This window comes from Lathyrus oleraceus, chromosome 4 (assembly GCF_024323335.1).
Source record: "Lathyrus oleraceus cultivar Zhongwan6 chromosome 4, CAAS_Psat_ZW6_1.0, whole genome shotgun sequence".
NCBI lineage: Eukaryota > Viridiplantae > Streptophyta > Magnoliopsida > Fabales > Fabaceae > Lathyrus > Lathyrus oleraceus.
Window position 1 is genome coordinate 426926508 of NC_066582.1, and position 72089 is coordinate 426998596.

The following is a 72089-nucleotide window of genomic DNA, read 5'->3' on the forward strand; positions in this document are numbered from 1 at the left end:
TTGCAACAAGTTGTGAAAAGGGCTCCCTAGGAGTACCTAGGATGTTGTGGGTGCCTAACACCTTCCCATGACATAACCAACCCCCTTACCCAGATCTCTGTTCTTTTTCTAGTTTTGTTTGTAAAACGTTTTAGGCTTTTGTTCGCTTTCTAGCCATTCCTTTGGATAAATAGAAGTGTGGTGGCGACTCGACTTTGTATGATTTACCTTGGATTTAGTTAATATTTCCAATGGTAACGATTACACCGCTACACCTCTCATTCATTGGGTTTACATTGGAAGAGATCACCAAGCACTTTTGATTGTATCATACTTCGTTTTTCATTATTTACTAACCAAAATACCAAAAATATGTCTATGTATAGCTTTGTTCCTTTTGTAGGTAGTGTGTGCATCCACCAATGCCTCATCAAGCTGATATCTAGGGTTTGAGACCCTCAATACAAGGAGATCAATAATATATAGTTAACATTGGTTCTATACATCATATGTGGATCCCCATAATCTTCATTTATCATTTTGATCAAGAATTCATCAAGAGTTTGAAGCTTGTTTGCCTTGGAAGCCCTAATTCATTTGGGTATCTTATGTGACTTCCTCAGCAAGTTTCTTCAACATTTGATCAAATATTTCAAGGGATACTTCATATTACATCATATTATACATATATGATCCTCCATGAGTCCCAAAGATCAAGAGAATTTCAAGTTTTCATGTTGGTTCATGGTGGTTGACTAGAGAAAGTCAATTGGTCAAAACTGAGGTTCCCTAGACCCTATCTCCTACAAGTTTTGTCATATTAAAATGATTACAAGATCAAAGTTACTAATTATGACATTAAAAAAACTTTCATGTTAAGGTCAAGATATATTAAAGCTTGGAAAGCCATTTATTATGGTGAAAGATTATAGGTCATTTTGTATGTGCCCTAGTTAGGAGGTCAACTTAAAAGGACCATAACTTGCTCAATTATTATGATATGAAGGCAATCAAAGTTTCATGATCAATTTCAAGATGTCCTCTCCAACTTTTATTCTTTTAGGAACTTCAAATTCAACTTGCAAGGGCATGTTCCAAGAGGAAACATTATAGGTCATTTTGGGTCATTACCATTGAACAAGAGATTTTCCTCAACTTCTAAAATGTATAACTCCTTCATGCCAAATCCAAATGAGGTGAAATTTGTGACTAAATTGAAGAGGTTTGAAAGATATACAAATTTTATGAAGGAACATTTTCCATTTGAAGCCCATAGTAAATATTATTCAAGGTGGAAGAAGGGAATATTTGACTTGGGACTTAGAAAATTTTCAATTATGGTTGATTTCTCGAACTTCCACCTCAAAATTAATCATAACCAAAGCTTCAAATAGAAAAGTGTTCAACATGAAAGTTGTTCCCCTTGATCTCACCTTTCTAAAAAGTCCAAGATCACTTCATTTGGCCAAGGATTGGATGACTTATGCATGGCTTTTCCTCAAGGTCCCATTTGGAGGAATCTCATTACCATTTCCCATTTCCAATTGCATGACCACATGACACACTTTCAGCATTGCTCATGATCAATTTTGGACCATTTGACATAATTTCATGGGTCAATCACACTCCCATGCAATCATGCAAGTGAAGATTGCTATTTTTGGAATTTTAATGGAAGAGTGTGGAAACCAATTGCATTGCCTATAAATACAACCCCTTTTGCTCAGGATTGAGGAGACCTGACCCAAGCTTTGATTCTGCAACCCTAACCCTCACCATTAGAGGATAAACTTGAACATTTTCAATTGAAAATCGAGTTTCAATTTCACTTTTGTTTTGAAGTTGAAACTCCAAGAATCCAAGTAATTATTGATCCAATTCAACTCCTGCAAGCTTCTGAAGTCAAGCCAAGGCCAATTGGAACCAAGATCAAGCAAGATTGAAGCTCCTCGAAGGTGATTTTTTTAGAAACTTCATCTCTTCGATTCTCTCTCAATTCTTCATCATTCTATTTGATTTTTGGTTGGCTGATATCCTACCAATGTAGGCAACAAGATTGAGTTGCTTTGAGGTTAAATCGAAGCAACTCACTTCATGATCCTCAAAATTCAAATCCTTGTATCTTTTTATATACTTGAAATTGGAGAAAATTGAGACCAGATTCGAGCTCCTGAACATTTTCTCTTTGAAATAGTATCCTTGTTTTTCATTTTTCATTAAGTTGGTGGTGGACCAGTCTGGTGAGGTCCACCGGAGAAGATGACCGGAGCCCTAGCTCCGGTGGTGTGTTGGCACGCCTCTTGCCCATCTGATTATGTTTGAACATTTTAATCTGAACCATTCCTTTTGGATACCACTTGTACATGCACGTTGACTATGGACTATGGTGGATGATACGCGCTTGGCCATCAGATCTTCCACCTCAATTAATGAGGGAAATCTGACGACCCTCATTTTTTCCAATTTCTTTCTATTTTCTGAATTTTCATTTAATTGCTTTATTTTGTTTAATTCATAGAAATTTCATTTTTAATCCAAAAAATATGGGACTTTCACCAAAAATCTTTAAATATTTTTCTATTCCATATTCTGAATTAAAATTATTTTTTGGATTAATTTTGACATTTTTCATGAATTAAATGTTTTTGTATATATTTTTAATTGTTTAAAAATACTTCTGACTTTTTAAAAATGGTGAAATTTTTTGTCTAAGGTCCTTTGACCTTGTTTGACCTAGGATAAATCCCTTAGCCATTTATTTGGTGTTTTGAAGGGATTTTAGGTTTTGACCAAATTAAAATGTATTTTATTTCATTTTTAATTGGATTTTTAATTGATTGACTGTTTAAAAATTATGTTGAGCCATTTTTATGGTCTTGTGATGTTTAACTTTCTGTTTGGGCGTTGGTCAAGGTTAATTTGACTTTTGTTGGATCAAAACCATTGGATTTAGGGGGTTCATGAAAGGTACATTTCATCTCCCAAAATGAATGGATGGTTTTGATTTTGATGAAATTCCTCCCATGATCAATTTGTGTTTCTATCTTCCCCCCCTCTCCATCTTCATCCCTATTCTTTCCCATTCCCTCATTTGACCAATGAAATCTCTAATGTTTAAAGGCTAATTGGTTCATCAATGACCTTGTGTCAGATGAACCAATACAAGTATGACTGAGATATGTCCCTCCCTTTTGATCTTTTCTTTTAGTGTGTGGTATGTTGTAGGAGTTTGGTTCTTCATACCAAATCTCTAACATGCATTAACACCTAAATTTTTATTGCCCGACCTCAGATAGTTGTGACTTCTACATAAGTCCAATTACGATTGCTTAACATAGAGCTAAATTTGACCCTCAAGGCATAGCATTCTAGTAAGTGGGATTGTAAGTCTCCCATTCTTCATCGTATTGTATGGAGACTTGACCTTTTTTACTTTCATGGGAGCTAGTGGTATACTTGTTGAATTATCCAAGTTGGAGCCCTTCTCATGAAAGATGTCTTGGTTCAAAAATTTATACTTGTGAATGAATGGTTGAGTGTTCTCCAAAGAATGACTTAATCAATTAAAAAAATCACCATTAACCTTTGACTAACCTTTGACTAGCATTTGACTAATTCTTGTTAATATTGCTTTACTTTCAAGTCATTTACTTTATGCAATTTAAATTTCAGTCATTAATCATTCATTGCCATTTTACATTTCACATAACTTGTTTATGTTTATGTCATGTTCACTTTGCTCATTTGAGCCATATCTTGTGATTTTATATATTGTTTGTGTGTTTTGGTTTTGTTTGTGGTCTTAGGACCTTAAAATACCTAATAACAACAAAAAAAACCCTAAAAAACATCTGGTGGACTATTGAACTTTATCTGAACTTTTGGACTTAGGATTAGGAAACATTCCCTATGCAAAAGGACTTGGCCAATACCAACATTCTGAGACTGAGCTATTATGAACTGAGCCTTCATCTGATACAAGCCATGGGATTTGCTTGAATTCATCTGCTACTCTGTCTTTGTGCTTAACTGTTATTTTAATCCTGTGACTAATGCTTTGTTCTGAGTTGATCAAGGAATATTTCATCTGATTCATGGGAAGACAAAGAAGACTACTATCTATGGGAGTTTCTTGCTTGGATGTGGCTATCTTTATTTGATGCCTTAACATTCATGATATCTGGATATTGCTAATTGATTATTGATTATTGCTTGATTCAAAGTCCAAAGGGAAAATGGGTTTCTATATGACATTCTTATCTGTTGGATTGCATCCCACTGGTCAGATCTTTTCAACTCTTAACGTTTAAATTTGTGCTTAGGATAGCCTCTTTATCTCCTGCCACTTCTTAAATTTCAAAATCTCTCCCCCCTTTCAAAAACCTTGTTTGCTTATGATTTCAAACTTATACATTGTTTAATGATTAGAAACTTCGGCCTTACGCCACTAAATTTTCAAACTCTTTCTTAAATCAAATTTGTAAATAAAATTAACCATATTGACTTAAATTTCAAAAGACAAAAAGAACTAACAACTTCATTCAAACTTTTGGCCCTTTGTGCCTTTCTTATTAAACTTTTGTTAAAAGCAATTCACCAACTTATTTGAAATTTTTACCACGAACTATGAGGTTTTGATCCCTCATTTTTATGTTGGTACGTAGGTACAAGACTGAAGGTCTTGTCAAATAGAAAAATATAATCAATGAATTCTTTTCTCACCCTCACACTCTATTTCTCTCAAACATCTTTTATACCAAACACATATGCACACATAAAAAAGGGCTCCCTAGGAGTACCTAAGACACTTTGGGTGCTAACACCTTCCCTCTGTGTAACCAACCCCATTACTTGTAATCTCTGGCATTTTATTAGTTTTAATTTGAAAACTTCTTATCTTCAGGTTTTGTTCGTACTTTTCCCGTTTCCTTTGGAAACAATAAAAGTGCAATGATGACTCTGGTTTTATTGACATTAAGCTTATCCATAGCTTGATGGTCATGAATTTACCACTACAGAAACTCCCTGAACATAATTCTTTCAAAGTCTTTGGCTCCTAGTGTTATGCCTCAACTCTTCAAGTCCATTGGGCCAAGTTGAACCCTAAGGTAAGGAAGTCTATATTTCTAGGATATAAACCTAGCATGAAAGGTTATGTCTTGCTTGATTTTCATACCAATGAAATATTTGGTTCTAGAAATGTCATTTTTGTGAACACATCTTACCTTACAAATCCACCAACTCCTCCTCATCTATTTCATGGTCATACTTTCCATCCATCTTTGGCAAATCTTGTAGGTGTTTAATTGGCTGCATTATATGGTAAAACACTAATGTCTTGACTGATGTCATAACATGTATGTGTGACTACATTGTAGTTACTGCAGGACTAGCTAACACAGGATTTATTGAATGTCAAACTGGATGTTGTGACACTCATACCTGTTAACAGATACTAAGGAATAGAACAGCAGGAGTTCTGTTAGAACTTAGTATTTATTTGCAGTCTGGTTATCAAGGAAGAACCAGACCTGGCATAAGGCCTACTGACTGAATGTCAAACTGGATGTTATGACATTCATCATTGAAAGCAGCTGCTGAAGATTAGACATAGTGGTGTTCTGTTATACTTCAGCATGTAACTTAGTTTGTTCTTCAAGAGAATAACAGAACTAACTTAAGGCCAAATGTGTAAATGTTAAGTTGGACACTTTGACATTTATTAATGTAAGCTGTTACTGTAGTATGGTCATTTTAATCATGTACAGGTCAGCAAAATTGTACAGTCTGTTTTCTGGAAAAACAGACTCAGCATATGGACCTTGATGTCAAGCTGAATGTCGTGACATTCATGCCTGACAGCATATGCTATATTGTAGGTTGTTCAGTTTTCTGTTTCAGCTTTTTCTCAGGCTATTCTTCAGGGATTCAACTGCTGAGAGAAAATCCAGGAAATCAACAACCAAGCTACATTCAATGAACCTAACAAATAGCCTATTTGTTAGTAACCTAAATGTTGAATTTATGGGAACTTGAGTGACCTTAAATTCAGGAGAATACAGGTGCAAAAGCCCAGGTGCTGCAATATAAAAAGGAAGGCGTTTCTTCATTCAGTGTCAGGGATTTTGAGGCGTGAAGATTAAGTGTGTCCATCATACTTCACTGCTGTATTTTTGTGAGTCTAGTATTAGACGTATCTTGTAAGCCAAGCCATTATCAAGTAGATGATTGCTTTGGCATAGGGTGTTCATTGAGTTGTAAGTGTTGTGTCACTCAAAGCTTTTAAGCGTGAGTGCTGTGTATCTTGATTTAAGCTGTGAAGCATAATCAAGAGTTGTTTTTGAAGTGTGACTTCAAAGTGTCTTTAATATCACTGAGGTGATTGAGGGGGAGTGAGTAGGAACTCTGATCTTAGGTTAAGATTGAAATTGCATTGGGTAGGGATTAAGTGATAAGTTGTAAACGGGTGAGTTTAGCTTTGAATTGATACTACTAATAGTGGATTTCCTCCCTGGCTTGGTAGCCCCCAGATGTAGGTCATGTTGGACTAAACTGGGTGAACAATTACTTGTGTTATTTACTGCACTTACTGTTAAGTTCTGCATAATCCCTGTCTGTGCAGAATTGGATGTCATAACAACCAGTGTGACATCCAAAGTCTGATAACTAGAATTTCAAATCTGCTTATATCACTACTACATATAATGCTTTTAGATTCGCATGTGAAAGAGATGTAACCTCGGATATCGAGATGACGTAATGAATTGCGAGATGAAAAGATGCCACTTAACACCTCGCTTAATGAAAATTTGAGGGGTAAAATCATCTGATCATGGGTTCAAACCCCAACATCTGCATTTTTATTATTTACAAATCTTGGTGGTGTGTCCAACATAAATTCTCGATTTTGTTTAAAAACTGAGGTATAGCCTTATATTATTACGTCGGTTTTATTTAAAAACCAAGGGGTGAAGTTTTTTTATATTTTCGTTTGTACCTGAATTACATAACCATATCATAGAATACAGAACCATATTTTGCAGATTTTTGAAACCGAAACATTGTACCTGCATTAAAGAACCATATCACAGAAGAACAATAGTTTACACCAAATGACAATCCAAAATTGAACAAACCTTATAATTTTACAACAAAACTAAATCAAATGATTAACCAACAAAAGTAATTACTAAAATGGAACGTCTTGTAGGTTTTCCAAAAGTTCTATGCTAAGATTTGTCATCGGTCGTTAAACACCTATAATTTGAATAATAATTTAAACCAATTAGGATAATCAACAACAACATTAAATCTTTAGTAAAAGGAATAAAAAAGAGTGAAATGAATAATTATAAATTACTAAGTGATATAAAACATTTACTTACTAGTTTTCCCATATTCCCTCTTTATGATCACGACGAATAACATGCACATCACCTGAATCATTTTCTTCAGATGATTGACGTACAAGAGGTCTCATAGTTAACATCTTGATTTTCATCAGGAAGATATTTTCCTTGAAGTATAATTGACCATCTAGTGTTATAAGGATCAGTGACATAAAAAAACTTGTTTTACTTGGGTTTCCATGATGAATGATTTGTTCTTATAAGTTTGCTTTCGAAGATCAACTCGTGTGAATCCTAATTCATCGGTTTCTACACCAGTGTTAATGTCAATCCACTTGCACTTAAATAAATGCGCTTTAAAAGAAACAAATCAATGTCCATAATTTCCATTTATGAACCCAAAGTATGCTCTAGATGCTAGTACATGATTGTTATCTTTGACACTAGAGAAGTACATGGGTTCATATTCAACCATAACCCCACTGTTTTGCATGGTACTATGATCATCCTTCGATTTTGTATAGAATGAATATCTAGTAATATCGTATACACTCCAAGTAATTACATTAAACTTAGGCATACGTGACAACCATTTAATTGTCTCTAATGCACAAGTACCCTCTTCAGAAACACTTTCATTTAACCAAGTTATGAAAGTTTTGTCATGCTCTGTCAACAACTATTTTTCATTCATTTCGGGGTATTTTTCCTTTATAAGACTTTTGTGAGCAGTCAAGTAATGTTGAACTTCAGTCAGATTATTGAATATATACAAATGTGCTTAAAGAACTACATTTCAGCTAAAAGTTTTAACATTTAAACCTTGAGTACATCTACCATCATATTTTCCCTCATGGCGAGACTCAGGAATTCCTATAGAGTTAGCTTCTGATGAATACAACAAAACGTAAAAGATTCTTTTGTGACGTACCATCCAACGATCGAAGCTTCTGGACTAGATGGACAACTAAATGAATCATAATTGCAGCCTCATGTTCCAACTCGTCTAAATTTTCAGGATCAATTACTTTTATACATATATCATTGAAGAATAATCACAATATGGTTATATTTACCCGTACATTCATTGGTAAAATGTCACGGATAGCCACTGGTAGAAGTTGTTGCATCAAGACATGACAATCATGAGATTTTAAGCCAACTAATTTGTGATCGTTCTTTGACACAAGTTTCTTCACATTTGATGGGTGCCCTTGGGGAACTTTGATACCCCACAAACAATAAAAAAAACTTTTTTAGACAAAGTGTGACAACCTGGGGGAAAATATATTTTATTTCCTATTTCTTTTGGGATTAACTCTTGTCATATACCCATCACCACCATATCTTCACAAGATTTTTTTAGTATCTTTTATCTTGAATTTAATATTGAGAAGTGTTCCAATCAAACTATCACATACATATTTCTCCACATGCATCACATTAAGACTATACCAATATGGAAGATCAAAGAACACCGACCTCTTTTTCCAACTATTTTTCTCCACAAGCCCTTTTTTTTTACCTTTTACTTTCTTTCCAAAGACAACCTTAATATGTTGTTGTCTTTTATAAACTTCCTTCTTGGTTAAGGGCTTTGGAGAGAAATAAAACTCCTGCTCTCCGTTAAAAGCCTTCTACAATCTACGTATGGATGTTAGGTCTTACAAAAAATTGATGTCCAAGATAAACAGTATTTTTTCATGTTATAATTGGTGGTGGCATGTATCAAACTCACATATAGGACACACTTTATGTCCCTTGACGTTGTACCCAGACAAATTACCGCATGGAGGAAACTCATTAATTGTGCAAAACAACATGACATGCAGGTTAAAGTTATCACTTATATATGTATCATCCACATCAATGCCTTCCTCCTACAAAAGTCTTAAATATTTTATCTTGTTCCCAAGTTGTTTTGGACCTGAAATCATCATTGATAACATCATATATTTGCACTCCATGTACAACCATGGAGATAGGTTGTAAATTATGAGAAGAACACGACATGACGTATGGTTAGTACTCAAATTATGAAAAGGGTTCATTCCGTCGATTGAAATTCCAAGCCTACGGTTCCTCGGTTCTAGTGCAAAATCTAGAAACAAGGAATTAATTTTCGTCCATTGCAATGAATCAGCTACATGGAAATTTTTTCGATCACACACTCTTTCATTTGCATACCATCTAGTATTTTTTGCATCATTTGCATCAACAAACAATCTCTTGAACCTTTGAATTATCAGTAGGTACCACATCACCTTGGAAGGAACACCATTTCTAGTTACACTATCATCGTCTTCAACACCATTGACCTTCTTCTTGTAGCATGATTGCCCACATCTCGGGTACTCCTTCAAGTTTTCATATTCTTTCCTATATAATATGCAATCATTACTACATGCATGTATTTTGACATAATCTAAACTCATTAGACACAATATCTTCTTGGCCTCATAACTACGGTTCGACAACGTGTTACCTTCTGGAAGAATTTTTTGCAAAAATTTAAGCAACTAAGTGAAAATTTTAATCATCCACCCACCTCATGCCTTAAGATTAAATAGTCTTAATGTAGCTGACAATCTTGTAAAACTTTTGCATCCTGTATCCAACTACTCTTCCATGTATATTTGCAAAATATCTACCATATTAGCATTCTTGAAAGCATCTACCCCAATATCAGGAATCATGTATTCTAGAGTATCATTCATAAATTCATCATCTTCTTCAATTATAGGTGACATAGGTCTTTATTTTGTCACTTCATCATGTCATACCCATTTCGTGTAATTTTGAATAATTCTATCACAACTTAAATGATTGAATATTTCATCCTTTAGATGTTTGTGCATATTACAAGGACATCAAAAAAATTCCCTTCTCCTTAGGAAGGTTTTTTTCCCGTAAAATCAAGATACTGAATCATTCCATTCTCATACTCTTTACTCAATCTATTGGATTTCATCCAACTACGATCCATAATCACATACAACTTCTTAAAATAAAATAAAAATAGTACACGACCAACAATAATTACCAGAACAACAACAAATACCATAACAAGGTTATAGTAAACAATATAAGTCTCAAAAACTATAATAAAAACAACAACCACATATGGAAACAACAGCAACAACGGAACAACAACAACAAGAATAACCACAACAACAACGATGACGACGATCTACGGCTACAACATCAACGACGGAAACAACAACAACAGTAATGGAGAATTTGTACATACCGGAAATATGATGAGAGACCCAACGGAGAAGAATTTGAGCTTACTTCCTCCTTAAGGAATAAGGGTGGTGGTTCTGAGTATTGGGAAACTCCTTCATTCGCTAGAGAAGAATGAGTTCATTTCGTTTGCTAGGATGCAAAAAGTGAATGAGATAAAACATTATAATTCTGAAGGAATAAAAATTGTTTTTAGAGTTTTTATCTCGGTTTTCTTCAACAACCGAGGGATAATATCCTATGTAAAATGTATAAAAAATAAAGGCTCCTTTTTAGTTATAAATAAAACATAAAATTGCAGGAGTTGGGAATCGAAGCTGAAACACTGAATAATATTTTACGTTGGTTTTCCTAAAAAAACGAGGTGAAAGATAAAGTTTCTTAAAAAGAATTCAACACATTCTAGGTCATTTGACCTTGGTTTTTCAATAAATGAGGTGAAAGCTTCATCATGAAATATAGTATTTTTAGTAATGTATATACCAGATCCATCCAAATACATCAGACCGTCTTAACAAAGATCCTACTATATTTGACCAACCTGACCCAATTTTAACACACACCTCACACAAATCCCCCACAAATAAGTCTCCAATAGACAATAATATAACTCCTACATCACCTATTGTTGATCAACTCATTCCACCAACTAGAGTTTCTTCAAGAGTGAGTCATCATCCCTCTTATTTGCAAGACTACATTTGCAACTCTCTTGCTACATCAACTCAATCTTCCAAAGGTACTCCTTATCATTTTCCAAATTTCATCTCACATCACAATTTATCTTCCTCTCATTATCATTATGCATTGTTCTTAGTTTCTCATACTGAATCTAAAACATATGATGAAGCACATAAGCATGGGTGTTGGAAGCAAGTTATGCAGCTTGAACTTCTAGCTCTTAAGAAGACTGACACGTGGAAGATTAAGAACCTACCATCGGGAGTTACACCAATAGGTTGTAGATGGGTTTACAAAACTAAATACTTAGCCAAAGGTTCCATTGACAAATTTAAAGCATGGTCAGTAGCCAATGGATATAATCAAATAGAAGGTCTTGATTATTTTGATACCTACTCACTAGTTGCTAAACTCACAACTATCAGAAACATCATAGTTTTGGCTTCATGTATGCATTGGCGTTTACATAAACTAGATGTAAATAATGTCTTATTACATGTTAACATTCAAGAGGATGTATACATGCTTATTCCACCCGGTGTGTCTACTAGTAAGCTTAACCAAGCACGTAAGCTTGTCAAGTCCTTTTATGGGCTTAAACAAGCTAGTAGAAGATGGTATGAAAGGCTCACATCATTCCTCATTGAACATCATTATAAGCAATCTACTTCAGATCATTCTCTATTTGTTAAAAATGACTCATCATCCCTTACTATATTGTTAGTAAATTTGATGATGTCGTTCAAGATGGTAGTGATTTGAATGAGTTTAATTCAATCAAGTTAGCATTGGATAACACATTCAAGATTGAAGATTTAGGCAGCCTAAAGTATTTCCTTGGCATTGAAGTAGCACAATCAAAAGAAGGGATATTCTTAAATCAGAGAAAGTATTACGTTGATTTTCTATAAGACTCAGCTTTCATCGAATCCAAACTAGTCACCACTTCATCTAATCCTACCATCAAGCTGCATCAGAACTCTAGCAAACTTTAGCGTGACATACCTTCTTATATAAGACGTGTAGGCATATTGTTGTACCCAAATGCAACAAGACCCAACATTACTTTCTGCACTTAACAATTGAGTAAATTATTGTCAGCTCCTACGGTCACACACTTCAATGCTACATGCAGAGTTCTCAAATATCTCAAAACATGTCAAGCTCGAGGTATTCTTTTCATTAAAGATTCAACACTTCAACTGAATGGTTACTCGGATGATGACTGAGAGGGTGCATAGACACTACAAGATCAATTTCATGCCAATGTTTTTTCCTTGAAAAGTCACTTGTTTCATGGACAACAAAGAAGCAATTAACAGTCTCAAGGTCTGCCGAATACATAGCCCTTGCAGCAACCACTTGTGAACTTTAATGACTCTTATATCTCATGAATGATTTGCACATGAAATGTAACATAACTCATATGATCTATTGTGATAATCAAAGTGCTCTCCATATCGCTTCGAATCCCGTTTTTCACGAAAGGACAAACATTTGAAGATAGATTGTCACATTGTAAGAGACAAGCAAAGTCAATGTGTTATGAAGCTACTTCTAGTTAAGTCAATGGACCAACTTGCTAACTTGTTTACTTAGGCATTGCATCATCAACCGTTTAATGAATTATTAGCCAAGTTGAAGATGATATACATCTACCAACCTCCAACTCTCTCAATAGTCATCATGCAAACAAACCAAACCAGAAATCTGCATAAAATTTGAAAGAATGAAGAGCAAGATTTGTGAACTTCTTTGAACTTGAGACTTTAACAAAGATTTCAACGTAAGCTATTACTGATATATTTAGCATAAAACTGAGAGCTAGCATGCAACCTCTTGCAATCCCCGACATCATATGAATTCAAGCAACATATAGTATTCTATTTTGTGCTATGCATATTACTCATTTTTTAACCTAGTCAAGCCTGATAAAAATTACTAAAAGCAGATAATAAGCATACAATACCTGAATACCAAAATGTTTGGCAAGATAGGAGACTAATAATAACATATTTCAAATATAAACCAAAGCAGTAATACCAATATTTGATAATCAATAAAAATTGGGAAACTGACAAGCCAATATTTGCTAACATTCATCTTATAATAATATCCCAAATCTGGTAACCATATCCTCAAACCTCATGGTTGAATGCCTTGAGATTAGACTATACAACAACTATTAATTATTCATTCCTTCAATAAAACAAAGAACTTCCTTATAATTCATAATATGCCATACATGAGCTTCATATGCTTTCGGAATGATGTTAGACAAGTGATCACGATCCGTTTTGAACTTGACTGGAATTTGTGGACTCACTACCACCTTATGCATCTTGTGTGATAAGAGAAAATTGTTTTCTTGAAGTTTGATTGAGAGTTTCGGTGCAAACGTGTTACCCTAGCTTGAATGCACCATTGTTGATGATGTAACTTGTGAAGATCTTCCATGTTGATTTCTTCATCCGCCATGAGAGCTTCTCTGAAGCTTGGTTTGAAGACTGATTTTGCAGCAATGGAACATCTTCTCTGAAGCTTGGATGCAACCACTGGTACACTACATACACTCGTATGGGGCAGATGAATTGCTGCAGTTGAATGGAGCGGAAAATAGGCCCCGTAGGCGATTGATACCATAATAGAGTTGAAGTTGAACTTTGTTCATCTATCTAAATTTCTGCATTGTAGAACTTGCATGGAGAATATAGGAAGCTACCATGCAATGGTTTGTTACAAGAGTTTGTTGTAATTAGTTAGAGTTCCTAACTAACTCTCTTATCTAGCTCACTATCTTACTTGCTTACTAAACTACTTATTTACACAATGGTATGAACTCAAAAGTATACAATATCAAGTTTGGAGATAATGCACAAAAAACTTATGGAATTTGTTAAATGCCTTCTTGCTAATGAGTTACACAATCAGAAAAATATAAATCAGTCACTATATATACTATGGAGTAACATGTTTAAGGGTTTGAACTTTGAATTGTTTGGCAATATAGGATGAATAATAATAAGATATTTGAAATATAAACCAAAACAGTTATACCAATATTTGATAATCAATAAAAATTTGAAACTGATCGACAAGACAATTTTTTATATCATTCATCTTATACTAAAATCCAAAATCTGGTAAATATGCCTTAAACCTCTTGGTTGAATGCCATGAGATTAGACTACAACAAAATTAATCATTCAATCCTTCAACAGAACCAAGAACTTCCTTATAAATCATAACTTTCCATACGTAAGCTTCAATTTCTTCAAATTTTTGGGTAGTTAAATTATACCGGGCTATCTTATGACCAGCTGTGAAGAATATTTCGTTCTTCCACGCTCCAATAGGATATCCAATGTCATCTGGATGTCTTATAATTAAGAATTTAGTCCATGATTCTTTTACATCGAGTTTACCCAGAATCCACATATGATAATCATTTTCGCCATCATAACAAAGGAAAGCAACCGACTCATTTAATATCAGGAGGTGTTGGTACCTACCTTGATACTTGAAATCTGATTCTGAAGGTAAAACTGTTGGAATGAATTTCTCATTGCTAAAGTCGAACGAAAACATTTTATCTTCAAACTCCAAAAAATGGCACAATTGATAATTTGAATTAACCAGAGAATGACATCGCCAAGGCAATGACATATCGATGTCATTTAGTTTCCTCCAACTGTTATTTTTTAGGCTATATATCTCCCATAGAGGGTCGCAAATATCTACGTACTCTACGTTCCACCAACACATGTCATCGTCATCCATTAAAAGCTCCCAAAAAGAACTATCCTTCTCCGGCAAAGACAACCAGCTACGATCAGAAAATGAGTCATTAGGATAATCAACATTCCGAAGCACTTTGTAGTCGTCTCTAACACAGTCATAACCAAATGCACTTGGAGGAGAGTTAAACTCAAAGTTCTCATATGTTTGAAAGCTAGGAGGAAGTACCTTGAATTCCGTGGTAGCAGGATTCCATAACACAGTTGGTGATTCATTGCCATGATCTTGATAGAGACAAAGAACGCCATTAATACTGGAAGAACCTAACACTTCCACATAGTTATGATCCTCTTCAAAAGGAGGTGGCCAATCTATTATCACCATATCCTCAAACCTATCACCAGAAAGCTTGGACAATACATCGTCGACTTCAATTATAATCTTTAAGAGAAGAGAGGTGTTTTCATACTCCTCATTAGGTTTAAATACGAAGAAATTCGCGTGAAACATGTCCGTGAAATTAGGGTTTTGAAATAAAAGAGACCATGATTTTTGAACACATGTGAATCGTTTTAGAGGTTTAAGAGGCAATTTAGAGAGTATGGATAAAGCGAGTTCATATGGAATGTGAGAAGTATTAACCTTTTTCTTGTATGTAATGGTAGCCATAATATGAATTGAGAGAATGAGAAGAAACTGAAACAGAAAAGCTTTGAAATAAACACAAAGCATCGAAATTTTTTGCAAACCATCAAGTATATTTCTAATCTTTTTCATTTTTGGTATATACTATTTTTTAAATATGAAATTTGTTTGCTTAATTGATAAGATATTGTATTTTTCACTATTTTTAGTATATATATATATATATATATATATATATATATATATATATATGAGAGAGAGAGAGAGGGGTTTTTGAAAGGAATATCTAAAGAATGAATGATGAGAACATGAAAATGAAAATCACATGAAAAGCTTTTCATTTTTTTAATTTAAAATATTTAACGACGTGAAAATCACATGGTAAATTTGCGACGTGAAAACTACATGGTAGAACCTGATTTTAAATATTTAGCGACGTGAAAATCATGTGACAAATTTGCAACGTGAAAATTACGTGACAAAACCTGATTTTCATTTTTTTTTTAATTTTAAATGTTTAGCAACATGAAAATTACATAGCAACATCTTTTTTTAGCCCTAAATTAATCATTTATACTCATTTAACTCAACTTGCACCTATCAATTTAACTCTCTCAGCCATCCAATAAAGATGAATATTTTAATATATGATATTTGAAGGAATTTTTTTTTCAAATATACTTATATATCAAGCGATATATCCAAACTATTAACAAGTTTGCCCTTACACACATGTATTAGTCTAATACGTGCATTGGTTAGTGGCATACTTGTTGAATTATCCAAGTTGGAGCCCTTCTCATGGAAGTTGTTTTGGTTTAAGGATTCATACTTGTGAATAAATGGTTGAGTGTTCTCCAAAGAATGACTTAATCAATTAAAATTCACCACTAATATTTGACTAACCATTGACTAACTCTTGTTAATATTGATTTACTTTCAAGTCATTTACTATTATGCAATTTAAATTTCAGTCATTTATCATCCATTGTCATTTACATTTCATGTAACTTGTTTATGTTTCAAGTCATTTTCACTTTACTCAATTTACTTCATATGTAATTAAGAAACTTAACATTAAGTGTTTTTCAAGATGGAGATAATGATGAGAGTATGAAGAGAGACACATTGAGCATCCGAATGATTTGACTAAAGTTTGGTCTCAAGTTAGGATCTTTAACCCAACATGGTTGTATGACAAAAGCTAGATCAGGTGATATATCGTCTGGAATTTTCGGCCTCTCTTGCTGCAATCTCAAATGCAAATCATTTTTTGATTAGAAAATAGCATCAATCACAAAAAAACAATAGCTTTGAAAGTATGAAACTAATATATTAACTTTAATCCTTTAACAATGTCCATAACATAAAGGCTCTCCTACCACTTTGTAGTCGAGGATGTAGAAAAAATTGGTCGAGTTTCGTGATCAAATCCTTGTTTGAATTTTTCGTATCTGTAAGGTTATAAGGTCTATTACAACTATCCTTAAATCATAGTAGAGAAATTTGAATCAACATTTCTAACTTGAGGGGAAAATATAACTAGCTGATTGATGAAAAATCACTCAAATTTTTTGAATTTAGTACCTTGAAAACAGCTGCATAAGGAGCATGTAAATTGGACATTCCTTCAAATGTTCTAGTTTCTGCAGTTATCATTTCAGTCACCGATTCTTCTCTTGCAAGACCAAAAACTACATTGATTTATAGAATACAATATTTTGTTATAATTAGTCATAATTAGTTTCCTATAATTACGTTGTATCATAATTAGATAGTTGACCAAATATTACACATTGATGTATATATATTCTATTCAGATCAATGAGAAGGACACGATTTCCATTATCTTATATGGTATCAATCCTAACCTATCCCTCTCTCTAAAAAAAAATTAAAAAAAACAAACGCAGAAACGTGTTTCTTCTTCTCCCCCATTACAGTCCGCCGTCGCATGCTTCTTCTCCCTTCTTGAAGTCTACCGCCACAACAGGACTACCGTACTCTGTACCGCCGCTGCCGCCGAACACGACAACCATCCTATTCTCTCGCCTTCCGCCTTTGTTCGCGCCGTCGTCGTCGCACCTGCAGCCATGTCTGAATCATACCATTCAGAACATAGTGACGTCGATACCCACAAATCCACCGATACCCATAAATCCGCCGATATTGGTGATTCCGGTTAGCCCAAGAACACCATGTTTCGAGGTTCCAAATCGGAGTTTCATCCCGCTCTTTCCGTCTCCAATATTAGGAACCATATTCCTATTATTCTTGAGATGGAAAAAGATCAATATGGTACCTGGGCTGAACTTTTCCGCATCCATGCTTGCTCACATCGAGTCCTGCATCACATCGTTCCATCAATTGGAAAAGAGCCATCAGCCATTACTGATGCCAACCATGAACAATGATCCACTCTTGATGCCCCTGTTCTTCAGTGGATTTATTCCGCTATTTCTATCTATTTGCTGACCAATATTCTAGAACCCAACTCCAATGCAATGGAAGCATGGAATCGCTTGGAAGATATTTTTCAGGACAACAAAAATGCTCGAGCAGTCACTCTTGAGCAAGAGTTTTCTAACACTCGTATGGAGGATTTTCCCAATGTCTCCGCTTATTGTCAACGTCTTAAGATGCTTTCTGATCAGTTGAGAAATGTCGGCTCCCCTGTCAACAATCATCATCTGGTCCTTCAGCTGATCTCTGGTCTCCCAAAAGCTTACCGTAGTGTTGCTACTTTGATTCGCCAGAGCAACCCTCTTCCGACATTCTATCAGGCTCGTTCCATGCTCACTTGAAGTCGGTATGGCTAAGATAGAAAACACAAGCTCTCATGCTGCTATGCACACTACTCATTCGAAACCTACTGAAGACACCTCTCAGCGTGGCAACCGCCGCCCCGACAATTGTCCTCGCTCCCGTGGCAACTAGAGCCGCGGAGGGGGACGTGGTAACCGTAGTGCACCTCAGTATGGAGCTCTTAGCACTCCCTCACCTTGGTCCGCTCCTCCTTGGCAACAGCAACAACAGTACCCAACCTTGCAACCATGGGGTTGGACTCCACCACCATGGACTATGTCACCGTGTCTGTATCCCACCTCTCAGTTGACACGCCCTGCCAGTCCTTCTAAGTAGTCAGACATTCTAGGACAGCGTCCTCAGGTGTATGTAACCTCTACCTCATCTCAGATACTGACAGACATTGAGACTGCAATGCACACCATGTCACTCCACACTCCTGACAATCAGTGGTACATGGACACAGACACAACATCTCACACAGCCACACCACAAGGTAATCTCTCATCTTATTTTCCAGTAAGTAATTCAAATCAGAAAGTCATTGTAGGCAGTGGCCATGGAATTCCTATTCACGGCACCAGACACACACAAATAACCACATCTCACCAAACCTATCACCAGAAAGCTTGGACAATACGTCGCCGGCTCCAATTATAATATTTAACAGAAGAGAGGTGTTTTCATACTCCTCATTAGGTTTGGATATGAAGAAATTCGTGTGAAACATGTTCATGAAATTAGGATTTTGAAATAAAAGATACCATGATTTTTGAACACATGTGAATAGTTTGAGGGGTTTAAGAGGCAATTTAGAGAGTATACATAAAGTGAGTTCATATGGAATGTGAGAAGTATTACTCCTTCCGTTCCTTTTTAATTGTATTTTTTTGACTTTTTACAAATACCAATAAAACTAATCAAGTTTACTACTTTTCAAGTAATAATTATCTTTTTATCTATAATATCCTTATCTATTTATTTATATATTTAACTTTTTTTCTCTATTTAATAAATAATTAGGGGCAATTTTGACAAATGACAATTGGTGTTATCTTGAATTTTGAAAATAACACTTAAAATGAAACAAAAAATTTATGCAAAGAGACACTTGAAAAGAAACTAATGGAGAAACTTTTTTCTTATATGTTATGGCAGCCATGATATGAATCAGGAAAATGAGAAGAAACTGAAACAGAAAAGCTCTGAAATGAACCCAAAGCAAAAAAAATTGCAAATCATAAAATATATTTCCAATCTATTTTCATTTTTGGTATTTACTATTTTTTAAATATGAAATTTGTTTTCTTAATTGATAAGAAATTGTATGCCTCGCCATTTTTAGTATATATGTTTTTCAATTTTGGTATAAACTCTTTTTAAAATGTAAAATATTTGTTTTCTTAATTGATAAGAAATTATTTGTTTAATTGATAAGAAATTGTATGTCTTAATTGATAAGAAATTGTAAGCAAATGGTATTTATTTTATATTTAAACAAAGTAATCAATTTTCTATATGGGTATGGTTCTTTAATACATATGTCACTCGTTCCAAAGTAATCAATTTATTCATAAAAAAATTGTTTTAAAAAACTCACTTCTTTTAATTTTCAAAATATCAATTACTATTTTTATAATTATACTTTCTAGTTTTTTTTGTATCACTTTTAATTTAACATTTAATATTTTATATTTATAATAAAGATGGATTTTTTTTTTAAAATTTATTTATTTATTTATATTAAAAATGTTTTTTATTTTTAAAAAAATTGTTGATTTATAAATATCACAACCATCTTCCTATCGGAGATCGAACTCTAAGTTATTTTTATATACTCATCTATTAATTATGCTAACTCATTTATCCAATAAAAATGAATGTTTTGTATGATATGGAAAGAAAAAAAACAATTTCAATTATAGGTATATATCAAGCGATATATCCAAATTGTAAAAAGCAAAAAGGAAAAAATAATCAATTCAACGTGTATGACATGAAGTAGAAAACTTTAGAATGAATTTGGTTGAAACATTGATTCAACACCATTTAATCACTTTTTTTTTAAAGTCGAAATATAATATATTTGATCAATATTGAATCCACTCCAGCATAAGGTGTGCTTAGAGATTCACCAAGGTCAAATACAAATGGATACCACAAAAACATCCCTAATTATAGAATGGAGTGACGTATGAAGGTTAATTGTTTTATCGAAAAAGAAGTCACGCGTCAGAAATGTACGATAAGATTGATGTAAGTTTGGTGTCTAATATCGTAATGACGATTATTATATCTTTTCGGATAACAAATCGGTTCACAAATCCAAATCGTCGATTTGCCATGGTGTATGGGCTTTTTAATTCATTCGAGTTTGTTTCAGATCCGAAAACAACATTTTAACTTTTTTTACAATTTTTTGTTTTATTTCTATTTTTGAATAATTGTTGTATTAGGGCTTCTTTTCAGTATTTAAATACTTTTGGAACATGGCGTCATGGTTACCTTTTATTATAATAAAATTCAAGAGTTTTTTCTGGTGGAATTAGATTTTTATCTTATAGATTTGTCACTTGCAAACTTATGCATCCGTTTTAGACTTAGCGTTTGCTAATCTTTTGTGATTCCGACTACAACATGGAGTATCTAATATTTATTGTACGATTAGTCCATCAAGTACTTATATCAAGAAGATGTCTTTAACCTTTTAACTTTTAGACATCACCAATATAGGATTTTGATTTTATCCATTTTGTCCATCAATTAAAAGAATCTTGATTCTTTATTGTTGAATTAATTGAATGACGGTAAGTTTCTTTCTTTCCATATAACCTAGATGCTTGACAACTAGATGATTTGAAAAAACACTTTCAAACTTCCTTACTGAAAGAATAGAGTCCATAAAATTCAAAAGCATGTTCTGAGACATTATTTGAAAGAGTACATAATATACTCCGATCCATTATTATACACAACTCTAAAGCTTACCAAAATATTCACACTCTCTAAAAATATGACGAGATCTTTTCTCGATTTCGCATCGACCTATACATCTTATCAAGCCTGATGAAATTATTCTCCTACTTGTCATATTCTCTTTACTGGGATCTTATTATTCACAGGTTTTCACGGGAACAAAGATATTTTTAACTATGTGATTTTTTCTTAATCAATCTCTCAAGACAATAAAAAACTTAGTTGCACTACTACAAATAATATATTTTATGACAAAACTTAAATTTGTCCAACAGAAAATCGAGGTATAACCCTTGGACGGACCATATTTTAATCTTTTTAATACAAAAATATTGTATATTCTCACGCTTGATATAGATAACTGAGGGGACAACTAAAGGTTGGATGATTCACTCGAGTGAAGAGAGAAGAACAAGAGGAATTCTAATGGTGTGATTGAAATTTGTTTATCAAGATTGCAGCGGAATTCTCCATAGATTTTGGTAAATTTCTAACAATACTCCTCAATAAGTTTATATATGAAGAAATTATTACCGAACATGTTGATAAAATGAGAATTTTGGAGTAAAAGAGACCATAACTTTTTGAACCCATGTGAATCGTTTTAGGTTTAAGGAAATTTGGAGAATATACAAAGCGAGTTTGTATGGAATGCGAGAAGAACTACTATAATTTTTATATGTTGTTGATGCAGTCATATTATTGTTTCAGGCGAAAAAAAGATAATGAATAAAAACTGAAATAGAAAAGCTCTCAAATAAACACAAAGCAAAGAAAGGTTGCTAACTATGAAATATATTTCCAATATTTTTCATTTTGGTATATATATATATATATATATATATATATATATATATATATATATATATATATATATATATATATATATATATATATATATATATGTATATATATATATATATATATATATATATATATATATATATATATATATATATATATATATATATATATATATATATATTATTGTGTTTATTTGCTTAGCTAATAAGAATTTTTATTCATTTTTGGTGTAATTGTTTTTTCAATTTTGGTATAAACTAGTTTTAAAAATGTGAGATGTTTGTTTGCTTAATTGATAAGAAATTTTTTGTTTAATTGGTAAGAAATTGTATATCTTCAATTTTAATTAATAAGAAAAATTCAAAAATTGTGTGCAAATGATATTTAATTCTTTATAAAAAATTATTTAGTTCATCTTTATATCTTTTATATTTATGATATTTTAATATATGTCATATGTTTCAAAGTAATTAACTAATTTATATTTTTTTTTAAAACTCACTTATTTTATTTTTTGAAATATTTATTATTATTATTTCAATTATACTTATTATTTGTACCATTTTTTATTTTTTATTTATATTTAACAGTGATATTTTAATATATAATATTTTAGTAAAAAGACAATTCAAAGTATAAGTCATATATAAAAAGTTATCTTTGTATAAAATAAAAACGCAGTGGAAGAGACATTGTATAGTGTAAAATAATTCATATATTTTAGTTTAGATTTTTCTTTTAGTTAGGGAGCCATAAATATTAACTATATTATTATAATTAAAATTCATAAAATTTAAATATAGTTTTAAAGGCAAAAATAACTTCAATACAATAATAAAATTGGAATATATAAATAGAGATATTCAATCTCGAATTAAAGTAAGGTGTCTTCCACTCTTTTAAGGATTTGAATTGTTTGATTATCGGAAATTTACTTCTCAAATATTGATGTTTATTATGAAATTAATAAGAAGCAATATAATAGAAGAGTAGAGACGAAGGAGAAAAGGAGAGAAATATAGTTTATTATATTATTCTCATTCCGAATGTATCTTTCGAATATAATATGAGTCCTCCATATAGCATATATGTAATGAATGAAAAATCAATATAGAATTCACTCATTTATGGATATCCACAAGCATATAATTTATAACACTCCTCCTCGGATGTATATCAAGAATATGCCTCATTAAAACTTTACTAGTAAAAATCCAGTAAAAAAAATTCTAGTGAAAGAAAAAGAGTACACCATTCTTACTGAGGGAACTGCCTCTATACTAACCAATAGAAATTATTACAAATAAGGAAGGAAATTATTTGGGATGTTCGATTAGGATATGCCTCGTTAAAACCTTACTAGAAAAAACTCAGTGAGAAAAAATCTAGTGAAGGAAAAAGAATATAATATCCTTTTACGATAAATTCATTTCTCCCCCTCGGCTGAGCGACCATTTATTCGATGATGAAGATCAATCTTCTGTACTAGTTGTCTAAAAATTCTATTTGGGAGTAACTTTGAGAAAAAGGTTTAGAAGGTTATCACATGAACGAAGTCGTTGGATGTTTATATCGCCACTTTTCTAAAGATCATGAGTGAAAATGAACTTTAGAGAAATATGTTTTGTTTGGTCTCTTTTAATGTAACCATCTTTCAATTGAGTGATGCATGCATATTATCTTCATATATGATTGTTGTATTTATTTTTTCAGAAGTCAAACCACAAGTCTTTTGTGTGTGTTGAATTAGAAATCTCAACCAAATGCATTCTCAACTTGCATCATGTAGTGCTAAATATTTCTTCATGATTAGATGAAATTGTTGTTATAGTTTGTTTCACAGGTCTCCATGAAATAGTTGTACCATCATAAGTAAACAAATAATATTTGTGCTCTACCATTATAAGGGCCTGACAAGCAACATGTTTCTACATAACCTGTTAGTTATAATTTGGATACTTTGGAATAAAACAAACTCATGTTCATTGTACTCCTAAGATAACAAAGTATATGTTTATCTTTGTTCCAATGTCTCTATGTAGGTGAAAGATTGTATCTTGCTAATAGATCGATATATCATGGCATGTATACTTATCAAGATATATTAATGCTTGAACTATATTAAGACATGGTACTTCTGGACCAACTGATTTTTTATCCTCTTCTCGAAGTCTTAAAGGATCTTTTTCCCATCCAATGATCTAACATCATTGGGGTAGACAACATACGAGATTTGTCCATATATAAATGTTTCATCACTTTTTATATAAAACCTTATTGGTGTACGAAAATTCCATTGTCTAAATATTCACTTTGTAAGGACATTGTCTTTTCCAAGTACTTTATCGCAAACAATTTCTTTAAACAATTTATAGCATTTGGAAACTCTTCAGGAGTTCCAACAATACTTATGTCATCCACATGAATATCTATTATAGAAAATTATTTTTAGATATTTTCATAAGAATACAAGGACATACGAAATTATTTGTATATCCATCTCTCAGAAAATATTCACCGAGACAATTATACCACATGCGTACACATGGTTTTAACTCATATAGAGACTTGTTCAATTTGATGGAGTAGTTTTATCGAAATCCAAAATTATGTATCTATAAAATATTAAAGCCTTTATGGATTTTCATGTAAATGTCACATCCATCATGTTCAAATTAAGCCATTCATGTGTTACAAGGCTAGTTAAATATAAAAAATTAACCGAATCCACTACAGGTGGATATGTTTCATCAAAATCAGTATTAAGTCTTTGTGAAAATTATCGAGCAACAAATCAAGCTTAATATCTCACAATTTCACCATTTTTATTTTACTTTTTCACAAAAACTCATTTATATCCAATTGTTTTCACACCTTGAGGTGTTCAGACTATATGTCCAAAATCGAGTCACTAGTAAAGTGAGTTTAATTCTTCTTCAATTGAATATGTTCATTTTGGTCAATTATCACTTTGCCTACAATCTTTGATAGACTTTGACTCATGATCCTTGTTATCATTTATCATTTTTAGAGCCATATTGTATACAAAGACATTGTCAACATTGACTTTATTTTGGTTCTATCATATTCCATTCATGACATAATTTATCGAGATCTCTTAATTTTTATAAATTGCAGGTACCTGGTTAGTTCTTCTAGAACTCAAAAGTAAATCATTTCAAAGTGCTCTTAGAATTTTCATATCCTCACTTAGGTCATACTACATTTAGTTTCTTTTCTTGGTAGAGACCTTTTTCATATCCTCACGCTTGAGGCGCAATTACAACATATTTATAATATTAAGTTGTTCAATAGGAGAATCCACTTTTGTTCTAGTTGACATTTCAACAAAAAGATAAAAGAATTCTTCTACAAAGAAGAAGAAATCTTATGAAAAGGTAAGTCCCTCTAAAAAGGAACAATTTGTGCATAATATTCATGATCATGTTGAAACTGTGAATATTGCTAAGGAAGTTGATTTCAATATCATTGAAAAAATCATTGATCATGCTGAAACCACTATTGAGGAACTTCGTGTGGAACCACACGTTGAATCACATGTTGAACTAAATGTTAAAACATTTGTTCCAACATCTGGTGGTCCACAGGCCAAACCCACTTTTGTACCAATTGGTGAACCACCTGTTGAATCTCCCACTGAATCCACTGATGAACCTCATGATAAGTAAATCATATAGACAAACATGTCAGGATTGATGGTCATCTTCTTGATACACATATCATTGACGCACTGCTGGATGAAGTTTTCAATGGAAACTATGTCTCCATTGAATATTCTGCTGATGATATCCTTAATGAGAACCCTCAAAATATAGAGGCTAAGGTTCAAAGTAAAAGGAGTGTGGAAGTTGATAAAGCTGATGAATATGATGATATTCCCATTGATAATTTCATGAAGAGGATTATTGAAAGTGTTACCAATCCTCAAGAGAAAGTTATAGAAAAAGATGTGGTGAATACTGATGAAGAACCTGTAGTGAAAGTAATTAGGAGTATTGCTAAGTTTGTAACTGATAGAGTTAAAGACAAGAAGAAGCTGAAAGTTATTACTCCCAAGTCTGAAATAAAGAATCCCGAAAAGGTGAAGCACAAATCTCCTATAAAAAGGCATTTGAAAAAGAAGAAAGTAGAAGAAAAGGTTATTGATAAGAAGTCTCTGAAGAGAAAACTTGTACAGCAAGTGACTCTGAGACAAATGATGAACCAGATGTCCTAGACATTGTGACATCTTCTAGGAGAAAGATTGGAGGAAAAATGATTGATGTCAATATTTTAGTTGCTCCCTTGCATAATGTATCTTTCCACTCAAAAGCAAGTGTTCAGAAGTGGAAGTATGTATTTCAGAGAATAATTTCTCATGAAAGAGAGCTTTGGAAAGAAGCTCTTGATTGTAAAGATATTATGGATTTAATAAAAGCTCATAGGTTAATGAAGAGCATAACTAATATTGGTCATTGCTATGAAAAGCCAGTCAATGAGTTTATTATGAATATCTCACTTGATTGCAATGTTGAAGGAAGTCAGTAGTATATGAAGGTATATGTTAGAGGAAAGTTTGTGAAGTTTTCACCCTCAATTATTAATGATTATTTTGGCAGAAGCAAGTTTGTAGGGTCTGAGCAAGCTTCATCCATTGAAAAGATTGCTAAGGAAATAACTGGTGGACAAGTGAAGCAATTGCCAACAAAGGGTTACTCTCTATTGGAAGATTGAAGGTGAATTAAGATATTCTGAATATGATTGGTACATCTAATTGAGCATCCATAAACCACAATTCAAGTATAACCTCTGCTTTCACCAAACTTATATCCCAAATAGGAACAAAGGCAAAACTGAATTTTGGAGATTATGCATTTGAGCAAACTATGAAGCATGTTGACTATTTTATTGTGAAGCTACCCATAACATTCCATTGTTTGTTAACTGGAATTATCTTAGATTAATATCCTGAGATTTTGCATCCTTAAGAAGCTCGAAACAAAAAGACAGTGCCACTAACCCTTGATAAGAAACTGTTTGTTGGGACACGTGTCCAAAACATTATGGTGACAAAGCACCAAGGTCACGCTGCTGGTGGGAATTCTTCTCTGGTATCCAAAGCCACTAGAAAAGATGTGTTACTTGAGATAATGGAAGTTTCAAAGGATCTGTAAGAAATAATTATTGCAAGTACCATCAGGGAAATGAATGTGGATGGTTTGATCAAAATGCTGACCAAGAAGAAGGAAGCTGACAGTGAAGAAGAAGAGGAAACTGCTAGTGATACTTAAGAGCAAATCTTATTTTGAAAAATAATAACTATGTGCCTCTAAGCAAGAGTCCCAAACCTGAAAAGAAAATTCTTTCTAAAACCTCTACATGTTTTGGTGATATCATAAAGAAATATAATAAATCTTTTCAGAAATTTCTTGCTAAAAGTATGAATAAAAGCTTGATGGCTATGTGTCTGGTAATATATTTTCTAACACATAATATATTTTTTGGTGGTTACTTAGGATTGAGAGAATTAGGGACTACGCTAACATGTGAATTGTAAGGTATTGTAATTAGCATAAACATTGAAAACTCACCTTAGTGTACGATGTTACTTAGACACATAACCATTGAAAACTCTTCACTTTGTTGTATGATGTTACTTAGACACATAACCATTGAAAACATTTCTTCATGGTGTATGATGTCACTCGAACATATTTTTTTTGATGTTAGACACATTACAAAATTTGGAGACAAATTTCCAGTTAATTTGCAGAAAATTATATGCTCATGTAGAAAATGCCAGCTTACGTCCTTTTGCCCTTTTGTTCACGCAATTGCTTCTATGAAGAGCATGAACTGCATGGTAGAAGAGTATATTTCCGATATCTACAAAAACTCCAAGTATCAGGAAATATTCAACCCTGTATTTTTATCATGTTAATGGATCTAATTTACGGGTCAAGACAACCTACCCTAATTTTCAACCCCCATTATTCAGAAAGATTCTAGTAAGACTACAACAGAAAATGAATCTTTAGAAAGGTGAAATTTATTGATCAAATTGTAAAATGAGAAGGATATGATTACATGTTAGATACAATAGATGCAAAAAATATGATCATAAAAATTCAATTTCTAAGATTTCATCACCAGCCAATGAACTCAAACAACTCAGACATGTTGAACTTACACAACAAAGACATGTCAAGCTCAAACAACTTAGGCAAGTCAAACTCAAACTACTTAGATAACTCAAGCTTATACAATTTCATCAAGACCTTTTGATGAATGTTAATGGTTGTTAATGAATTTTGTTAATTTTTTTTGAACTAATCCAATATTTTGATACATAATTAATAAATGCAGATTTTGGTACAATGGAAATAAATGTTGTGCAGGTACCAATATAAATGAATTGATGCAATCATAGTACTAATAACATTGCATTACATGTATGTAATAAACTACTGCATCTTTGTATTAAACTTCTCCAATGCCAAAAATGTGTATTAAACTACATACGTGTTTTACACATATGTGGTGTATTAAACTACTGCAATGTCAAACATATGATACAAAACTGATGATGCAAAACATAAACTCTGAACAAAAAATGAACTTAGAACAGACAATTAAGTTAAGATATTAACTAGGAACAAAAGGTTAATTGGAAACAAATTTCATTTTATTCAATTACATACATTACACAATCAACTTAGAATAGAAAACTTACACATCCAACTTATATATAACTTAACATATAGAAAACTTACACATCCAACTTATATATAACTTAACATTGCACAATCAGCTTGTACATTACAAAAGCTATAAGTATAAAACATAAATTCTTTTAAAATTTCTTCCTGTTTATTGTGTTTCTGGAGCCATCTCAAGTTCTCGTGACTATTGCTTTTGTGTATCAATTATGTATATGTCTTTCAATCATTCTTTTATATTAAGTCAGTTAATCTTTATTTGTTTTTATTAAAATTTTCAACCTGATTTTTTTTTGTTTCATCATAAAAATTCTTTCTCATCGTCCACTTCATCGTAAAATCAATAAAAAATAATCACACCTACTTTGAGTAGTCCCTTGCATAAATTCACAATAACATCACTCATTTCGCGGAGTAGACCAAAATTTTAGACTTGCAACTAGGGATGAGAATAGGTCAGTCCGATCTACAGAGACCTATAGCCTAGCCTATTTAAGGTCAGATCAAACCTGACCTATTCAATAAAAAAGTCAGATTTATACTTTTTTAAAAACCTATTAAATTAAATAGGTCAGACTTAAATTATTAAAAAAAGCATATGAAATTTTATAGGTCGATCTATATTTTCATATATATTAAAAATAGTTTAAATAGGTTGACTTATATATGCATATATATTAGGAAAAAAATGCTAAATAGGTTGGCCTATATATACATATATAGACCGACGTATAATACTTCTTAAGTAATACTCCCTCCGGTCTCATATGTAAGCAAAAAAAAAAAAATTTGGAGTCTCAAATATAAGCAAAAATTAATTACAATGGTTACAATTAAATATACCATTCCAATTTTACCCTCAAATTTAGTTTTTCAATATTCATGTTTATTCCTATAATAACTCCACTTTTTACACTTCCAAAAGAGCATTTATTCTGAAACGTTGCATTTGTTATCATTGGCTTTTGAAAAGTCATATCCTATTATAAATGGTGCAGTATCATCTTGTACAAAACTCCATGAGTCATGTTCTTCCTTTTTTTTTTATACTCTAAAAATGGCAAACCCACATCATTTAGCTAATGAGTTTCCATCTTTTGATTTAGGTATCGAAGACAATAAAGTTCCTGAAACAATTCAAACTCCAACAAATGAAAGTGCAGAAAATATCACTCCAAAGAATGCAAGTGAAAATGCTCTAACTCCAACAAATGAAAACACCATTGTTGAATACTTAGATATGGATGAGTTTGATCTGAACAAATTACCAGCATTGAACTTTGGTGTCAAGAAAGAAGAGGTTAAAGATATGATAAAAATTTACTTACTAGCTGCAATACTTTCAGTTTCTCCACCACTTTCATATTGATTAAATTCAGTCTCCTCTCCATCTTCTTCATTTGGAATAAATTCACTCTCTGCAATTTTATAAAACAGTATTAAAAGTGAAAAAAATTAATTAAGTTGTTCAAAAATTATCTAACATAAAAGTATTAGAGCATATTACCTTCTTCCATGACATGAACTTCATTTGAATATAAAGCATCAACATCAATGTCCTCATTAATATTAAAAAAACCATGTTCAAAATCATTTTCACAATTGAACATATTAGCTTCTTCCATGTATTCTTCATTTGATGAACTACCATGTAGGTCCTTAAAAGACAAGTTAAAATTACTTGAAGAAGGATCATTTAGATTAATGGATGGTGCTATGTTGCATTCCATCATTTCATGATCAATATATGGAGTGTTTAGATCAATATTAAGAGACATTTTTATGAGAACCAAAAGATAATGATACAGGAAATGTAAAATTTTGGCTATGAAAATGAGAACCAAAAGCTTTAGTATTTATAGAACTCACTATGAAAATGTTAAATTTCTACAGGGCGGGACCATGGAAATTTAGGCGGGTGGAGAATACAGTAAATGGACTAAGAAGTGTTGTTTTTAGGCGGGACAAATTTCTACAGGAAATTTTAGTAAGAGGAAGTGGAATATATAACCACTAAATGACTAACCATTAAATGGTATTAATAAAAATTGACTAACCACTAAATGGTTATAATAAAAATATAATAAATCATATGCTAGACTCAGGCCTTGTAAGTTTATCGTAGACCAGACTCAGGCCTTTTAAAATCTAGTATAGTCTAGTCTATTTCCATCCCCTACTTGCAATGTCTAACTTGTCTACACCGTCCCGTCCCATTTTTTTTCCAGACGCGGGCGTGAACATAAAATATTATCATTTTTAGGTTAAAATAGTGCAATATTTGTGGGCCCACTCTACCCCGTCATCAATTTTTGCGGTACAATCCGATCACGATCCGTTTTGAACTTGACTGGAATTTGTGGACTCACTACCACCTTATGCATCTTGTGTGATAAGAGAAAATTGTTTTCTTGAAGCTTGATTGAGAGTTTCGGTGCAAACGTGTTACCCTAGCTTGAATGCACCATTGTTGATGATGTAACTTGTGAAGATCTTCCATGTTGATTTCTTGATCCGCCATGAGAGCTTCTCTGAAGCTTGGTTTGAAGACTGATTTTGCAGCAATGGAACATCTTCTCTGAAGCTTGGATGCAACCACTGGTACACTACATACACTCGTATGGGGCAGATGAATTGCTGCAGTTGAATGGAGCGGAAAATAGGCCCCGTAGGCGATTGATACCATAATAGAGTTGAAGTTGAACTTTGTTCATCTATCTAAATTTCTGCATTGTAGAACTTGCATGGAGAATATAGGAAGCTACCATGCAATGGTTTGTTACAAGAGTTTGTTGTAATTAGTTAGAGTTCCTAACTAACTCTCTTATCTAGCTCACTATCTTACTTGCTTACTAAACTACTTATTTACACAATGGTATGAACTCAAAAGTATACAATATCAAGTTTGGAGATAATGCATAAAAAACTTATGGAATTTGTTAAATGCCTTCTTGCTAATGAGTTACACAATCAGAAAAATATAAATCAGTCACTATATATACTATGGAGTAACATGTTTAAGGGTTTGAACTTTGAATTGTTTGGCAATATAGGATGAATAATAATAAGATATTTGAAATATAAACCAAAACAGTTATACCAATATTTGATAATCAATAAAAATTTGAAACTGATCGACAAGACAATTTTTTATATCATTCATCTTATACTAAAATCCAAAATCTGGTAAATATGCCTTAAACCTCTTGGTTGAATGCCATGAGATTAGACTACAACAAAATTAATCATTCAATCCTTCAACAGAACCAAGAACTTCCTTATAAATCATAACTTTCCATACGTAAGCTTCAATTTCTTCAAATTTTTGGGTAGTTAAATTATACCGGGCTATCTTATGACCAGCTGTGAAGAATATTTCGTTCTTCCACGCTCCAATAGGATATCCAATGTCATCTGGATGTCTTATAATTAAGAATTTAGTCCATGATTCTTTTACATCGAGTTTACCCAGAATCCACATATGATAATCATTTTCGCCATCATAACAAAGGAAAGCAACCGACTCATTTAATATCAGGAGGTGTTGGTACCTACCTTGATACTTGAAATCTGATTCTGAAGGTAAAACTGTTGGAATGAATTTCTCATTGCTAAAGTCGAACGAAAACATTTTATCTTCAAACTCCAAAAAATGGCACAATTGATAATTTGAATTAACCAGAGAATGACATCGCCAAGGCAATGACATATCGATGTCATTTAGTTTCCTCCAACTGTTATTTTTTAGGCTATATATCTCCCATAGAGGGTCGCAAATATCTACGTACTCTACGTTCCACCAACACATGTCATCGTCATCCATTAAAAGCTCCCAAAAAGAACTATCCTTCTCCGGCAAAGACAACCAGCTACGATCAGAAAATGAGTCATTAGGATAATCAACATTCCGAAGCACTTTGTAGTCGTCTCTAACACAGTCATAACCAAATGCACTTGGAGGAGAGTTAAACTCAAAGTTCTCATATGTTTGAAAGCTAGGAGGAAGTACCTTGAATTCCGTGGTAGCAGGATTCCATAACACAGTTGGTGATTCATTGCCATGATCTTGATAGAGACAAAGAACGCCATTAATACTGGAAGAACCTAACACTTCCACATAGTTATGATCCTCTTCAAAAGGAGGTGGCCAATCTATTATCACCATATCCTCAAACCTATCACCAGAAAGCTTGGACAATACATCGTCGACTTCAATTATAATCTTTAAGAGAAGAGAGGTGTTTTCATACTCCTCATTAGGTTTAAATACGAAGAAATTCGCGTGAAACATGTCCGTGAAATTAGGGTTTTGAAATAAAAGAGACCATGATTTTTGAACACATGTGAATCGTTTTAGAGGTTTAAGAGGCAATTTAGAGAGTATGGATAAAGCGAGTTCATATGGAATGTGAGAAGTATTAACCTTTTTCTTGTATGTAATGGTAGCCATAATATGAATTGAGAGAATGAGAAGAAACTGAAACAGAAAAGCTTTGAAATAAACACAAAGCATCGAAATTTTTTGCAAACCATCAAGTATATTTCTAATCTTTTTCATTTTTGGTATATACTATTTTTTAAATATGAAATTTGTTTGCTTAATTGATAAGATATTGTATTTTTCACTATTTTTAGTATATATATATATATATATATATATATATATATATATATATATATGAGAGAGAGAGAGAGGGGTTTTTGAAAGGAATATCTAAAGAATGAATGATGAGAACATGAAAATGAAAATCACATGAAAAGCTTTTCATTTTTTTAATTTAAAATATTTAACGACGTGAAAATCACATGGTAAATTTGCGACGTGAAAACTACATGGTAGAACCTGATTTTAAATATTTAGCGACGTGAAAATCATGTGACAAATTTGCAACGTGAAAATTACGTGACAAAACCTGATTTTCATTTTTTTTTAATTTTAAATGTTTAGCAACATGAAAATTACATAGCAACATCTTTTTTTAGCCCTAAATTAATCATTTATACTCATTTAACTCAACTTGCACCTATCAATTTAACTCTCTCAGCCATCCAATAAAGATGAATATTTTAATATATGATATTTGAAGGAATTTTTTTTTCAAATATACTTATATATCAAGCGATATATCCAAACTATTAACAAGTTTGCCCTTACACACATGTATTAGTCTAATACGTGCATTGGTTAGTGGCATACTTGTTGAATTATCCAAGTTGGAGCCCTTCTCATGGAAGTTGTTTTGGTTTAAGGATTCATACTTGTGAATAAATGGTTGAGTGTTCTCCAAAGAATGACTTAATCAATTAAAATTCACCACTAATATTTGACTAACCATTGACTAACTCTTGTTAATATTGATTTACTTTCAAGTCATTTACTATTATGCAATTTAAATTTCAGTCATTTATCATCCATTGTCATTTACATTTCATGTAACTTGTTTATGTTTCAAGTCATTTTCACTTTACTCAATTTACTTCATATGTAATTAAGAAACTTAACATTAAGTGTTTTTCAAGATGGAGATAATGATGAGAGTATGAAGAGAGACACATTGAGCATCCGAATGATTTGACTAAAGTTTGGTCTCAAGTTAGGATCTTTAACCCAACATGGTTGTATGACAAAAGCTAGATCAGGTGATATATCGTCTGGAATTTTCGGCCTCTCTTGCTGCAATCTCAAATGCAAATCATTTTTTGATTAGAAAATAGCATCAATCACAAAAAACAATAGCTTTGAAAGTATGAAACTAATATATTAACTTTAATCCTTTAACAATGTCCATAACATAAAGGCTCTCCTACCACTTTGTAGTCGAGGATGTAGAAAAAATTGGTCGAGTTTCGTGATCAAATCCTTGTTTGAATTTTTCGTATCTGTAAGGTTATAAGGTCTATTACAACTATCCTTAAATCATAGTAGAGAAATTTGAATCAACATTTCTAACTTGAGGGGAAAATATAACTAGCTGATTGATGAAAAATCACTCAAATTTTTTGAATTTAGTACCTTGAAAACAGCTGCATAAGGAGCATGTAAATTGGACATTCCTTCAAATGTTCTAGTTTCTGCAGTTATCATTTCAGTCACCGATTCTTCTCTTGCAAGACCAAAAACTACATTGATTGATAGAATACAATATTTTGTTATAATTAGTCATAATTAGTTTCCTATAATTACGTTGTATCATAATTAGATAGTTGACCAAATATTACACATTGATGTATATATATTCTATTCAGATCAATGAGAAGGACACGATTTCCATTATCTTATATGGTATCAATCCTAACCTATCCCTCTCTCTAAAAAAAAATTAAAAAAAACAAACGCAGAAACGTGTTTCTTCTTCTCCCCCATTACAGTCCGCCGTCGCATGCTTCTTCTCCCTTCTTGAAGTCTACCGCCACAACAGGACTACCGTACTCTGTACCGCCGCTGCCGCCGAACACGACAACCATCCTATTCTCTCGCCTTCCGCCTTTGTTCGCACCGTCGTCGTCGCACCTGCAGCCATGTCTGAATCATACCATTCAGAACATAGTGACGTCGATACCCACAAATCCACCGATACCCATAAATCCGCCGATATTGGTGATTCCGGTTAGCCCAAGAACACCATGTTTCGAGGTTCCAAATCGGAGTTTCATCCCGCTCTTTCCGTCTCCAATATTAGGAACCATATTCCTATTATTCTTGAGATGGAAAAAGATCAATATGGTACCTGGGCTGAACTTTTCCGCATCCATGCTTGCTCACATCGAGTCCTGCATCACATCGTTCCATCAATTGGAAAAGAGCCATCAGCCATTACTGATGCCAACCATGAACAATGATCCACTCTTGATGCCCCTGTTCTTCAGTGGATTTATTCCGCTATTTCTATCTATTTGCTGACCAATATTCTAGAACCCAACTCCAATGCAATGGAAGCATGGAATCGCTTGGAAGATATTTTTCAGGACAACAAAAATGCTCGAGCAGTCACTCTTGAGCAAGAGTTTTCTAACACTCGTATGGAGGATTTTCCCAATGTCTCCGCTTATTGTCAACGTCTTAAGATGCTTTCTGATCAGTTGAGAAATGTCGGCTCCCCTGTCAACAATCATCATCTGGTCCTTCAGCTGATCTCTGGTCTCCCAAAAGCTTACCGTAGTGTTGCTACTTTGATTCGCCAGAGCAACCCTCTTCCGACATTCTATCAGGCTCGTTCCATGCTCACTTGAAGTCGGTATGGCTAAGATAGAAAACACAAGCTCTCATGCTGCTATGCACACTACTCATTCGAAACCTACTGAAGACACCTCTCAGCGTGGCAACTAGAGCCGCGGAGGGGGACGTGGTAACCGTAGTGCACCTCAGTATGGAGCTCTTAGCACTCCCTCACCTTGGTCCGCTCCTCCTTGGCAACAGCAACAACAGTACCCAACCTTGCAACCATGGGGTTGGACTCCACCACCATGGACTATGTCACCGTGTCTGTATCCCACCTCTCAGTTGACACGCCCTGCCAGTCCTTCTAAGTAGTCAGACATTCTAGGACAGCGTCCTCAGGTGTATGTAACCTCTACCTCATCTCAGATACTGACAGACATTGAGACTGCAATGCACACCATGTCACTCCACACTCCTGACAATCAGTGGTACATGGACACAGACACAACATCTCACACAGCCACACCACAAGGTAATCTCTCATCTTATTTTCCAGTAAGTAATTCAAATCAGAAAGTCATTGTAGGCAGTGGCCATGGAATTCCTATTCACGGCACCAGACACACACAAATAACCACATCTCACCAAACCTATCACCAGAAAGCTTGGACAATACGTCGCCGGCTCCAATTATAATATTTAACAGAAGAGAGGTGTTTTCATACTCCTCATTAGGTTTGGATATGAAGAAATTCGTGTGAAACATGTTCATGAAATTAGGATTTTGAAATAAAAGATACCATGATTTTTGAACACATGTGAATAGTTTGAGGGGTTTAAGAGGCAATTTAGAGAGTATACATAAAGTGAGTTCATATGGAATGTGAGAAGTATTACTCCTTCCGTTCCTTTTTAATTGTATTTTTTTGACTTTTTACAAATACCAATAAAACTAATCAAGTTTACTACTTTTCAAGTAATAATTATCTTTTTATCTATAATATCCTTATCTATTTATTTATATATTTAACTTTTTTTCTCTATTTAATAAATAATTAGGGGCAATTTTGACAAATGACAATTGGTGTTATCTTGAATTTTGAAAATAACACTTAAAATGAAACAAAAAATTTATGCAAAGAGACACTTGAAAAGAAACTAATGGAGAAACTTTTTTCTTATATGTTATGGCAGCCATGATATGAATCAGGAAAATGAGAAGAAACTGAAACAGAAAAGCTCTGAAATGAACCCAAAGCAAAAAAAATTGCAAATCATAAAATATATTTCCAATCTATTTTCATTTTTGGTATTTACTATTTTTTAAATATGAAATTTGTTTTCTTAATTGATAAGAAATTGTATGCCTCGCCATTTTTAGTATATATGTTTTTCAATTTTGGTATAAACTCTTTTTAAAATGTAAAATATTTGTTTTCTTAATTGATAAGAAATTATTTGTTTAATTGATAAGAAATTGTATGTCTTAATTGATAAGAAATTGTAAGCAAATGGTATTTATTTTATATTTAAACAAAGTAATCAATTTTCTATATGGGTATGGTTCTTTAATACATATGTCACTCGTTCCAAAGTAATCAATTTATTCATAAAAAAATTGTTTTAAAAAACTCACTTCTTTTAATTTTCAAAATATCAATTACTATTTTTATAATTATACTTTCTAGTTTTTTTTGTATCACTTTTAATTTAACATTTAATATTTTATATTTATAATAAAGATGGATTTTTTTTTTAAAATTTATTTATTTATTTATATTAAAAATGTTTTTTATTTTTAAAAAAATTGTTGATTTATAAATATCACAACCATCTTCCTATCGGAGATCGAACTCTAAGTTATTTTTATATACTCATCTATTAATTATGCTAACTCATTTATCCAATAAAAATGAATGTTTTGTATGATATGGAAAGAAAAAAAACAATTTCAATTATAGGTATATATCAAGCGATATATCCAAATTGTAAAAAGCAAAAAGGAAAAAATAATCAATTCAACGTGTATGACATGAAGTAGAAAACTTTAGAATGAATTTGGTTGAAACATTGATTCAACACCATTTAATCACTTTTTTTTTAAAGTCGAAATATAATATATTTGATCAATATTGAATCCACTCCAGCATAAGGTGTGCTTAGAGATTCACCAAGGTCAAATACAAATGGAAACCACAAAAACATCCCTAATTATAGAATGGAGTGACGTATGAAGGCTAATTGTTTTATCGAAAAAGAAGTCACGCGTCAGAAATGTACGATAAGATTGATGTAAGTTTGGTGTCTAATATCGTAATGACGATTATTATATCTTTTTGGATAACAAATCGGTTCACAAATCCAAATCGTCGATTTGCCATGGTGTATGGGCTTTTTAATTCATTCGAGTTTGTTTCAGATCCGAAAACAACATTTTAACTTTTTTTACAATTTTTTGTTTTATTTCTATTTTTGAATAATTGTTGTATTAGGGCTTCTTTTCGGTATTTAAATACTTTTGGGACGTGGCCGTCATGGTTACCTTTTATTATAATAAAATTCAAGAGTTTTTTCTGGTGGATTTAGATTTTTATCTTATAGATTTGTCACTTGCAAACTTAAGCATCCGTTTTAGACTTAGCGTTTGCTAATCTTTTGTGATTCCGACTACAACATGGAGTATCTAATATTTATTGTACGATTAGTCCACCAAGTACTTGTATCAAGAAGATGTCTTTAACCTTTTAACCTTTAGCCATCACCAATATAGGATTTTAGTTTTGTCCATTTTGTCCATCAATTAAAGGAATCTTGATTCTTTATTGTTGAATCAATTGAATGACGGTAAGTTTCTTTCATTCCATATAACCTAGATGCTTGACAACTAGATGATTTGAAAAAACACTTTCAAACTTCCTTACTTAAAGAGTAGAGTCCATGTAATTCAAAAGCGTGTTCTGAGACATTATTTTGAAAGAGTACATAATATACTCCGATCCATTATTATACACAACTCTAAAGCTTACCAAAATATTCACACTCTCTAAAAATATGACGAGATCTCTTCTCGTTTTCGCATCGACCTATACATCTTATCAAGCCTGATGAAATTATTCCCCTACTTGTCATATTCTCTTTACTGGGATCTTATTGTTCACAGGTTTTCACGGGAACAAAGATATTTTCAACTATGTGATTTTTTCTTAATCAATCTCTCAAGACAATAAAAAACTTAGTTGCACTACTACAAATAATATATTTTATGACAAAACTTAAATTTATCCAACAGAAAATCGAGGTATAACCCTTGGACGGACCACATTTTAATCTTTTTAATACAAAAATATTATATATTCTCACGCTTGATATAGATAACTGAGGGGACAACTAAAGGTTGGATGATTCACTCGAGTGAAGAGAGAAGAACAAGAGGAATTTTAATGGTGTGATTGAAATTTGTTTATCAAGATTGCAGCGGAATTCTCCATAGATTTTGGTAAATTTCTAACAATACTCCTCAATAAGTTTAGATATGAAGAAATTATTACCGAACATGTTGATGAAATGAGAATTTTGGAGTAAAAGAGACCATAACTTTTTGAACCCATGTGAATCGTTTTAGGTTTAAGGAAAATTGGGGAATATACAAAGCGAGTTTGTATGGAATGCGAGAAGAACTAGTATAATTTGTATATGTTGTTGATGCAGTCATATTATTGTTTCAGGCGCAAAAAAGATAATGAATAAAAACTGAAATAGAAAAGCTCTCAAATGAACACAAAGAAGAAAGGTTGCTAACTATGAAATATATTTCCAATATTTTTCATTTTTGGTATATATAGATATATTTTTTTTATTGTGTTTATTTGCTTAGCTAATAAGAATTTTTATTCATTTTTGGTATAATTGTTTTTTCAATTTTGGTATAAACTAGTTTTAAAAATGTGAGATGTTTGTTTGCTTAATTGATAAGAAATTTTTTGTTTAAATTGGTAAGAAATTGTATATCTTCAATTTTAATTAATATGAAAAATTCAAAAATTGTGTGCAAATGATATTTAATTCTTTATAAAAAATTATTTAGTTCATCTTTATATCTTTTATATTTGGGTATGATATTTTAATATATGTCATATGTTTCAAAGTAATTAACTAATTTATATTTTTTTTAAAAACTCACTTATTTTATTTTTTGAAATATTTATTATTATTATTTCAATTATACTTATTATTTGTACCATTTTTTATTTTTTATTTATATTTAACAGTGATATTTTAATATATGATATTTTAGTAAAAAGACAATTCAAAGTATAAGTCATATATAAAAATTTATCTTTGTATAAAATAAAAACGCAGTGGAAGAGACATTGTATAGTGTAAAATAATTCATATATTTTAGTTTAGATTTTTCTTTTAGTTAGGGAGCCATAAATATTAACTATATTATTATAATTAAAATTCATAAAATTTAAATATAGTTTTAAAGGCAAAAATAACTTCAATACAATAATAAAATTGGAATATATAAATAGAGATATTCAATCTCGAATTAAAGTAAGGTGTCTTCCACTCTTTTAAGGATTTGAATTGTTTGATTATCGGAAGTTTACTTCTCAAATATTGATGTTTATTATGAAATTAATAAGAAGCAATATAATAGAAGAGTAGAGACGAAAGAGAAAAAGGAGAGAAATATAGTTTATTATATTATTCTCATTCCGAATGTATCTTTCGAATATAATATGAGTCCTCCATATAGCATATATGTAATGAATGAAAAATCAATATAAAATTCACTCATTTATGGATATCCAGAAGCATATAATTTATAACACTCCTCCTCGGATGTATATCAAGAATATGCCTCATTGAAATCTTACTAGTAAAAATCCAGTGAAAAAAATTCTAGTGAAAGAAAAAGAGTACACCATTGTTAATTAGGGAACTGCCTCTATACTAACCAATAGAAATTATTACAAATAAGGAAGGAAATTATTTGGGATGTTCGTTTAGGATATGCCTCATTAAAACCTTACTAGAAAAAACTCAGTGAGAAAAAATCTAGTGAAGGAAAAAGAATATAATATCCTTTTACGATAAATTCATTTCTCCCCCTCGGCTGAGCGACCATTTATTCGATTATGAAGATCAATCTTCTGTACTAGTTGCCTAAAAATTCTATTTGGGAGTAACTTTGAGAAAAAGGTTTAGAAGGTTATCACATGAACGAAGTTGTTGGATGTTTATATCGCCACTTTTCTGAAGATCATGAGTGAAAATGAACTTTAGAGAAATATGTTTTGTTTGGTCTCTTTTAATGTAACCATCTTTCAATTGAGTGATGCATGCATATTATCTTCATATATGATTGTTGTATTTATTTTTTCAGAAGTCAAACCACAAGTCTTTTGTGTGTGTTGAATTAGAAATCTCAACCAAATGCATTCTCAACTTGCATCATGTAGTGCTAAAAATTTCTTCATGATTAGATGAAATTGTTGTTATAGTTTGTTTCACAGGTCTCCATGAAATAGTTGTACCATCATAAGTAAACAAATAATATATGTGTTCTACCATTATAAGGGTTTGACAAGTAACATGTTTCTACATAACCTGTTAATTATAATTTGGATACTTTGGAATAAAATAAACTCATGTTCATTGTACTCCTAAGATAACAAAGTATATGTTTATCTTTGTTCCAATGTCTCTGTGTAGGTGAAAGATTGTATCTTGCTAATAGATCGATATATCATGGCATGTATAATTATCAAGATATATTAATGCTTGAACTATATTAAGACATGGTACTTCTGGACCAACTGATTTTTTATCCTCTTCTCGAAGTCTTAAAGGATCTTTTTCCCATCCAATGATCTAACATCATTGGGGTAGACAACAGACGAGATTTGTCCATATATAAATGTTTCATCACTTTTTCTATAAAACCTTATTGGTGTACGAAAACTCCATTGTCTAAATATTCACTTTGTAAGGACATTGTCTTTCCCAAGTCCTTTATCGCAAACAATTTCTTTAAACAATTTATAGCATTTGGAAACTCTTCAGGAGTTCCAACAATACTTATGTCATCCACATAAATATCTATTATAGAAAATTATTTTTAGATATTTTCATAAGAATACAAGGACATACGAAATTATTTGTATATCCATCTCTTAGAAAATATTCACCAAGACAATTATACCACATGCGTACACATGGTTTTAACCCATATAGAGATTTGTTCAATTTGATGGAGTAGTTTTATCGAAATCCAAAATTATGTATCTATGAAATATTAAAGCCTTTATGAATTTTCATGTAAATGTCACATCCATCATGTTCAAATTAAGTCATTCATGTGCTACAAGGCTAGTTAAATATAAAAAATTAACTGAATCCACTACAGGTGGATATGTTTCATCAAAATCAGTATTAAGTCTTTGTGAAAATTATCGAGCAACAAATCAAGATTAGTATCTCACAATTTCACCATATTTATTTTACTTTTTCACAAAAACTCATTTATATCCAATTGTTTTCACACCTTTAGGTGTTCAGACTATATGTCCAAAATCGAGTCACTAGTAAAGTGAGTTTAATTCTTCTTCAATTGAATATGTTCATTTTGGTCAATTCTCACTTTGCCTACAATCTTTGATAGACTTTGACTCATGATCCTCGTTATCATTTATCATTTTTAGAGCTATATTGTATACAAAGACATTGTCGACATTGACTTTATTTTGGTTCTATCATATTCCATTCATGACATAATCTATCGAGATCTCTTAATTTTTATAAATTGCAGGTACCTGGTTAGTTCTTCTAGAACTCAAAAGTAAATCATTTCAAAGTGCTCTTAGAATTTTCATATCCTCACTTAGGTTATACTACATCTAGTTTCTTTTCTTGGTAGAGACCTTTTTACATTAGAAACAATTTTCCTACCACGCTTCAGGCGCAATTATAACATATTTATAATATTAAGTTGTTCAATAGGAGAATCCACTTTTGTTCTAGTTGACATTTCAACAAAAAGATAAAAGAATTCTTCCACAAAGAAGAAGAAATCTTATGAAAAGGTAAGTCCCTCTAAAAAGGAACCATTTGTGCATAATATTCATGATCATGTTGAAACTGTGAATATTGCTAAGGAAGTTGATTTCAATACCATTGGAAAAATCATTGATCATGCTGAAACCACTATTGAGGAACTTCGTGTGGAACCACACGTTGAATCACATGTTAATCCACATGTTGAACTAAATGTTAAAACATTTGTTCCAACATCTGGTGGTCCACAGGCCGAACCCACTTTTGTACCAATTGGTGAACCACCTGTTGAATCTCCCACTGAATCCACTGATGAACCTCATGATAAGCAAATCCTATAGACAAACATGTCATGATTGATGGTCATCTTCTTGATACACATGTCATTGACACACTGCTGGATGAAGTTTTCAATGGAAACTATGTCTCCATTGAATATTCTGTTGATGATATCCTTAATGAGAACCCTTAAAATATAGAGGCTAAGGTTCAAAGTAAAAGGAGTGTGGAAGTTGATAAAGCTGATGAATATGATGATATTCCCATTGATAATTTCATGAAGAGGATTATTGAAAGTGTTACCAAGCCTCAAGAGAAAGTTATAGAAAAAGATGTGGTGAATACTAATGAAGAACCTGTAGTGAAAGTAATTAGGAGTATTGCTAAGTTTGTAACTGATAGAGTTAAAGACAAGAAGAAGCTGAAAGTTGTTACTCCCAAGTCTGAAATAAAGAATCCCGAGAAGGTGAAGCATAAATCTCCTATAAAAAGGCATTTGAAAAAGAAGAAAGTAGAAGAAAAGGTTATTGATAAGAAGTCTCTAATGAGAAAACTTGTACAACAAGTGACTCTGAGACAAATGATGAACCAGATATCCTGGACATTGTGACATCTTCTAGGAGAAAGATTGGAGGAAATATGATTCATGTCAATATTGCAGTTGCTCCCTTGCATAATGTATCTTTCCACTCAAAAGCAAGTGTTCAGAAGTGGAAGTATGTATTTCAGAGAATAATTTCTCATGAAAGAGAGCTTTGGAAAGAAGCTCTTGATTGTAAAGATATTATGGATTTAATAAAAGCTCATAGGTTAATGAAGAGCATAACTAATATTGGTCATTGCTATGAAAAGTCAGTTAATGAGTTTATTATGAATATCTCACCTGATTGCAATGTTGAAGGAAGTCAGTAGTATATGAAGGTATATGTTAGAGGAAAGTTTGTGAAATTTTCGCCCTCAATTATTAATGATTATTTTGGCAGAAGCAAGTTTGTAGGGTCTGAGCAAGCTTCATCCATTGAAAAGATTGCTAAGGAAATAACTGGTGGGCAAGTGAAGCAATTGCCAACAAAGGGTTACTCTCTAGTGGAAGATTGAAGGTGAATTAGGATATTCTGAATATGATTGGTACATCTAATTGAGCATCCATAAACCACAATTCAAGTATAACCTCTGCTTTCGCCAAACTTATATCCCAGATAGGAACAAAGGCAAAGCTGAATTTTGGAGATTATGCATTTGAGCAAACTATGAAGCATGTTGACTCTTTTGTTGTGAAGCTACCCATAGCATTCCATTGTTTGTTAACTGGAATTATCTTAAATTAATATCCTGAGATTTTGCATCCTTAAGAAGCTCGAAACAAAAAGACAGTGCCACTAACCCTTGATAAGAAGCTGTTTGTTGGGACACATGTCCAAAACATTATGGTGACAAAGCACCAAGGCCAAGCTGCTGGTGGGAATTCTTCTCTAGTATCCAAAGCCACTAGAAAAGATGTGTTGCTTGAGATAATGGAAGTTTCAAAGGATTTGTAAGAAATAATTATTGCAAGTACCATCAGGAAAATGAATGTGGATGGTTTGATCAAAATGCTGACCAAGAAGAAGGAAGCTGACAGTGAAGAAGAACAGGAAACTGCTAGTGATACTTAAGAGCAAATCTTATTTTGAAAAATAATAACTATGTGCCTCTAAGCAAGAGTCTCAAACCTGAAAAGAAAATTCTTTCTAAAACCTCTACATGTTTTGGTGATATCATAAAGAAATATAATAAATCTTTTCAGAAATTTCTTGCTAAAAGTATGAATAAAAGCTTGATGGCTATGTGTCTGGTATTATATTTTCTAACACAATATATTTTTTGGTGGTTACTTAAGATTGAGAGAATTAGGGGCTACGCTAACATGTGAATTGTAAGGTATTGTAATCAACATAACCATTAAAAACTCACCTTAGTGTATGATGTTACTTAGACACATAACCATTGAAAACTCTTCACTTTGTTGTATGATGTTACTTAGACACATAACCATTGAAAACATTTCTTCATGGTGTAGGATGTCATTCGAACATATTTTTTTGATGTTAGACACATTACAAAATTTGGAGACAAATTTCCAGTCAATTTGCAGAAAATTATATGCTCGTGTAGAAAATGTCAGCTCACGTCCTTTTGCCCTTTTGTTCATGCAATTGCTTCTATGAAGAGCATGAACTACATGGTAGAAGAGTATATTTCCGATATCTACAAAAACTTCATGTATCAGGAAATATTCAACCATGTATTTTTATCATGTTAATGGATCTAATTTACGGGTCAAGACAACCTACCCTAATTTTCAACCCCCATTATTCAGAAAGATTCTAGAAAGACTAAAACAGAAAGGGAATCTTTAGAAAGATGAAATTTATTGATCAAATTGTAAAATGAGAAGGATATGATTACATGTTAGATACAATAGATGCAAAAAATATGATCATAAAAATTCAATTTCTAAGATTTCATCACCGGCTAATGAACTCAAACAACTCGGACGAGTTGAACTTACACAACAAAGACATGTCAAGCTCAGACAACTTAGGCAAGTCAAACTCAAACTACTTAGATAACTCAAGCTTATACAATTTCATCAAGACCTTTTAATGAATGTTAATGGTTGTTAATGAATTTTGTTAATTTTTTTTGAACTAATCCAATATTTTGATACATAATTAATAAATGCAGATTTTGGTACACAGTAAATAAATGTTGTGCGTACCAATATAAATGAATTGATGCAATCATAGTACTAATAACATTACATTACATGTATGTAATAAACTACTGCATCTTTGTATTAAACTTCTCCAATGCCAAAAATGTGTATTAAACTACATAGGTGTATTACACATATGTGTATTAAACTACTGCAATGACATATGATACAAAACTGATGATGCAAAACATAAACTCGGAACAAAAAATCAAATTAGAACAGACAATTAAGTTAAGATATTAACTAGGAACAAAAGGTTAATTGGAAACAAATTTCATTTTATTCAATTACATACATTACACAATCAACTTAGAATAGAAAACTTACACATCCAACTTATATATAGCTTAACATTGCACAATCAGCTTGTACATTACAAAAGTTATAAATACAAAACATAAATTCTTTTAAAATTTCTTCGAGTTTATTGTGTTTTTGGAACTATCTCAAGTTCTAGTGACTATTGTTTTTGTGGATTAATTGTGTCTATGTCTTTCAATCATTCTTTCATATTAAGTCAGTTAATCTTTATTTGTTTTTATTAAAATTTTCAACCTAATTTTTTTTGTTTCATCATAAAAATTCTTTCTCATCTTCCACTTCATCATAAAACCAATCAAAATAATCACACCTACTTTGAGTAGTCCCTTGCATAAATTCATAATAACATCACTCATTTCGTGGAGTAGACCAAACTTTTAGACTTGCAACTAGGGATGAGAATAGGTCAGTCCGATCTACGGAGACCTATAACCTAACCTATTTAAGGTCAGATCAAACCTGACCTATTCAATAAAAAAGTCAGGTTTATACTTTTTTTTAAACCTATTAAATTAAATAAGTCAGACTTAGGTTATTAAAAAAAGCCTATGAAATCTTATAGGCCAATCTATATTTTCATATATATATATATATATATATATATATATATATATATATATATATATATATATATATATATATATATATATATATATATATATATATATATATATTAAAAATAGTCTAAATAGGTTGGCTTATATATGCATATATATTAGGGGAAAAAATACTAAATAGGTTGACCTACATATGCATATATATTAGAAAAAAAGCTAAATAGGTTGGCATATATATGCATATATAGATCGACGTATAATACTTCTTAAGTAATATAGATTAATTGAAAACCTTAATAAGAAACAAATATTTAAATAGGCTTTCAGGTCAGACAGTACAAAAAAAAGAGCCTATAATAAATCATATGCTAGACTCAGACCTGGTAAGTTTATCGTAGGCCAGACTCAGACTTTTTAAAGTCTAGTATAGCCTAGCCTATTTCCATCCCCTACTTGCAATGTCTAACTTGTCTACACCGTCCAGTTCCCTTTTTTTTCCAGACGCGAGCATGAACATAAAATATTATCATTTTTAGGTTAAAATAGTGCAATATTTGCGGGCCCACTCTACCCCCGCCATCAATTTTTGCGGTACAATTTGAGATTTTAGACTTGTGCTCTCAATTATGTTCACCCCACCCCCACCTAATTTTTTGCGGGGTTTTACGGGACAAATCTAAACGAAGTGGACATACCCGTTTGCCACATCTAAATTTGAACATCTTTATAAGAAAGTTTTACCTCATACCCCTACATTTATCCCTACCCTCTACATTTCATAAAAATACCAATTTTATCCTTATATATTTTAAATTAATTTATTATTTTATTTTTATTTTTATTTTTAAAAAAAAATTGTGTACCGAAAGACTTTACAAAAGAGTTCCGGTAGTCAATTTTTGTGTAACGGAAGACTTTGCAAAAGAGTTCCGGTAATCATTTTTCAAATATTTTTTAAAATATTTTTTTGTGTACCGGAAGACTTTGCAAAAGAGTTCCAGAAGTCAATTTTTGTGTACCGGAAAATTTTGCAAAAAAGTTCCGGTAGTCATTTTTCAAGTATTTTTTTAATATTTTGTGTACCAGAAGACTTTGGAAAAGAGTTCCGATAGTCAATTTTTGTGTACCGGAAGACTTTGGAAAAGAGTTCCGGTAGTCAATTTTTGTGTACCGGAACTCTTTTGCAAAGTCTTCCAGAACACAAAAAAAGTTAAAAAATACTACAGAACTCTTTTGCAAACTCTTCCAATACGCAAAATAAAATTTAAAAAATATTTAAAAATAAAATAATAAATTAGTAAAAATATATAAGAGTAAAATTGATACTTTTTATAAAATGTAGGGATATATGGACAAATATAAATATAAAGTAAAGTTTTCTCTTTATAATTGCTTCCCAAAATTAATAATTGTTGGAGCCCTTCTAAGCACATCAAAGTCATCATACCAACCGTTAGATCTCTATTGCTTCTTCGAATAGAATTAACTTTCAATTTGAAACACTTTGTGTCGTCTCCCCATTTCCACTCACCTTTGGAAGATGAATTTGTAGAGCACATTATTGATCTTCGTTTTGGAATGGTGGTGCCCTGGCAAAACAAGATGAGAAAAACGAACACAAAATTGAAGAAGCAAATTTCAGAGGACTAATTTTTTTTATGAAACATACATGGAAGAATAGAATGTTTATAACATAGGAATGTGACTTGGATGCCAGATATTGATGACCAGGATGAAACATGAAAATATTTAACATCCATATAGAAAAATAAAGGGAAAAGACAAACTTGATTCAATTAGTAAAGTTGATGGACTAATATAGACATTTTTAAAATTAAGTAACAAATATGAACCCCAACTAATACAATCAAATATGTACCAAGAATCATTAATTTGTCTACTAAAGTTTCATTTTGAAAAAAATAAAATAAAAAGTAGACAATGAAACACAAATTTTAGGATGGACCAACCTTAATTATTATACATAGCAGAATTAAACAAATAGAGAAAATGCAATAGTTAACCCCTTTCGAGAAACCTTCTTCTTCGATTACCCTTTTCTGCATATGCATCAATGGTCAAACTTCTATGAGCCTTGTCTGCATACCCACCTCCACATCAATCTTCACCTGCAACTACTCCTTATCCATATGAATCATATCCATCAAATTTCAAATGAAGAGAAACAACTAGAGTTTCAAGCTCATTCTAGTAATGGTTCCTTTTCAGCTTTTGAGCATTTTTACTCTGAAGTGGGTGATTCATCCAAACTTTCAGCTTATTCGGCTTCATCTGATGACTCACTGCATAGCCAGAGTTTGAAGAGTTTTCCAGTTCAGGATAAAATTTTCCTCCTGCATGGTAATTTAGATATATGTATTCATGGAGCTAAGAATCTTCCATATATGGACATGTTTCGTAAAACTGTAGGTGACATGTTTGATAAATTTCCTGGTAATGTGAGCAACAAGATTGAAGGAACAACGAGTAGGAAGATTACTAGTGGTCCTTATGTGTCAATTCTTTTGTCAAATGCTATAGTTGGTAGGACTTTTATGATTAGCAATAGAGAAAATCCTGTATGGGAGCAACACTTTTACATTCCTGTTGCACATAATGCTGTTGAAGTACATTTTGTTGTTAAGGATAGTGGTATGGTTGGCTTGCAATTTATTGGTATTGTGGTGATCCCGGTGGGGCAGATATACTCGGGTGAAAAAATACTAGGCACTTACCCTATCCTTACTAGCAATGGGAAGCCTTGTAAGCAAGGTGCTGTGTTGAGTGTTTCCATTCAGTTCATTCCAGTAGAGAAGCTGACCATTTATCATCAAGGTGTTGGAGAGGGGCCTGACTATATTGGTGTGCCGGGAACTTATTTTCCTTTGAGGAAAGGCGGAACTGTGACTCTGTATCAAGACGCTCATGTTCCGGATGGATGCCTGCCTAATGTCATGCTTGATCATGGAAAGCAATATGCTCATGGAAAGTGTTGGGTTGACATCTTTAATGCGATACGTCAAGCGAAGCATTTGGTTTACATTGTGGGTTGGTCAGTGTGGCACAAAGTTAGGTTGCTAAGGGACGCTGGTCATTCTCATGGATCAGATTTCACCCTTGGTGATCTTTTGAAGGCCAAGTCTCAAGAAGGAGTAAGAGTGCTTCTCCTTGTTTGGGATGACCCTACATCAAGAACCATTCTTGGTTTTGATACAGTAAGCAATGCAAATTATTATATGTCACCTGTTATTGTGCCTTTGCTGCAAGCTGTTATCATCATTGTGTTATTCTATCTATTTTGGAACTTTGTTCATTGTGACACTTAATTACCATTGTTAAGAAATTGGTAGATGATGATAGTAAATGTACACTACGGAAAGTGGGAAATAGACTTAGATGGTTTGAGCATGTAGAGAGAAGACATGTAGATTCTGTGGTAAGGAGAGTAGATCAAATGGAGAGAAGTCAAATAATTAGAGAAAGAGAAAGACATAAAAAACTATAACAGAAGTTATTAAGAAAGATTCTAGAGACTAACGGCTTTGGATAGAAACATGGTTCTGAATCAAACATTATAGAAAAAGTTGATTCATGTAGCTGACCCCACTTAGTGGGATAAGGCTTGGTTGTTGTTGTACTAGCTGAATACCTTCTACTAAAAAGAATTTGTATTTTCTCTACTAAAATGGTTGATGATGGCCCTATATAAATCCGAGCTTTCTACAAATCAAAGTTGTTTACAGTTGGATTAGGGACTTTTCGCCTCTTGGTAGTGAATTCTTTCATCTAGTATTCTCTGCTTATTATCTGTCATATTGACTTGTTATTTCTCTTCTCTAAATGGTTTTTTTGATTTGTTTGATGTGGTACGCTTTCCGGAATGATCTATGAAGTTTAGTTTATTTCAAGTTAAATTAGTATAGGGTTATGAATTTCCTTTTTGTTTTAACTATCTAAAAAATCTGCTTTAAATTCAGGATGGTATCATGGCGACTCATGATGAGGAAACTCGGCGATTTTTCAAGAATTCTTCTGTGCAAGTGCTACTTTTTCCTCGTATTTATGGAAAACGAAATAGCTGGGCCAGGCTACAGATTTGGTTTGACAATGACATACTGACTATAATTGAAACAATTCGTTTTACTTCATTCTTTGATTACTGTTTTTATTAAGATTCTATATGATGTTCTTCTTTGCCTTCATAATATCACAAAAGTTAAAATTTATGCTAAAGTTCAGTTTTGCTACCTCGATATGTTTTTACATATTAGTTCGGTTTCGACAGTTCTACATTAAATTTCTTTCGACTATCAGGAAGTTGGACCAATATTTACACATCATCAGAATACAGTATTTGTGGATGCCGAGGCTGAAAATAACAGAAGAAAAATTGTAGCATTTATTGGTGGACTTGATTTGTGTGACGGCCGATATGATACTCCCCACCATCCCCTCTTTAGATCACTGCAGACACTGCACATGGATGACTATCACAACCCTACTTTCACAGTAATATCTTAATTCTACTACCCCGATATGGTTACATAATCGTCACTAAGCGGGGCTATGCTGTCCTATTTTACCTTAAGAATCAAGCGTTTTAAATCTTGTAGACTACTTGATGACAGGGTAGTACTGGTGGCTGTCCAAGGGAACCATGGCATGACTTGCATTGTAAAATTGATGGTCCAGCAGCTTACGATATTCTGACCAACTTTGAGGAGTGCTGGTTAAGAGCTGTGAAACTTACAGGGAAAAAGCGTTTGTATGATGATGCATTGCTCAAGATAGAAAGAGTTTCAAATATAATTCACGTGTCTGATACTCCTAGTGTTGGTGATGATAATCCTGAAACTTGGCATACTCAGGTGTTTTGTCAATTAGTTAGTACTGAATACATTTTGATTTTTTATAAATAATTTATTTTATTATTTTCACTACTTAAAGGAAACTATTAATTGTGCATACCATGGATGCAGATATTTCGTTCCATTGATTCAACCTCTGTCATGGGATTTCCGAAGGAGCCAAAAGATGCATTGGAAAAGGTGAAATGGAAGTTTTCATTTTCTTGCTTGATTCCAGTTCGCCATATTTAAGCCACCATATGTGTGACGGAGAAGTGTTAAACATAATTGTTTTTACAGAATCTAGTATGCGGGAAGAATGTGCTGATTGACATGAGCATACATACAGCATATGTAAAGGCCATTCGTGCCGCGCAGCATTACATTTATATAGAGAGTCAATATTTCATTGGTTCTTCATACAATTGGAGCCAATATGAAGACCTTGGTAAGGGACTTTTTTCTAAACAGATGTTGCATTGTCTTTAGCCTTAAAAGATTTTCATTTATTGCTATGCTAAAGAGTTTGGACAACAGCGTTTTATAAGACCTTCATGTTTTTGCAGGTGCAAATAATTTAATTCCAATGGAGATTGCCCTTAAGATTGCTGAAAAAATAAAGGCAAACGAGAGGTTTGCAGTATACATAATTATTCCAATGTGGCCAGAGGGTGATCCAACAGGTGCTGCCACTCAACGGATTTTATTTTGGCAGGTATGCTTCAACTCACAGTACGAAAGTTATAGAGACTAATATCAGTGCTTAATTCTTGCCTTGCTTTTCTCCCCCCTGGACTTTTGCAGCATAAAACAATGGAAATGATGTACAAGACAATTTACAATACTTTGGTTGAAGTTGGGCTCGAAGCAGTGTTTTCTCCACAAGACTATTTGAACTTTTTCTGTCTTGGAAATCGAGAAGCAGTAGATATGCACGAGAACATTATTGGGTCTGGAATTCCTCCCCCACCAAATACTCCACAAGTATGAATTCTATGTTCCCCTTCCTGAAATAAGCTGCTAATGAGTATGAAAAGTGTTTTGAATTTTGAGTTATTTTAATGCAATTGTATTTTATGCTGGTGTTGTTTGACCAGGAAAATAGTCGATTTAACCGACGGTTCATGATTAATGTTCATTCAAAAGCCATGATTGTTGATGATGAATATGTGATATTGGGGTCAGCAAACATTAATCAACGCTCTATGGAAGGAACAAGGGACACTGAGATTGCAATGGGAGCTTACCAACCTCAATATACATGGGCGAAAAAACAGTCTTATCCACGGGGACAGGTATTTATTTTATAACTTATTGGCTTCTCATATTTGCTTCATAATACATTGTTTACATGCCAAATTTAAGTTTCAGTGATGGCATCTGAATTTAGCTTTTGAATCCTGTGAAAGGACTACTAATATATAACATTTTGTCTTGATATTAAGGAAAATAATAGACACTAGAATAGTTACAATACATGGTGTTTTTCAATGTATATTATTATTTATTTCTACATTTTTCTATCATAACTATGTAGGTACATGGATACAGAATGTCACTCTGGGGTGAACATACGGGTACAATCGAAGAATGTTTCTTACAACCGGAGAGCCTGGACTGTGTGAGAAGAGTTAGAACAATGTCTGAGATGAACTGGAAACAATTTTCATCAGAATATGTGACAGATATGAGAGGACATTTACTAAAGTACCCAGTAGAAGTCAACAGAAAGGGTAAGGTTAGATCTCTTCCTGGTGATGAAGAGTTCCCTGATGTTGGAGGAAATATAATAGGATCTTTTGTATGGCCATACCAGAGTGTCAAACCATTTGATGAGTTTTTTTTACATTATTGATGGTTATTATTAGAATACGATGAAAGATACAAGCTAGTGAAAAGTTGATATGAAAAGTTCCTTGATGTGGGATAAAAGATAATAGCATCATATATACTGCCTATGAAAAGTTGATATGAAAAGTTCTGAATATTCTATTTGAAAGTAGAAATAAAATGAAATAAAATTTAGGACTATTTGAAGTATAAGAGACTGAGAGATTGAACAAATTATGTATTTAAAAATATTATAGAGGTTATATTATATATAAAGAGATTTATAGTTAATTATATGTTATAGTTGATTTGAGACTTTTTACGAACAAATATTCTTCATACACAAATATTCCTAACACTTCCCCTCAAAGTATATCATATATGTCATGAGACAAGTTTGTTACAAATGTAATTCATTTGAAAATTCCTAAGAAATTTTAAAACATATCAGTCAATTGGTCTTCAGATATGATAAAATATGTGGTGATTTCTCCCGAAAGTATCTTGTCCTTTACATAACGACAATTTATTTCTATGTACTTGGTTCGTTCATGGAAAACAGGTTAGATGCAATGTGGAGTGTCGCTTGATTATCGCATGAGTTTTATGTTCTAAAGATCTCCCAATCTAAGTTATGAGAGTAAATTTTTAAGTCATGCAAACTCTTTTGAGGCAGTTGCCATAACACGATATAAAGCTTTAACACTAGATAGTGCAACTGGTATTTTGTTTCTTGCTTCTACATGAGATCATATTACCTCCAATCAAAACATAATATCCGAATGTGGATCTCCTATCCGACGATGATCTGACCCAATATGCATTTGAATAACAAATGATTTTATTATCTCCCTTATCTTCATATCATAGTCCTTTTCCTAGTGCATTTTTTATATATCTAAGAATTCGAATGACTACGTCCAAATTACTATCACAAGGAGTGTTCAGAAACTAGCTCATAATATTCACCGGAAATGTAATATCCGGTCTGGTGATTGTAAAATAGTTGAGTCTACCCACAAGTCGTCGATATCTTTCCGGGTCTTTCAATGATTGACCTGGAGAAAGCTTGTCGTTGGGGTACATATGAGTATTAATAGGACAACAATCAAGCATACCAGTTTCATTGAGAATGTATAAGGTATACTTGCGTTGATTGATTGCAATGTCGGATGAAGATTTAACAACTTCAATGCATAAGTATTTGAGTGGTACAAATTTTTGCTGGAAAAATTTGAAAATATGAGTTTTTAGATGCTGGATACCCTATGTATCGTCTCTAGTGATAATAAATGTCATCAACATAGACCACAAGAAAAATACGTAGATAGTTGGAAGAATGAAGGAAGAAAGCATAGTGATTTGCTTCACATCTAGTCATACCAAATTGTATAAAGACAGAGCGGAAGCGACCAAACCACGCACGTGGGGATTATTTAAGCCCATAAAGAGAATGACGAAGCTGACAAACAAATCTAGAATTTCCAGGAACAACAAAACCTAGACGTTGATCCCAATAAACCTCATTCTCTATTTATCTGTGTAAAAAGACATTTTTAATGTCCAACTGATGAAACAACCAATGATGAATAACAACCATAACAAAAAAGAGGCGGACTAAACTTATCTTGGCCATTGGAGAAAAATGTCGCCATAATCAAGACCAAATATCCGTTGTATCCTTTGGCTACCAAACAGACTTTAAAACGATCAATCTGACCATTTGGTCCAACTTTTACTGTATAAACCCATCGACTTCCCACTATAGTTTTGTGTGGAGGTAAAGTAATAATGTATCAAGTGTTATTTGAATGTAATGCAATCATTTCTTCCACCATCACTTGCCTCCAATTGGGATCAGTCATAGCTTCACCTGTAGACTTAGAAATAGACACATAATCTAAAGCAGAAACAAAATAAACATAGGAAGTGGATAGACAGTCATAATTTAAAACACAAGCATATTTAGGATTAGGATGATGATACCAAATATCTTTTTGTAATGCTATTGGAAGGTCAAGTTCATGTGATGTAACTAGAGGAGCAGGTGGAGCAGGAGATGATGTTGGTGGATCAATTCCATCTCTTACCTCTGATGAACGATGTTCTAGTCGCTGGTAGACCTGCAATGAAGGTGTAGGCGCTGAAATGGGTGTGGGGATGACAAAAGGAATATCTCGAATATTTGAACTGTAATTCTCATTAGGTGACACTACGATAGAGAAGAATGTCGAAGTTTCAAAGAATGTGACATTTGAGGAAACAATGTATCGTTGAAGTTTGGGACAAAAACAATGATATCCTTTTTGTAGACGTGAGTAGCCTAGAAAATTACATTTGAGAGCTTTGGTATAGAGTCAGTCTTTACCTGGACTAAGGTCAAGAACAAAACATGTGCAACCAAAGACACAAAGAGGAAATGGGCAGAGTGTTGGAACAAAATTGTTCATATCCGTTAGGTTTTGATACTAACAAAATACTTTAAGAATAATTGGGTATACTAACATATGTTCAAGTATGTAGATCACAAGCTTAAAACTCAACTTCGAATTGACCATGATGAAAGCTTATGTAGAGAAGCTAAAAAACTTAGAAAGGATCAGAATCTGATGACTCTGAGCGTGGTATCTTAACTTCTAAAGGATCGGAATCTGAATGTGATATTTTTGCTTTTCGTAACAACTCAGACTCTAGAGACCTCAATTAAAGGTGCCCCAACTTCTAATCCGTACTCTATCTCCATAGCAGACCAATCTTGTCAAACACTAGACTTATGACAAAAGTCAACTATAATTTTTTAGTACAAGCTTCAAGAAAAGTTGATGTGATCTCTTAAGTTTTCCCTAACATCTTGGTTGATACCTAGTATGAGAAAGACGCGTTGGAATAAGTCATTACACATTGGATGAAGATCTTAATAAGATTTTTCTTCCAATTTCTCTCTTGGAAATGCGTCTCAGCAAAGAACCCTTGTGCAAGATACTTTCCAACGACTTTTTTTCTGCCTATATAAAAAAGAGTTAAAGATTTGAAGGAAGGTTAACCACTCACCAACAATCTAAGAATAATAACTTTGAGCTAAAGTATTTATATGTTTATTCCATAAGCTATTAAGATTTATTATCTTTGTATATCTTAGAAATCTTAAGTGTTAAGAATCTTTGTGGTTGTTGTATCACTTATATACTTCTGAGTATAATTGTTATCTTTTCTACTAAACTATTTGTTTAAAGTAGGGGAAGTCTCTTACTAGTTAGCTTGAGTGGTGGAAGTCTCTTGCTAGTTTACTTGAGCAGTGACAGCCTCTTGCCTATGTGTTTGAGCATAAGTCTCTTGTTGGATTGCCTGAGCAAAAGTCTCTTTATAGTGTGATTGAGCAGTTGAAGTATCTTATTAGTTTGCTTGAGCAAAATGTAATCAGTTTAATTATAGTGAGAATATCTTGTTGGACAAAGGGACTGAACTACTCTCAATTTAGGAGAGGAACCATGATAACTCTGTGTGTTGCTTTGTTTATTGCTTTTGAATATTATTCATTCCATTGCTATTAACTCAGTGATCAGATTCTGAAGTTAGTTTATTAGAAGTGAAAAAGAATTAACATACACAATTTAACCCCCCCCCCCCCCCCCTTCTTGTGTATCTTTCTCACATTCAGTTGGTATCAGAGCAGAATATATGTTAAACATTTTACAATGGTACAATAAAAGATCATGAGAATAATACTTGTTCCTTCATGTCGGGTGCATCTGGAACGATCGACACCGGTGGTATACCCTATGACTATAATACTATTGAGAAAAGTCATTACTCACCTACATTCAGTGGCGACTCCACTCAGTTTGAATGGTGAAAATGTAAAATGTATACTTATATCATTGATCTTGATAGTTGTAGAATATTCTTGAAGACGAAATTAACATAGAAGTTAATGGCGTTGGAATGGTAAAGGATATGAAAATTCTCACACCAACTCAAAAGAAAATTTACATAAAACATCATATAATTAAAGGCATTCTGACAGAAGCTCTACCTCATTCTGAGTACATCAAGATCATTGATAAGTCAACTGCTAAGGTTGTCTTTGTGTTCTACTTATGAAGTAAACCAACAAGTCAAAGAGGCTAAGGTCAACCATTTAGTACAACATTATGGGTTGCTCAGAATGAATGATGATGAAGATATTAAAACCATATTTTCTAGGTTTCAAGTTATTGTATAAGGCGTTCAGGTTCTGAGAAAAAGTTACACTACGTTTGTATCACATGTCAAAAAACGTGATCCTTCGCGTGACGCTCGCACGCTCACAAAAAAGATGTTCGAACATAGTCGCCACCAAACTTTATTTATTCCCAAATGGGAAAGGGAAAATATCGATAAAACTCTTAAAAAAAGAAAATGGGCATCGCAACCATATTCAGGTTCATAAGTTGGTTATGCAATGGGAAGGTATTATCACCCCTTGCATCTGTTGTACTCAACGAGAACCTTTTAGTTAGATTTGTGATAAAGTGTTAGCTAATGTTAATTATGATCTTCAACTTACTGGGCGAGAAAAGAAAGAAAGGAAAATGTTTTTTATTAAATGGGGTGCCTGACAAGATTTCTCAATCCTACTCCTGCGTATCTCTAGGTGCTATGGAGAACTCAAGGCTACATAGTTCTATTATAAAGAACTATTGGATTAATTGCTTTTAAAGAGTGATGCTTAGATCACATTTGAGCGGTTAAACCTTTACTTGCTGCTCTCCCTTGGAGGCTGAAGTCTTTGTTTGTTTCGCGTCGAAATGGATGTATCATACTCATTTTTGAAAATGTTATCGAAGTCGCACAAGGGCGGAAAATAAGTTTGATTGGTTAAGTGTTTTGTTAGATGACGATTACTCGAATGACCGAGTAAGGCTACTCGTATGCAAGTATATTAGAAGAGGAATAGAAGGCTATAGACCGCACCTTTTTCGTCCAAGTTTATTACGAGAATGAGTTTGCCTTAAAGTTTGATTATGAAAGTGATTTGAAGTGAATTAGATTAAAAGCTTTTAATGGACGACAATTGTTCAAATGGCTGAGTAAGGCAACTCGTATCCAAACAATCGAGGAGAGGAATCGAAGGCTCTATACCATCTCCCTTTTCACCCTTTTTGAAATGATGTATAAGTATGATTAAGTAATTTGGATTTGATTAGGGAAAAGGCACTCGGCGTTTGATCGAGGTTTTTATTATTTGCGTTGAATGGAATCAGGATGGAACGATTTGAGGGTTTTAATAATGACGGAGGAGTGGATAGTGGAAATAGTTCTGATTTTTTGGAAAACCGCTCGACGTTGAATCAAGTATTTGTTTTTTGTTCTTTTTTGAAAGTGTTGATTTGAACCTTTGAATTATCAATCAATTAACACAATAACAATAAAATAAAGAGATAAACTTATTACACATAATAGGAATGGGGGTACAGTTTATCAAATGAGAATACAACACAACAATTAATAATGCAAAGCTTAATAAACAACTGTAAATAACAAAAATCTCGTGGTAAGAATGCCCAAGAGAAAGTCAAGGGACCCAAAATAAAATTCAGAAATTTGAACTAAAAGAATTTAGCGCTATGTTAAGCAATTATAAAGTGATTCACATAGGAATCATCCTATATGAGGACGGTCAATAAAAGTTTATACGCTTAAGCGATTTCTGAAGTTAAATTGATTTTTTAACTCAGAAATTGCAAGGCATCTGTGAAAAACCGATGATTTAAGCGACATTTTTTAAAATGGAAACAAACAACAATTAAACTAAAGAATTTAACACTATGTTTAACAATCGTAAAGCGATTCATGTATGAATCACCCTATTTGAAGTCGGACAATAAAATTTTATGCGTTTAAGCAACTTTCTGAAATTAAATTGAATTTTTAACTTCGAAATGACAATGCATCCATAAAAAAGTGATGAGACAATTAAATCAATTTTTTTTCTTCTTTTTAACAATTAAAAATAATAAATTATTCAATAAACAGTAAACAATAAATAATTATAATTATAATAATGATGATGAATTAACAATAATAATAAACCAATAATAATAATACTCAAACTAAGAGATAATAATAAGAGATTAATTACTATACACTTTCAGTGTAAAAAGTTTTACACCGTCGGTTCATCACCATCACCCGTTTGTATTACTTTATAGATTTTTAAAATAAAAGTCAAACTTCTTTTAATATCCAACGTCTATAATTAACTGATGGTGTAAAACTCTTTTACACTGACAGTGTATTTCAATTAAACTCTAATAATAAATAATAAAAATAAAAATAGTAACAATAATAATTTATCAATAATCAAATAATAAGAATAATAATTATAATGAAGAGAATAATTAATATAATAATAATCAATTGTAAAATTAACAATAATAATAAATTAATGATGATAACTAATAATAATAACCAATAATTAAAAAAAATCAACAAAAATAATAAATAATAATGACAATAATACAATAATTAATTAAAAAATATAAATAATAATAATAATTAGAAATAACAATAATTAATGATAATAATAATTAATAATTAACAATAATAATAATAATAATAATAATAATAATAATGATAAATCTAATAATAATAATAATAATAATAATAATAATAATCATAAATTAAAAAAAGATACAAGAAAAAAACAAAAAACAAAACAAAGGGAAAAAGAGAGAGGCGGGGAAAAGCAGATCGAAGGTTTAAGGGTAGTTTTTCGGTGGAGTTTGGCCGAATGTTGTTATGGTGGTGCATAAGTATGGTGGTGATGATAAGGGTGGAGATAAGGTGAGTGGATAAAAAAGTTTGGATGGAGAAGAGTTGAAGTATGGAGTTTGAAAGAGGTTATTTAGGTTGTGTTATGAAAGAAGAAAAACTTGAAAGAAATTTTTGGTTATGTTTTCTAACTTTTTCTATTTTATTTTTTTATTGATTTTTAAGATGGAAATAAAAAATGGTATGGCCGGTTACTACTAGTCCGTTTTTTCTCATGGCCAATAGTATGTTCTTATACCAAGTAAATATGATTTTTTACATTTTAATTTAAATGCCTGAAATAACATTTGAATATTCTATAAGATAAAAAAAAGTCTTAATAAAAGTAAAATAAAATCACATATATTTTTAATAAAACTAAACTAAAATTAAACTAAATACTCGATTAACTCTAATTAATCTTATTGATTATCTTGTCTAAAAAAACGGATTAAAAATGAATGACATCGGGCGAAAAAAGTGCTCGAAAGTTTAAGATGAATGCACCAAAATGATCAGCCCGAAATAAACTTCTCAGAAACATATAAGGTTTGACCAAATTTTGAAGTAAAAATAAACCAGTTAAATGACCAGACTGATAATAATGCGATCGAAAAAGTAGTCAAAAAATTAAAACAAGCACGCTAAGTTAAACTAAGCGCGTCGTAAATTATGAATACTGACGTCTGCAAGCTCGATTTTGAATTTTTTGCCCGCTAATTCTGCGTACATTTGAAAATCGATTTAATCGGTCTGCCTATAGATCCGAAAAATGATTTCGAGTGACATTTAAAACATTATGTGGAGTGAAATGCATGCTATGATGAGTAAATAGTGCATATGTCTTGTGAATGTATTGAATTACTGATCGAGAAATTATGAATGGACAGTCATATGCAAATGAATCACTCTTGGACTATTTACTTTTGATTCTCAATTATAATTAAAACTCTACAAAGGTTCAGATGACGACAATACTCTTGATCGTCACTCTCTGAACCTCTGAAACATGATGTAATAGAATGAACGATGCCCATAGACTAAGAAATCAAGCCTTTTGACTTCTTAATCAATAGATGATTGAATGAATGTCATCAAAACCAGATAAAACGCCAAAACTCCTGAATTTTCATTAAAACCCTAATGAATGCTTTTGACTGAAAGAAAGCATGCTAAAAATGAATCGATTATGCTATGCTGATGCGAGTGAAAACTCAGGGTAAAATTCAGGGGATGACAACTGTCCATATTTAAACATCTTTAACTGGAAGATATGAATAACTTTTTTCTTCAAATCATCACGGTGAAAGATAGTTTAAATACCAAACAGACCCAAAATTCTTCCCTTTTATGCAGTAGAATGATATGTTTATGGTTATGAATGATCATATAGAGGTTAAGAGATACCCTTAATTTCTTTATCAACAAATGGTAATGTTATGAATGAAATAACAAATACTCTTGATTTCTTAATCATTAGATGCTATGCAAAATGACTGGGGATTAAAGAATCACGTACAACTGCTCTTGATTGATAGTAGATTTAAGGGGATGAATTTGGTACGAAGTAACCTGCTCGATTGTTCTTCAGACATTCTTTGTTTAAGGAAGACTCTCTTGGGGGAACAAATGATCATATTCAGGTGTTCTTCCATAAAGATATCATACTCAACCACTCTTGACTAAGACTAGTGAATTCAACTTCTCTTGGTTGAAATAAAACTGTGCAAAGTAGTATCCAACTGCTCTTGGCTGAAACTAATATATGATAATAAATGTAACCAACGACTCTTGGTTGAAAATATCGCATTCAACTGGTCTTGGTTGAAGCTACTGCATCCAACTGCTCTTGGCTGAAAGCAAAACTATGCAAATATAATACCCTTTAAAACACTTCAAAACAAAATGACCATTTGTACTGAACATCAGAAAATTCCATCTAAAATGACATATTAGATTTCAAATCTTCCAAAATTAATGTAAAGAATATTAAAAAATTGATGTAGGGGTGTGTCCAATCCAAAAAGGCAAATCTATAAGAACAAAGCATTAATGAGATACAATGACAATATGGGTTAGGGAAAAGAGAAAACATGTAGGCATCACAAAGAGAAAGGAAGAAGGGATATTTGGAATTAGAAACAACGCATGGGTTAGGGAAAAGAAACATACATAGATGGCTTAGAAAACAGAAAGGCAATTTGGTATTTTCCATAATATATTTTGTTCTATGATGCAAAATCTATACATAAGTTTTACCTAACATTTGAGCAAATGTAATAAGATCTAATTAGTAATATCTTTTTAAAGGTTACTAAATCTCAAATATGTTCTAGTGACAAATCATTCAATAGTAAAAAAAATGTAAGTTAATCAATAAATATAAAAGAACATTTATACGATTGAAAGTGATTGAAACATAAAAATAGATATGACAAAAGTTTACCTCACCAAATCTCGAAGACGATAAAGTCAATTTATATACAACTAGGTAAATTACATGTTCGTTGCACGAGTTTTATTAAAATATATATTTAGATTTTTTAATAATTAAAAAATGATAATTTTAATAAATATAATATAATTCATTAAATAAATAGGTTTTAAATATTGTAATGTACCTCTTTTTATTATTAATTTTTATATAAAAATTATTAAAATGTGCGAGTTCGTATAACTTTAGAATTTAAATTTAATAAAAAATTTAAAAATAATTAATATTTTTATCAATTATTAAATGTTCTATAAATTTTAATTATAGTAATATTTTACTATTTTGTTGCACATATAAGAACTTTAAATATATTTTGACTTTTAATACAATTTTTCTATTTTGTATATAATGTTTGCAGGTGTCTTAAATACATACGTCACCAAAACTTAAGATTTTTTTTTTTATAGAAATTGATAAAAAAGATTAAATAAGACAACAAAAGTGAAGTTATAAGATTAATTTATAAGATTTTTTAGTTAAAATTTAAAATAAAATATTAAATTAAATTAAACCATTTTTTTATTACATTGCTTTTTGATTTTTTTTATAAAAAATAACCACTCATTTTAATTAATTTTTTTTTTAAAAAAATTCAAAATATTTATCGGAATACCACCTTTCATGAAGCATGCGTCAGTTGGACTGACACATCTAATTTCTCATTGAACACAGGCGCCAATGGTATGGGCGCATGCATGCAATGAAGTCAATGCAATTGACGAATGCATATAATACAGCATGTGTATGCGTCAATGCATGTGGCGCATGCTCTATATAATTTTTTTTAATTTTATATTTTATAGTTATAAATAATTAAATTAAATACGTAAAAGAAAAATAATTATTAATATTATAATATAAAGTTAAAATACACAACAATTGACCAGAAAATCAATGACTCGCCCGATTGAAACGTCCCCCTATTCAACATCCTGGTGCGTTAGCCTGCCTTCGAGGTCTCCCACGATTTCCTTGATGTGTTTACGGTCTTTGAGTGCTGACATGAAGCAATGGTGGCTGGTGTGAAGGTCCGGTGGAAGGTTCAGCGGTATTTGACATATTTGTCATCATTTCTCCCCAATAGTCAGGGGTGTTGTCGCCAACAGAGATGCCGTAATTGAGTTCGGTGCCCATGTTGTCGTAGTTGGGTCGTTGTGGTTTGGTTGATTGTGAACGACATGGTTGCCCGAATTGCGACATTGAATTGTTTTGAAAATGAAGTAATGGTTTTTTTGGTGTATTAAAGTCAAACAATGGTTGAGTGTTGTGGCGACGAGATGTTTGGGTGTTCAAAAGTGGGGGGCTACGATGGCATGAGGTTGAATCATATGAATCATCCGAGCTATAGACAGATGTGGTGACTGCGTATGGTTGTTGGTGGTTAGGGTTTGGTTCCTGGTTTTGAGTTTGGATGTGTGACATGAATTGGTCGTGAGGTTGGGTATTTGGTGGTTGAGTGTATATGGTAGGGTGATGTTGTGAGGTTGGTCATTGAGTTGGGTGGGTTGACATTGTTCTTGGGCATGGATTTGTTATTGGGTGTTTGATGACGAAGCTCGTTGGCGTGGACTAATCAAATACCTTGGCTCAGACACAAACCGTGGAATAATTGAACTATGTCTTCAAAGGAATCTGAAACCTACCTATAACCGCTTTAGTGCAAGCAACCTATTTCTAGGGACTCTGTTTGAGATCAGACGTTCCAAATGGAGTTCAGTGTTACAACCTGGGCACTTGTTCATTGATGCTTCAATGAAATTCATTAAAGAGGAAGCTGTCAAAGCTAACACATATGTGAGCACGGTATTTGACCGTACTAAAGGTTGGTACAGTGTTGTTGAGTCAATGGGTCACAATGTAGGCATGTCGAGGGGATACTATTGAGTGAAACTAGATAGAGGTTGGTGCGACTACGGAAAGTTCCAAGCCTTTCGTATGCCCTGCTCCCATGTCATAACGACATGTTCAAAGGTTCGACATGATCCTTCCAACTTACTATCTGACGTTTACAAAGTCACAAATCTTTGCAATATTTATAAAGTTAGCTTTTCAGTTGTAGCGAAAGAGGATTGCTGACTTGCATATCAAGGGGACATTCTCTGGCACAATGAAATAATGCGAAGAAAAAAAAATGGCCGCCCAAACAGCACTTGTATTTGAATCGAAATGGATACGGCCAACAAAATGGTTAGACTATGTTGTTCATGTCGCCAACCCGGTCATAATCGTACTAACTGTCCCAAAGATAATTTTAATTGTAACTCTTTTGCTTTTTATTAAAAACAATATTCATTTCACGTGATAAGCAGAACAAATACAATAATTGAACATCAACACAAGAAAATACAACAAATAAAATACCATTACAAACAAATACAACACATAAACAACATAATTATGCGATTACAACCATCAAAATAATTTTGTGAGAAGTATACATCATCATGTGAACGTCTCTGTCAATTTTAATATCCACTCATAAACAAACTTCTCCATTTTGGTTGAACGTGGTATCAAGCCATTGAATTCTTCAGATCCTTTCACCATCTGCAATGTCTCCATCTAACCAACAGTTCAACGTCCTGTTAAGATGTTCTAATGTATATACATTCCAAAGTCGAATCTTCATCGAATGCCGCACTGCTAAAAAGATTAAATTGACATTTCTCTTGTGAATATAAGAACACAAGTATGAATATGCAGACATTTTAAAGAAAATTGAAGGAGATGAAGGAAAATAGAGAAAATGCGATGGTTAACCCATTTCAAGGTATCTTCTTCTTCGATTGCCCTTTTCTGCATATGCATCAATGGTCAAACTTCTATGAGCCTTGTCTGCATATCCACCTCCACATCAATCTTCACCTGCAACTACTCCTTATCCATATGAATCATATCCATCAAATTTCAAATGAAGAGAAACAACTAGAGTTTCATGCTCATTCTAGTAATAGTTCCTTTTCAGGTTTTGAGCATTCTTACTCTGAAGTGGGTGATTCATCCAAACTTTCACCTTATTCTGCTTCATCTGACGACTCACTGCATAGCCAGAGTTTGAAGAGTTTTCCAGTTCAGGATAAAATTTTCCTCCTGCATGGTAATTTAGATATATGTATTCATGGAGCTAAGAATCTTCCATATATGGACATGTTTCATAAAACTGTAGGTGACATGTTTGATAAATTTCCTGGTAATGTGAGCAACAAGATTGAAGGAACAACGAGTAGAAAGATTACTAGTGGTCCTTATGTGTCAATTCTTTTGTCAAATGCTATAGTTGGTAGGACTTTTATGATTAGCAATAGAGAAAATCCTGTATGGGAGCAACACTTTTACATTCCTGTTGCACCCATAATGCTGTTGAAGTGCATTTTGTTGTTAAGGATAGTGGTATGGTTGGCTTGCAACTTATTGGTATTGTGGTGATCCCGGTGGGGCAGATATACTCGGGTGAAAAAATACTAGGCACTTACCCTATCCTTACTAGCAATGGGAAGCCTTGTAAGCAAGGTGCTGTGTTGAGTGTTTCCATTCAGTTCATTCCAGTAGAGAAGCTGACCATTTATCATCAAGGTGTTGGAGAGGGGCCTGACTATATTGGTGTGCCGGGAACTTATTTTCCTTTGAGGAAAGGCGGAACTGTGACTCTGTATCAAGACGCTCATGTTCCGGATGGATGCCTGCCTAATGTCATGCTTGATCATGGAATGCAATATGCTCATGGAAAGTGTTGGGTTGACATCTTTAATGCGATACGTCAAGCGAAGCATTTGGTTTACATTGTGGGTTGGTCAGTGTGGCACAAAGTTAGGTTGCTAAGGGACGCTGGTCATTCTCATGGATCAGATTTCACCCTTGGTGATCTTTTGAAGGCCAAGTCTCAAGAAGGAGTAAGAGTGCTTCTCCTTGTTTGGGATGACCCTACATCAAGAACCATTCTTGGTTTTGATACAGTAAGCAATGCAAATTATTATATGTCACCTGTTATTGTGCCTTTGCTGCAAGCTGTTATCATCATTGTGTTATTCTATCTATTTTGGAACTTTGTTCATTGTGACACTTAATTACCATTGTTAAGAAATTGGTAGATGATGATAGTAAATGTACACTACGGAAAGTGGGAAATAGACTTAGATGGTTTGAGCATGTAGAGAGAAGACATGTAGATTCTGTGGTAAGGAGAGTAGATCAAATGGAGAGAAGTCAAATAATTAGAGAAAGAGAAAGACATAAAAAACTATAACAGAAGTTATTAAGAAAGATTCTAGAGACTAACGGCTTTGGGTAGAAACATGGTTCTGAATCAAACATTATAGAAAAAGTTGATTCATGTAGCTGACCCCACTTAGTGGGATAAGGCTTGGTTGTTGTTGTACTAGCTGAATACCTTCTACTAAAAAGAATTTGTATTTTCTCTACTAAAATGGTTGATGATCTCCCTATATAAATCCGAGCTTTCTACAAATCAAAGTTGTTTACAGTTGGATTAGGGACTTTTTGCCTCTTGGTAGTGAATTCTTTCATCTAGTATTCTCTGCTTATTATCTGTCATATTGACTTGTTATTTCTCTTCTCTAAATGGTTTTTTTGATTTGTTTGATGTGGTACGCTTTCCGGAATGATCTATGAAGTTTAGTTTATTTCAAGTTAAATTAGTATAGGGTTATGAATTTCCTTTTTGTTTTAACTATCTAAAAATTCTGCTTTAAATTCAGGATGGTATCATGGCGACTCATGATGAGGAAACCCGGCGATTTTTCAAGAATTCTTCTGTGCAAGTGCTACTTTTTCCTCGTATTCATGGAAAACGAAATAGCTGGGCCAGGCTACAGGTTTGGTTTGACAATGACATACTGACTATAATTGAAACAATTCGTTTTACTTCATTCTTTGATTACTGTTTTTATTAAGATTCTATATGATGTTCTTCTTTGCCTTCATAATATCACAAAAGTTAAAATTTATGCTAAAGTTCAGTTTTGCTACCTCGATATGTTTTTACATATTAGTTCGGTTTCGACAGTTCTACATTAAATTTCTTTCGACTATCAGGAAGTTGGACCAATATTTACACATCATCAGAATACAGTATTTGTGGATGCCGAGGCTGAAAATAACAGAAGAAAAATTGTAGCATTTATTGGTGGACTTGATTTGTGTGACGGCCGATATGATACTCCCCACCATCCCCTCTTTAGATCACTGCAGACACTGCACATGGATGACTATCACAACCCTACTTTCACGGTAATATCTTAATTCTACTACCCCGATATGGTTACATAATCGTCACTAAGCGGGGCTATGCTGTCCTATTTTACCTTGAGAATCAAGCGTTTTAAATCTTGTAGACTACTTGATGACAGGGTAGTACTGGTGGCTGTCCAAGGGAACCATGGCATGACTTGCATTGTAAAATTGATGGTCCAGCAGCTTACGATATTCTGACCAACTTTGAGGAGTGCTGGTTAAGAGCTGTGAAACTTACAGGGAAAAAGCGATTGTATGATGATGCATTGCTCAAGATAGAAAGAGTTTCAAATATAATTCACGTGTCTGATACTCCTAGTGTTGGTGATGATAATCCTGAAACTTGGCATACTCAGGTGTTTTGTCAATTAGTTAGTACTGAATATATTTTGATTTTTTATAAATAATTTATTTTATTATTTTCACTACTTAAAGGAAACTATTAATTATGCATACCATGGATGCAGATATTTCGTTCCATTGATTCAACCTCTGTCATGGGATTTCCGAAGGAGCCAAAAGATGCATTGGAAAAGGTGAAATGAAAGTTTTCATTTTCTTGCTTGATTTCAGTTCGCCATATTTAAGCCACCATATTTGTGACGGAGAAGTGTTAAACATAATTGTTTTAACAGAATCTAGTATGCGGGAAGAATGTGCTGATTGACATGAGCATACATACAGCATATGTAAAGGCCATTCGTGCCGCGCAGCATTACATTTATATAGAGAGTCAATATTTCATTGGTTCTTCATACAATTGGAGCGAATATAAAGACCTTGGTAAGGGACTTTTTTCTAAACAGATGTTGCATTGTCTTTAGCCTTAAAAGATTTTCATTTATTGCTATGCTAAAGAGTTTGGACAACAGTGTTTTATAAGACCTTCATGTTTTTGCAGGTGCAAATAATTTAATTCCAATGGAGATTGCCCTTAAGATTGCTGAAAAAATAAAGGCAAACGAGAGGTTTGCAGTATACATAATTATTCCAATGTGGCCAGAGGGTGATCCAACAGGTGCTGCCACTCAACGGATTTTATTTTGGCAGGTATGCTTCAACTCACAATACGAAAGTTATAGAGACTAATATCAGTGCTTAATTCTTGCCTTGCTTTTCTCCCCCCTGGACTTTTGCAGCATAAAACAATGGAAATGATGTACAAGACAATTTACAATACTTTGGTTGAAGTTGGGCTCGAAGCAGTGTTTTCTCCACAAGACTATTTGAACTTTTTCTGTCTTGGAAATCGAGAAGCAGTAGATATGCACGAGAACATTGTTGGGTCTGGAATTCCTCCCCCACCAAATACTCCACAAGTATGAACTCTATGTTCCCCTTTCTGAAATAAGCTGCTAATAAAGTGTTTTGTATTTTGAGTTATTTTAATGCAATTGTATTTTATGCTGGTGTTGTTTGACCAGGAAAATAGTCGATTTAACCGACGGTTCATGATTAATGTTCATTCAAAAGCCATGATTGTTGATGATGAATATGTGATATTGGGGTCAGCAAACATTAATCAGCGCTCTATGGAAGGAACAAGGGACACTGAGATTGCAATGGGAGCTTACCAACCTCAATATACATGGGCGAAAAAACAGTCTTATCCACGGGGACAGGTATTTATTTTATTGTTGGCTTCTCATATTTGCTTCATAAGACATTGTTTACATGCCAAATTTAAGTTTCAGTGATGGTATCTGAATTTAGCTTTTGAATCCTTTGAAAGTACTACTAATGTTTAACATATTGTCTTGATATCAAGGAAAATAATAGATACTAGAATAGTTACAATACATGGTGTTTTTCAATGTATATTATTATTTATTTCTACATTTTTCTATCATAACTATGTAGGTACATGGATACAGAATGTCACTCTGGGGTGAACATACGGGTACAATCGAAGAATGTTTCTTACAACCGGAGAGCCTGGACTGTGTGAGAAGAGTTAGAACAATGTCTGAGATGAACTGGAAACAATTTTCATCAAAATATGTGACAGAGATGAGAGGACATTTACTAAAGTACCCAGTAGAAGTCAACAGAAAGGGTGAGATTAGATCTCTTCCCGGTCATAAAGAGTTCCCTGATGTTGGAGGAAATATAATAGGATCTTTTGTATTGCCATTCCAGAGAGTGTAACCATTTGATGAGTTTTTTTTACATTCTCATTGATGGTTATTATTAGAATACGATGAAAGATACAAGCTAGTGAAAAGTTGATATGAAAAGTTCCTTGATGTGGGATAAAAGATAATAGCATCATATATACTGCCTATGAAAAGTTGATATGAAAAGTTCTGAATATTCTATTTGAAAGTAGAAATAAAATGAAATAAAATTTAGGACTATTTGAAGGATAAGAGACTCAGAGATATTTGAAGAAATTATGTATTTAAAAATATTATTGAGACTATATTATATATAAAGAGATTTATAATTAATTATATGTTATAGTCGATTCGAGACTTTCTACCTACAAATATTCTTCATACACAAATATTCCTAACATTTCCCCTCAAAATATATCATATATGTCATGAGACAAGTTTGTCACAAATGTAATTCACTTGAAAATCCCTAAGAAATTTTAAAACATATCAGTCAATTGGTCTTCAGATATGATAGAATCTGTGGTGATTTCTCCCGAAAGTATCTTGTCCTTTACATAACGACAATTTATTTCTGTGTACTTGGTTCGTTCATGGAAAACAGGTTAGATGCAATGTGGAGTGTCGCTTGATTATCGCATATGAGTTTTATGTTCTAAAGATCTCCCAATCTAAGTTATGAGAGTAAATTTTTAAGCCATGCAAACTCTTTTGAGGTAGTTGCCATAACACGATATTAAGCTTTAACACTAGATAGTGCAACTAGTATTTTGTTTCTTGCTTCTCCACGAGATCATATTACCTCCAATCAAAACATAATATCTGAATGTGGATCTCCTATCCGACGATGATCTGACCCAATATGCATTTGAATAACATATGATTTTATTATCTCCCTTATCTTCATATCATAGTCCTTTTCCTAGTGCATTTTTTATATATCTAAGAATTCGAATGACTGCATCCCAACTACTATCACAAGGAGTGTTCAGAAACTAGCTCACAATGTCCACCGCAAATGTAATATCCGGTCTGGTGATTGTCAAATAGTTGAGTCTACCCACAAGTCGTCGATATATTTCTGGGTCTTTCAATGATTGACCCGGAGGAAGCTTGACGTTGAGGTACATATGAGTATTAATAGGACAACAATCAAGCGTACCAGTTTCATTGAGAATGTATAAGGTATACTTGCGTTGATTGATTGCAATGTCGGATGAGGATTTAACAACTTCAATGCATAAGTATTTGAGTGGTACAAATTTTTGCTGGAAAGAATTGAAAATATGAGTTTTTAGATGCTGGATACCCTATGCATCATCTCTAGTGATAGTAAATGTCATCAACATAGACCACAAGAAAAATGCGTAGATAGTTGGAAGAATGAAGGAAGAAAACAAAGTGATTTGCTTCACATCTAGTCATACCAAATTGTATAAACACAGAGCGGAAGCGACCAAACCACGCACGTGGGGATTATTTCAGTCCATAAAGAGAATGACGAAGCTGACAAACAAGTCTAGAATTTCCAGGAACAACAAAACCTAGACATTGATCCCAATAAACCTCATTCTCTATTTATCTGTGTAAAAAGACATTTTTAATGTCCAACTAATGAAACAACCAATGATGAATAACAACCATAACAAAAAAGAGGCGGACTAAACTTATCTTGGCCATT

At 32.7% G+C, this 72089-nt stretch overlaps 5 protein-coding genes and 1 pseudogene across 5 annotated transcripts; 3 read left to right on the plus strand and 3 right to left on the minus strand.

The window, feature by feature from the left end:
- Nucleotides 1–14293: 14293 nt before the first annotated feature.
- LOC127135622 (putative F-box protein At4g38870) lies at nt 14294–15743 on the minus strand. Its single transcript, XM_051062283.1, has 2 exons — nt 15222–15743; nt 14294–15081 (listed from the first exon to the last, which is right to left on the minus strand). Exons 1-2 carry the CDS (start codon nt 15723–15725, stop codon nt 15055–15057), a joined length of 531 nt encoding a protein of 176 aa, XP_050918240.1. The 5' UTR covers nt 15726–15743; the 3' UTR covers nt 14294–15054.
- Nucleotides 15744–16726: 983 nt separating this feature from the next.
- Nucleotides 16727–17733, minus strand: LOC127137810 (serine/threonine/tyrosine-protein kinase HT1). Its single transcript, XM_051064232.1, has 3 exons — nt 17643–17733; nt 17226–17332; nt 16727–16885 (listed from the first exon to the last, which is right to left on the minus strand). The coding sequence occupies exons 1-3, from the start codon at nt 17731–17733 to the stop codon at nt 16727–16729; spliced, it is 357 nt and encodes a 118-aa protein (XP_050920189.1).
- A 14290-nt stretch (nt 17734–32023) lies between these two features.
- Nucleotides 32024–33473, minus strand: LOC127135623 (putative F-box protein At4g38870). The gene is made up of 2 exons (XM_051062284.1): nt 32952–33473; nt 32024–32811 (listed from the first exon to the last, which is right to left on the minus strand). Exons 1-2 carry the CDS (start codon nt 33453–33455, stop codon nt 32785–32787), a joined length of 531 nt encoding a protein of 176 aa, XP_050918241.1. The 5' UTR covers nt 33456–33473; the 3' UTR covers nt 32024–32784.
- A 2093-nt stretch (nt 33474–35566) lies between these two features.
- On the plus strand, nt 35567–36172 carry LOC127137811 (uncharacterized). The gene is made up of 2 exons (XM_051064233.1): nt 35567–35666; nt 35856–36172. Exons 1-2 carry the CDS (start codon nt 35567–35569, stop codon nt 36170–36172), a joined length of 417 nt encoding a protein of 138 aa, XP_050920190.1.
- A 12808-nt stretch (nt 36173–48980) lies between these two features.
- LOC127075847 (phospholipase D beta 1) lies at nt 48981–53968 on the plus strand. Its single transcript, XM_051017343.1, has 10 exons — nt 48981–50293; nt 51056–51167; nt 51388–51587; nt 51707–51946; nt 52058–52126; nt 52226–52373; nt 52492–52640; nt 52730–52909; nt 53023–53220; nt 53463–53968. Exons 1-10 carry the CDS (start codon nt 49145–49147, stop codon nt 53778–53780), a joined length of 2763 nt encoding a protein of 920 aa, XP_050873300.1. The 5' UTR covers nt 48981–49144; the 3' UTR covers nt 53781–53968.
- An 11791-nt stretch (nt 53969–65759) lies between these two features.
- On the plus strand, nt 65760–70564 carry LOC127075846 (phospholipase D beta 1-like; annotated as a pseudogene).
- Nucleotides 70565–72089: the final 1525 nt, after the last annotated feature.

Coding starts and splice junctions, on each gene's coding strand:
- LOC127135622 (XM_051062283.1), bottom strand. CDS start 15,725: ATGCTTTGTGTTTATTTCAAAGCTTTTCTGTTTCAGTTTCTTCTCATT. Junction 15,082..15,221: donor CTGCTACCACGGAATTCAAG/GTACTTCCTCCT, acceptor TTCTGATCGTAG/CTGGTTGTCTTTGCCGGAGA.
- LOC127137810 (XM_051064232.1), bottom strand. CDS start 17,733: ATGGCTGCAGGTGCGACGACGACGGCGCGAACAAAGGCGGAAGGCGAG. Junction 17,333..17,642: donor GGCGGCAGCGGCGGTACAGA/GTACGGTAGTCC, acceptor AAATCAATGTAG/TTTTTGGTCTTGCAAGAGAA. Junction 16,886..17,225: donor CTTATGCAGCTGTTTTCAAG/GTACTAAATTCA, acceptor TTGAGATTGCAG/CAAGAGAGGCCGAAAATTCC.
- LOC127135623 (XM_051062284.1), bottom strand. CDS start 33,455: ATGCTTTGTGTTTATTTCAAAGCTTTTCTGTTTCAGTTTCTTCTCATT. Junction 32,812..32,951: donor CTGCTACCACGGAATTCAAG/GTACTTCCTCCT, acceptor TTCTGATCGTAG/CTGGTTGTCTTTGCCGGAGA.
- LOC127137811 (XM_051064233.1), top strand. CDS start 35,567: ATGTTTCGAGGTTCCAAATCGGAGTTTCATCCCGCTCTTTCCGTCTCC. Junction 35,667..35,855: donor GATGGAAAAAGATCAATATG/GTACCTGGGCTG, acceptor CCAATATTCTAG/AACCCAACTCCAATGCAATG.
- LOC127075847 (XM_051017343.1), top strand. CDS start 49,145: ATGCATCAATGGTCAAACTTCTATGAGCCTTGTCTGCATACCCACCTC. Junction 50,294..51,055: donor CCATTCTTGGTTTTGATACA/GTAAGCAATGCA, acceptor CTTTAAATTCAG/GATGGTATCATGGCGACTCA. Junction 52,641..52,729: donor AACGGATTTTATTTTGGCAG/GTATGCTTCAAC, acceptor GGACTTTTGCAG/CATAAAACAATGGAAATGAT.